Source organism: Ascaphus truei (genome assembly GCF_040206685.1).
Source record: "Ascaphus truei isolate aAscTru1 chromosome 2 unlocalized genomic scaffold, aAscTru1.hap1 SUPER_2_unloc_5, whole genome shotgun sequence".
Taxonomy (NCBI): domain Eukaryota; kingdom Metazoa; phylum Chordata; class Amphibia; order Anura; family Ascaphidae; genus Ascaphus; species Ascaphus truei.
Genome location: NW_027453819.1, coordinates 226,098 through 297,455, shown reverse-complemented (window position 1 = coordinate 297,455; position 71,358 = coordinate 226,098). Strand labels below are relative to the sequence as shown.

General features: G+C 49.9%; 1 protein-coding gene across 1 annotated transcript; it reads right to left on the bottom strand.

Annotated features, from left to right (window-relative positions):
- Positions 1-25,954: 25,954 nt before the first annotated feature.
- Positions 25,955-45,008, bottom strand: LOC142473288 (tyrosinase-like). The gene is made up of 5 exons (XM_075580491.1): positions 44,874-45,008; positions 37,424-38,242; positions 28,276-28,489; positions 27,776-27,917; positions 25,955-26,671 (listed from the first exon to the last, which is right to left on the bottom strand). The coding sequence occupies exons 2-5, from the start codon at positions 38,216-38,218 to the stop codon at positions 26,491-26,493; spliced, it is 1,332 nt and encodes a 443-aa protein (XP_075436606.1). The 5' UTR covers positions 38,219-38,242; positions 44,874-45,008; the 3' UTR covers positions 25,955-26,490.
- Between the last annotated feature and the right edge of the window lie 26,350 nt (positions 45,009-71,358).

The window sequence follows — 71,358 nt, the reverse complement described above, 5'->3', positions numbered from 1 at the left end:
ACCAGCAACAAAGGAAAGGGTTCTTTACAATAAGGGCAGTTAAAATGTGGAATTCATTACCCATGGAGACAGTGATGGCAGATACAATAGATTTGTTCAAAAAAAGGTTGGACATCATTTTAGATGGGAAAGGTATACAGGGATATACCAAATAAGTATCCTGTGGGCAGAATCAGCGGGTGTCCTGTGGGCGGAACCGTCCCTGGCATCTGCCCTTTTCTCCTGGCAAATGGGGGCCTATGTGCCCCTTCCTTAGTGCCCCCTCCCAGCCCAGGGAAATCATTGCCAAGCAGGGGGAAGTGTTCTCTGACCTTACCCCGTATGTCCAGCAGGGGGACATGTTCTCTGACCTTACCCCGTATGTCCAGCAGGGGGAAGTGTTCTCTGACCTTACCCCGTATGTCCAGCAGGGGGGAAGTGTTCTCTGACCTTAGCCTGTATGTCCAGAAGGGGGACGTGTTCTCTGACCTTACCCCGTATGTCCAGCAGGGGGACGTGTTCCCTGACCTTACCCCGTATGTCCAGCAGGGGGAAGTGTTCTCTGACCTTACCCCGTATGTCCAGCAGGGGGAAGTGTTCTCTGACCTTACCCCGTATGTCCAGCAGGGGGGATGTGTTCTCTGACCTTACCCCGTATGTCCAGCAGGGGGAAGTGTTCTCTGACCTTGCCCCGTATGTCCAGCAGGGGGAAGTGTTCTCTGACCTTACCCCGTATGTCCAGCAGGGGGAAGTGTTCTCTGACCTTACCCCGTATGTCCAGCAGGGGGACGTGTTCTCTGACCTTACCCCGTATGTCCAGCAGGGGGAAGTGTTCTCTGACCTTACCCCGTATGTCCAGCAGGGGGAAGTGTTCTCTGACCTTACCCCGTATGTCCAGCAGGGGGGAAGTGTTCTCTGACCTTACCCCGTATGTCCAGCAGGGGGACGTGTTCTCTGACCTTACCCCGTATGTCCAGCAGGGTGACGTGTTCTCTGACCTTACCCCGTATGTCCAGCAGGGGGACGTGTTCTCTGACCTTACCCCGTATGTCCAGCAGGGGGAAGTGTTCTCTGACCTTACCCCGTATGTCCAGCAGGGGGAAGTGTTCTCTGACCTTACCCCGTATGTCCAGCAGGGGGACGTGTTCTCTGACCTTGCCCCGTATGTCCAGCAGGGGGAAGTGTTCTCTGACCTTACCCCGTATGTCCAGCAGGGGGGATGTGTTCTCTGACCTTACCCCGTATGTCCAGCAGGGGGGATGTGTTCTCTGACCTTGCCCCGTATGTCCAGCAGGGGGGACGTGTTCTCTGACCTTGCCCCGTATGTCCAGCAGGGGGACGTGTTCTCTGACCTTACCCCGTATGTCCAGCAGGGGGAAGTGTTCTCTGACCTTACCCCGTATGTCCAGCAGGGGGAAGTGTTCTCTGACCTTACCCCGTATGTCCAGCAGGGGGAAGTGTTCTCTGACCTTGCCCCGTATGTCCAGCAGGGGGAAGTGTTCTCTGACCTTACCCCGTAAGTCCAGCAGGGGGACGTGTTCTCTGACCTTACCCCGTATGTCCAGCAGGGGGAAGTGTTCTCTGACCTTACCCCGTATGTCCAGCAGGGGGAAGTGTTCTCTGACCTTACCCCGTATGTCTAGCAGGGGGACGTGTTCTCTGACCTTACCCCGTATGTCCAGCAGGGGGACGTGTTCTCTGACCTTACCCCGTATGTCCAGCAGGGGGACGTGTTCTCTGACCTTACCCCGTATGTCCAGCAGGGGGACGTGTTCTCTGACCTTACCCCGTATGTCCAGCAGGGGGAAGTGTTCTCTGACCTTGCCCCGTATGTCCAGCAGGGGGAAGTGTTCTCTGACCTTGCCCCGTATGTCCATCAGGGGGAAGTGTTCTCTGACCTTGCCCCGTATGTCCAGCAGGGGGAAGTGTTCTCTGACCTTGCCCTGTATGTCCAGCAGAGGGAAGTGTTCTCTGACCTTACCCCGTATGTCCAGCAGGGGGGACGTGTTCTCTGACCTTGCCCCGTATGTCCAGCAGGGGGAAGTGTTCTCTGACCTTAACCCGTATGTCCAGCAGGGGGAAGTGTTCTCTGACCTTACCCCGTATGTCCAGCAGGGGGAAGTGTTCTCTGACCTTACCCCGTATGTCCAGCAGGGGGAAGTGTTCTCTGACCTTACCCTGTATGTCCAGCAGGGGGACGTGTTCTCTGACCTTACCCCGTATGTCCAGCAGGGGGAAGTGTTCTCTGACCTTACCCCGTATGTCCAGCAGGGGGAAGTGTTCTCAGACCTTGCCCTGTATGTCCAGCAGGGGGAAGTGTTCTCTGACCTTGCCCTGTATGTCCAGCAGGGGGAAGTGTTCTCTGACCTTGCCCTGTATGTCCAGCAGGGGGAAGTGTTCTCTGACCTTGCCCTGTATGTCCAGCAGGGGGAAGTGTTCTCTGACCTTACCCCGTATGTCCAGCAGGGGGAAGTGTTCTCTGACCTTCTCTGTATGTCCAGCAGGGGGAAGTGTTCTCTGACCTTGCCCCGTATGTCCAGCAGTGGTAAGTGTTCTCTGACCTTACCCTGTATGTCCAGCAGGGGGACGTGTTCTCTGACCTTACCCCGTATGTCCAGCAGGGGGAAGTGTTCACTGACCTTGCCCTGTATGTCCAGCAGGGGGAAGTGTTCTCTGACCTTACCCCGTATGTCCAGCAGGGGGAAGTGTTCCCTGACCTTACCCCGTATGTCCAGCAGGGGGAAGTGTTCTCTGACCTTACCCTGTATGTCCAGCAGGGGGACGTGTTCTCTGACCTTACCCCGTATGTCCAGCAGGGGGAAGTGTTCTCTGACCTTACCCCGTATGTCCAGCAGGGGGAAGTGTTCTCTGACCTTACCCCGTATGTCCAGCAGGGGGAAGTGTTCTCTGACCTTACCCCGTATGTCCAGCAGGGGGGAAGTGTTCCCTGACCTTAACCCGTATGTCCAGCAGGGGGAAGTGTTCTCTGACCTTACCCCGTATGTCCAGCAGGGGGACGTGTTCTCTGACCTTACCCCGTATGTCCAGCAGGGGGAAGTGTTCTCTGACCTTACCCCGTATGTCCAGCAGGGGGAAGTGTTCTCTGACCTTACCCCGTATGTCCAGCAGGGGGAAGTGTTCTCTGACCTTACCCCGTATGTCCAGCAGGGGGAAGTGTTCTCTGACCTTACCCCGTATGACCAGCAGGGGGAAGTGTTCTCTGACCTTACCCCGTATGTCCAGCAGGGGGAAGTGTTCTCTGACCTTGCCCCGTATGTCCAGCAGGGGGAAGTGTTCTCTGACCTTGCCCCGTATGTCCAGCAGGGGGAAGTGTTCTCTGACCTTACCCCGTATGTCCAGCAGGGGGAAGTATTCTCTGACCATACCCCGTATTTCCAGCAGGGGGAAGTGTTCTCTGACCATACCCCGTATGTCCAGCAGGGGGAAGTGTTCTCTGACCTTACCCCGTATGTCCAACAGGGGGAAGTGTTCTCTGACCTTACCCCGTATGTCCAGCAGGGAGACGTGTTCTCTGACCTTACCCTGTATGTCCAGCAGGGGGAAGTGTTCTCTGACCTTACCCCGTATGTCTAGCAGGGGGACGTGTTCTCTGACCTTACCCCGTATGTCCAGCAGGGGGACGTGTTCTCTGACCTTACCCCGTATGTCCAGCAGGGGGACGTGTTCTCTGACCTTACCCCGTATGTCCACCAGGGGGATGTGTTCTCTGACCTTACCCCGTATGTCCAGCAGGGGGAAGTGTTCTCTGACCTTACCCCGTATGTCCAGCAGGGGGAAGTGTTCTCTGACCTTACCCCGTATGTCCAGCAGGGGGACGTGTTCTCTGACCTTACCCCGTATGTCCAGCAGGGGGAAGTGTTCTCTGACCTTACCCCGTATGTCCAGCAGGGGGAAGTGTTCTCTGACCTTGCCCTGTATGTCCTGCAGGGGGAAGTGTTCTCTGACCTTGCCCCGTATGTCCAGCAGGGGGAAGTGTTCTCTGACCTTACCCCGTATGTCCAGCAGGGGGGACGTGTTCTCTGACCTTACCCCGTATGTCCAGCAGGGGGACGTGTTCTCTGACCTTGCCCCGTATGTCCAGCAGGGGGAAGTGTTCTCTGACCTTACCCCGTATGTCCAGCAGGGGGAAGTGTTCTCTGACCTTACCCTGTATGTCCAGCAGGGGGACGTGTTCTCTGACCATACCCCGTATGTCCAGCAGGGGGAAGTGTTCTCTGACCTTACCCCGTATGTCCAGCAGGGGGAAGTGTTCTCTGACCTTGCCCTGTATGTCCAGCAGGGGGAAGTGTTCTCTGACCTTGCCCTGTATGTCCAGCAGGGGGAAGTGTTCTCTGACCTTACCCCGTATGTCCAGCAGGGGGGACGTGTTCTCTGACCTTACCCCGTATGTCCAGCAGGGGGACGTGTTCTCTGACCTTACCCCGTATGTCCAGCAGGGGGACGTGTTCTCTGACCTTACCCCGTATGTCCAGCAGGGGGACGTGTTCTCTGACCTTACCCTGTATGTCCAGCTGGGCAAGTGTTCTCTGACCTTACCCCGTATGTCCAGCAGGGGGGACCTGTTCTCTGACCTTACCCTGTATGTCCAGCAGGGGGGAAGTGTTCTCTGACCTTACCCCGTATGTCCAGCAGGGGGACGTGTTCTCTGACCTTACCCCGTATGTCCAGCAGGGGGAAGTGTTCTCTGACCTTACCCTGTATGTCCAGCTGGGCAAGTGTTCTCTGACCTTACCCCGTATGTCCAGCAGGGGGGACCTGTTCTCTGACCTTACCCCGTATGTCCAGCAGGGGGGAAGTGTTCTCTGACCTTACCCCGTATGTCCAGCAGGGGGACGTGTTCTCTGACCTTACCCTGTATGTCCAGCAGGGGGAAGTGTTCTCTGACCTTACCCCGTATGTCCAGCAGGGGGAAGTGTTCTCTGACCTTACCCCGTATGTCCAGCAGGGGGAAGTGTTCTCTGACCTTATCCTGTATGTCCAGCTGGGCAAGTGTTCTCTGACCTTACCCCGTATGTCCAGCAGGGGGAAGTGTTCTCTGACCTTACCCCGTATGTCCAGCAGGGGGAAGTGTTCTCTGACCTTACCCCGTATGTCAAGCAGGGGGAAGTGTTCTCTGACCTTACCCCGTGTGTCCAGCAGGGGGAAGTGTTCTCTGACCTTACCCCGTATGTCCAGCAGGGGGAAGTGTTCTCTGACCTTACCCCGTATGTCCAGCAGGGGGAAGTGTTCTCTGACCTTACCCCGTATGTCCAGCAGGGGGAAGTGTTCTCTGACCTTACCCCGTATGTCCAGCAGGGGGAAGTGTTCTCTGACCTTACCCTGTATGTCCAGCAGGGGGAAGTGTTCTCTGACCTTGCCCCATATGTCCAGCAGGGGGAAGTGTTCTCTGACCTTGCCCCGTATATCCAGCAGGGGGAAGTGTTCTCTGACCTTGCCCCGTATATCTAGCAGGGGAAAGTGTTCTCTGCCTTACCCCGTATATCTAGCAGGCGGAAGTGTTCTCTGACCTTGCCCCGTATGTCAAGCATGGTGGTGTAGCGAAAATGGGGGTTATCAGAGCATTAATAAAGGCAGTGTGCTCAGCTGGTTAGCCCTATTTCGTATTGGGGATGAAGGGGTTAATTGTATATGCTGTTCCCATGTACCATTCTCCCCTCTATGCATTGTTGTCCCCTTTTTGCAGGCTTGTCCTACCTGCAGTGCTGAATAACAGGGGCCGTTCCATTAAGACTGCTAATTTAGGAACGGAGTGAGCCAGCACCATGATTTTTGGTGTGCAGCCTCAGTGTAAACCCCCAAGCACACACAAATTAAAAATATAACTTTGTCATAAGGGAAACATATATTTTTGATGAAGTGCCTTTCTGTTGCAGTTTTAAAATGTACAGGCAGGATGCTATTGTTTCTGCCTGCCTTTGTAATGCATTAAGGAACAAATGTTATGCATACAAGAACCAAATGTTTTGACACCTATGAGCTGGGTCACTTGCCTATGCAAGCTTCAAAGCTAGCCTGCTGGGCCCACGCCTGTAAGTCTCTCTGGAAGTTGCATATCAAAAGACCCGGACTAAGGGGGATGGGAATTGGCCAGATGGATGCTAAATAGGAAGTCCTGGTGACTATCTGTGTTAACTCACACCCTGAGTTTCCCCCTTCCAGCCTGAGAGGGGAGTGCACATATGCTAAATAGCAAGATGGCGTTGTCGCACATGCTCTGTGTGAACAGGAAATCCCTACTGCCCACTCTCCAAACTGTGGGCAAGTAGGTGTTTGGGGAATGATTACTTTCCCACGAGAGGGATTGGGTGGGTATGTTGGCGATAGGCTTCCAAATCATATAAACATCCCACCCAGGATTTTCCCCATTGTCTTTCGTTTTTCATTCTACCACGTGAGCGGAGAAGAGCAGTAGCACATTCCTGGAACGCAAAGAGTCTTATTACATCGGAACCAAGGACAAAACTCTGCGTTAGGACACTGTGATTGCTGGGGGTTATTTGATTAACCCCAACGGACCAGAAAAGACTTTGCACCTTCACAGAAGGATTGGGGCTGGCAATTTGTGCCCTTGCAAAAGGACTACATTTTAAAAGACAAACTTCTGGTGCTTTGCACCTTTATGGACATTATGCCCTGTTCCTATACCCATAAGTGTAATTATTAAGTGTATTCTGCAGTTGTCGTGTGTTTGCATATCAAGGGAATAAATCTCAGTTTATTTTGCTCAACTTGTTCTGCTCAATCGGGATCCACAAAATATAAATGTGTTATTAAGTGCGTCTCCCGTGACAAGCGTTTAAAACTGGTGGCAGCTGGTGAGATACTTATTGAGCCTATATTGCAGTTTCCTGCTGGGCTCTGTAATATAGTGAGGACCTTGTAGATTGCAAGCTCCTCAGACAAGTGGCAACATACAAACACTTCCAAAGAAGCACGAGATAATTCACTGGTCTCTGGACCCATACCCCAGTGGCACCATGAGTCCACGCTCAGGAAGGTTTTGTACCTGGAACCGGGCGCAGATAGTGGAGAGATGTGTGGGGTACGGCTTCACGACAGACGGTCGTTCCAAGAGTCTGCTGGAGGAGGATTTAGAAGAAAATGAGGGCAGGATTGCCCCACCAGCTGCTGTGGCAGCAGACAGTACTCAGCCCGGAATGCAGGAGGTCCCTCCAGCTCCAGGGCTGCAAGGACAGGGGAAGGATGTCAGTGACCACCTGGATAAGGGTGGCGTGGTGCCAGGGGGTGCAGATAGATCAGTCGCTGTGGCGACCAGACTTGCTACCTCTGAACTCATTGCACTCCTCACCGCCTGGGGAGAAGGGGTTAGCTATGAACAGCGGGTATAGCTCCTGTCGACAGCGCTTGGAAGGTCCCCTCACTCCCACCTTGTCAGCGGGGAACAGGATGTTCCCAGAGTAACTGCTGTGGAAGCAGCAGAGCCAGCAAATGAATATATAACCAGCATAGCCTTGGTGAGCAACGCAGCAGTCCCCAGAGAGGCAGCCATTCCGGCTACAGGGGACCTGTCTGCACCTCAGTGGACTCCCAAACATACAGTGGGCAGCAACACGCCCTATACTGGGTGTGACGGTAGCTTTGAAACAGGCTATTAATAATACACACCAAAATATAACTGGGTTGAACTGAACGAGGCTTAGATATGATAAAATATAATTTATTCCTTGAAAAAGGTGAACACAACAAGATATACAAATAACAGACAAAATATGACACTTACTTAAAGGTTTGGACAAGAAAAGCCACCAGGATACAGGGTGGGCCATTTCTTCCATAATTCAGGTTCAGATGAAGACATCATAGCAATACATGAAGATCATGAAGACCATACATGAAGACAATTGAGTAAGGGGTCACTCTGACTTATATACCATTTCAGCCCTGTACTCTTAACCCTAGGCGCCAAGTTGGCTGGGAAAATCTCTTTGAAGTAGATTTTGGCTTCCTTTGGAAGTGTGAAGTACAACACTTAAAAACACTCAGCTCCTTTGTTCCTGCCCCTAATGTAAACAATTAGGGCAGTTAACTTTTTGATCACAGGACTATGCTAATTCTTCAGGATGCCCTTCCTGCCCTATTTAGCATAGCAGATGGAGTCTGCATTGTCAGAGCAGATCCAAAATCCCATATACACTTTAATATCTACACATATTAATAAGTTCCGTTCTGGGGGGTCCAGTGGGTTGAAATCTTCCAGTTTTTAAAGCTTACAGTGACCCTACATATTGGCCAAATTTCAACTCTCTGAGACCTCCCGAACCGGAGTTACAGAAATGCACTTTAACACATTTTTAAAATACAGGATTCGTCCCTTTAAAAATGAATCTCTGCTTTTCACTCTTTCCCCATTAACCCCTTCCCTCCCGCATCAACCCTAGTGTATGTGTGAGTGCAAACACCAGGCTGAGACATTACATTTACACAGGGGAATAAACATTTGGATACTGAAGCAAGGTAAAAACCCATTACTGGACCTCAGTCCAGTTAACCCCTTGCTTCCCAAGGGAGATTAGGGGGTGGCCAAATGTGGTGTAACCCCTTTAATCCCGGGCCAAACCCCCTCTATCATAACACTGGGGAGTTCCAGCTTGAGAGACAGTGCTATCATTGCCACAAAGTGGTCCACATCCGGCCACATTGCCCGGACCGTGAGCGGTCTGGGGGACCCCATCAGGGGCAACGTTCAAAAGCTGCAGGGCCAGTAACCCAGATTGGGCTGGCCCACACAGAGGAACAGAGCACAGCCATGGAGCCACAACCAAGAGGGATGACCCAGGCAGATGCTGCTTTTGTCACCTCAGAGCCAGCAGCAGTGAGCAGAGGATGTCCAAGTGCATCAGTCGAGATGCAGCTTCCTGATGTCCTGAACAGGCACCCACGGAGGGTTACCTTTGGTGACCGGCAAGCAGGGAGCTTGCCAGATTTGGGTGCTGCTGTTATTCTGGTGCAGCCAGAAGATTTGCTCCCGGGCACTGGGGTGCAAAGAACCATGCCTGATGGAGGGCTGCAGTCATTCCAGGGTGCCCAGATCATTTTGGATGGGGGTGCCAATCATGGCATGAGGGAGGTGGGGGTTTTGTCCAGGGTAACTGCTGAGGTGCGCCTTAGCAAGAACCTGGAGCCTGTGATCTGTGTGGTTGCTGCGGAATTGCCTGCTGTTGCGGTGATTCCTAAGAGCCTGTCATCAGGGATCACAGAAGAAGCAGCCCTTGTCCCCCTGCATTTGGGACCAACGGTTCCAGTGGCCTCTGCGGAGACCAGACAGGTAAGCCAGACTACTGAGTCGTGACCAGTGACTGACTTACTGTTCCCTTTACCTGTTCCTGTTACCCCTGATTTAGAGACTAAGGGTGGATGGTTAGAATTAGGGACAGCAGGACAGCAGTATGGATGCGGTGAAAGCTGACCCCAGCTTAGAAGGTATGGGACTGCGGGCGTCCGAGTCCTGGGAAAGCGGGGGGTCAGACCACTGGCTGTGGCACCGCGGGCTCTGGGGTAGGGAGCCAGGTTGTACCGGGTTAGCCAGGGGCTGGACAGGTAGAAGACGGTTAGTGGGACCCGGGGAGGGTAGACAGCACGTGTTGCAGGTAGCCTTCCCCTGTCCGCTAGTGGGGCATCAGGGGGTCACTCACATGAGAACCCAGCTGTTGCAGCCTTACTTCTGGCCGGAGGCAGCAGGGGCAGTGGCAGACTTTGGCCACCCCTGGGACGCCTGCCAGCCAGATTGTAAAGTGGGTGATTATGTGCAGATGCTCCTGAACCTGTTACCAGGAATGGGGACCATGTTTCAGGAAGTAGCTCAGGCAATGCCAGGCCTCTTAGGTAGGATAGGGTTTCCTAGGGGGGTCCTAGTTGAGCTAGGGGCCTGGGGAGGTAGGCAGGCAGGGGAAGAAGCCAGGGCTAGGGTAGAGCAGCCTAGGGTTCTGTTCCCAGACAAGCTGGGCAGGGCACATAGTATGGATCAGCCTGTGCTTCCAGGTCATCTGCATCCTCTGCATAAGAATACCTATGGAGTATCAGCAGAGGTGGAAGACAGTGTAGAGAGGAAGGCAAAGGGGAGGTCAGTCTTCAGTCTTCAGCCTTCAGAATGGCCTCTGTGAGTGTTTCAGGATGAGGAATGCTCTGGCTACCTCCCACCGCCTGGTCAGGAGGGCACTAGAGAGAGTGCAGAGGTATGTAGGGACATACTGGGAGAAGATAGTTGGCTTCAGGCAGATCTGGGGTTTGTATGCAGGACAGGTAGCAGCAGTGCTAGCCAGGGTTAGGGAGACGGGGCTTGCTATTATACCCACTCAGTGTTCAGTAGAGAGGGCAGAGGTATTGCCTCTAGGGCACAGGGTGCGTGGCAGACGTCTGATTTCTCTAGGGCCCCCTAGTTACTGTAGGCAGGTTACCTCACAGCCCATTAGTGGGACTGACCCTCTCACTGATTTGACCCAGAAGCGACTGTCTGTACTGGTAGTCTGGTCTCCAGCCTGTGAAAGAGCATTTCAGGCTTTGAAGACTGCAGTGGCCAGTGCACCCATTCTGGCTGCTCCAGATTATTCCAAGACGTTTTTGGTGCAGACTGATGCCTCAGACTTTGGCATTGGGCCTGTGCTCAGCCAGGTGGGGGAGAAAGGCAGTGAGAATGGGAATGCTGATGGCCACTCCCGGCAGGACAATCCCCAATTCCTAATGACTTCAAAAACCCTCCGGTCAGCCCAACCACCAGAGGAGGTGGCCAGGGCAAACCTTGGGCTTTGAGTTGGGGAGATGTGGCAAAAATGGGGGTAATCAGTGCATTAATAAAGGCAGTGTGCTCAGCTGGTTAGCACTATTTCGTATTGGGGATGAAGGGGTTCATTTTATATGCTGTTCCCATGTACCATTCTCCCCTCTATGCATTGTTGTCCCCTTTTTGCAGGCTTGTCCCTACCTGCAGTGCTGAATAACAGGGGCTGTTCCATTAAGACTGCTAATTTAGGAACGGAGTGAGCCAGCACCCTGATTTTTGGTGTGCAGCCTCAGTGTAACCCCCCAAGCACACATATATTAAAAATATAACTTTGTCATAAGGGAAACATATATTTTTGATGAAGTGCCTTTCGTTTGCAGTTTTAAAATGTACAGGCAGGATGCTATTGTTTCTGCCTGCCTTTGTAATGCATTAAGGAACAAATGTTATGCATACAAGAACCAAATGTTTTGACACCTATGAGCTGGGTCACTTGCCTATGCAAGCTTCAAAGCTAGCCTGCTGGGCCCATGCCTGTAAGTCTCTCTGGAAGTTGCATATCAAAAGACCCGGAGTAAGGGAGATGTGAATTGGCCAGATGGATGCTAAATAGGAAATCCTGGTGACCATGTGTGCTAACTCACACCCTGAGTTTCCCCCGTCCAGCCTGAGAGGGGCCAGGTAGAGAGGGGAGTGCACATATGCTAAGTAGCAAGATGATGTTGTCGCACATGCTCTGTGTGAACAGGAAATCCCTAGTGCCCACTCTCCAAACTGTGGGCAAGTAGGTGATTGGGGAATGATTACTTTCCCACAAGGGGGATTGGGTGGGTATGTTGGCGATAGGCTTCCAAATCCCATTGTCTTTCGTTTTTCATTCTATCATGTGAGCGGAGAAGAGCAGTAGCACATTCCTGGAACGCAAAGAGTCTTATTACATCGGAACCAAGGACAAAACTCTGCGTTAGGACACTGTGATTGCTGGCGGTTATTTGATTAACCGCAACGGACCAGAAAAGACTTTGCACATTCACAGAAGGATTGGGGCTGGCAATTTGTGCCCTTGCAAAAGGACTACATTTTAAAAGACCATCTTCTGGTGCTTTGCACCTTTCTGGACATTATCCCCTTTTCCTATACCCGTAAGTGTAATTATTAAGTGTATTCTGCAGTTGTCGTGTGTTTGCCTATCAAGGGAATAAATCTCAGTTTATTTTGCTCAACTTGTTCTGCTCAATCGGGATCCACAAAATATAAATGTGTTATTAAGTGCGTCTCCCGTGACAGGTGGTACTGCAGCCCATATGTGTGTTACAGCATAAGACACAGTACCAGTACTTTCACAATACAATAAAGAGATACAATGTCACAAGGTTTCGGGAAGTACATTTACAGGCATGCCCAGTTCCTTTCTATAACCCTGGGGTCACGGGCAGTGACCCTGATGAAAGGGACTTCAGGGCCGGGCTTGACCTTTATTTTAACCGTCCGGCTCCCCTTTTTGTCGCACACATATTCACAGACCCCAAGAACAATGTTAGGGAAAATCCATAATAATATAATACATACAAATAGGAACTGGGTGCTAAGTGTCCAAGTGGAAAAAAATCATATACCACTAAATACATGTAACCCCTCGTTATTTCCCATACACTGACTTCTATATCCTACGGCGGGGGCCCCAAGTTCTGCTCCCCATTATACGCGTGCGTTCTCACTATCTGAGATCGTAGCCATAGGTCCGACAATAGGACACGACACCAGGCTATAAGTAACCAAGATGTATTTCTATACCCCCAGCTATATATACACACTGTGCCCCTCCGTGCGAGGCCCATATATATACAGTCACAATACTGGTAATAACCCCTATACCCCCAGCTATATATACACCCTGTGCCCCTCTGTGCGAGGCCATATACATACAGTCACAATACTGGTAATGCGCTGCACAGCTGTGTGCCAATGTGTCTCATAGTCCCCACACCCCCCGTGTTATAAGGGGCCCGTGTGTACAGGAGGGGACAGCACACACGCTGCAGCTCTTATAATCAGTATTATACTGTAACAGGCCTGTCTACTGTATATGAGAAGAAAAAGGGTGCGCGCTGATCCCAGGAGCTCCCAGTAATATCCCGATTGCTGTCAATCCTCCTGCTCGAATTTCCCCCGGGGCCAACTGGCGTACAACAAACACAGAAAAGCGCACGGAGAGACAAAATCAATAGAAAGTAAATAAATACACTTTATATAAGATATGGGCAAGTTAAAAACGTACATAAGTTAGTACAAAATTACACAACGTTGTGTGAAAGTTCCTTCCCACACCTCAGACTCAATGGTAAGGCTGAAAACCCCAAATCTCTGGATGCAGGTTAGAAATCACCCAAACTTGAGGTCCAGGTAACTGGAGGAGCTGTGGAACAGCTGCAGAACCGGTCGCAGCATCCTCACGGGGACAGCGTCTGGCGTCACAGCGTCTGGCGAAAGCAATGTGGTGACCTCAATACCTCTGCGTTTTGCATCATAGATGCTTCATTGGGATGGATCTAGGGGCTGTCTTATATTTATACCCAATTGAAACAATAGGAGGGGCTCTAATTCCTTCCAAGTGACTTTTGGGTGATACAATATTGGGAGAACAACATGCTATGTCTATCCCTCCAGAAAGTATTAATGATTTGGAACTAGAAGCAAAGACCCTTAAAGATGTGATAAGGTTAGTCGATGAGAGGACGGGAGTCCCTGTTAGAAGAGAAGGGGGAACTTTACAGGACTTAATGAGTCTATTTGGGGACAGTGATAGTTAAATGTATTTCACATAATGAATTAAGACCCAAGTCTATTTTCTGAAAGAACTTAATGATGATGGGAATTCGATAATCCGCCGAGCTGGCAAAGGAGGTGGTTCATAGTGGCAAAATCAAACCGACTATCTAGAAGAAGCAACACTGTCACTAGGGGATACTATTTCCTGTCAACGTTTACATAGAGATCCAACGTTAAGATATTTATTCTTACGGATCATCTTCTTGAAGCTAAATCAACAGGCATTCTGTCGTTAAGAGTTCCAATACACTTACAGTACATCTCCACATATTCCAATACTATACCTCATCCCCAAAATCCACAAGTCCTTGCAGGACCCCCCAGGCCGCCCCATTGTGTCTGGCATTTGTTCCACCCCCTCAAATTTCCGTGGACACTTTTCTTTCTCCCCTCACTTCAGCACTGCCCCCTTATTTGCGAGATCGCATGGATGTGCTTAATGCATTACAGCATATCATTTGGAAGATCATTTTATTTGGGTCCCTTTAGATGTTGGGTTTCCATCCAGGTATTAGGATGTGCGCTGGTCTTGTCCTCGGATTAACTCGATGATTGAATTGCCTGCTCTAGAATATAATTAATGTACAGAATGTAATAAAACAAGTTTATTTGCGGACATGTGAAACCTCTTTGTTGGTATAATGGAACCTCTTCAGTGCCCTTACAATGTACGCGCTACGTCATCGCCTTTTGCTGGTTTTCTAGGCGGTGTTCGCGATCTACTCCCAAGAAGCGCCGACTGCGACCGTAACCAATGGGGAGGTCCCCATTAAAATGTCATGAGAAAACAGTCCTGTTGAGCGCGTGTTCATAAGAAGGGGAAGTGCATCGGGCCGCTTCATATTAGTCTGAACAAAATGTGGCAAGTTTCTTTTTGAGAATACCATTCTGTCTTTCCCCTGTGCCTGCGCTCTGCGGCTGATATACACAGTGACATTTTTGCTGTATTTTTAATACTTCACAAAGTTGTGTCATAATAATTCCGGTGAAAATAGTTCCCCTGTCACTATTTATGGTCAAGGGAATTCCGAACCTTTGGATTCAATCTCTTAAAAGTGTTTTGCGCACTGTCATTGTGTCTGCATGTATGCATGGCTAGTCTTCAGTCCAGCCAGAGAAAATGTCCAGGACAACAAGAACATATTCATATTTACAACATATAGGCATTTGCATAAAATCAATGTGCAAGTTTACAAAGGATCCCCACAGTGGGGGGTGTGCAGCCTGTCTGGGTTTGACTGCTTTACCCACATTGTGTACCTGACAAATTGGGCGTGTCTTACAATATTATTGTGCTAGAGCAGTAAACCTTGGGGCATACCAACATTTTCTAATCTCTGCAACCATTGCTCCTTTGCCAGAGTGAGACATACCATGGCTAGCTCTAGCAAGGTGCGGTAAAAGGATCTCTGGCGCCACCAGGCAGCCGCCCGGAGAGCGCCAGAGTCCATCACGGTGTAGCAGACACCCTGCCAGTCTCCATGACTCCAATTCACAATATGGGGCAGAATTTAGAATTTGAGCTAGATCACTAAAATCGGTGATCAGAGACTGGGCGGTGGGTATAAACATCGCAGTGGCCCAAGGGGCATAAATTGACGCAGCTTTGGCAGTGAACCGTGGAGCCGTTAATAGTACAGGAGACATAAGGACAGTCTTGCTCAACGGGAAGCCACGGGCGATCGATCAAGTCACATTCCTAGTACTGCTGGTTTTGAAACTGCTGCTGGGGAAGTGGGAATGGAGAAATAATTGCAGACTCTGGTAGGAGACCTGCTGTGCTTGCCCCGTCCTCATTCCCGTCCGTTACCCCCTCTCCCATACCCTCCCTCATACTGGTCTGAGTTTTGATTTTGCCCAGGAGGACCTTGGTTCGTTTGATCCCGCAAGTTACGGACCTGCAGAGCCATTAACTGTTGTTTTTAGGGATTTAGATTTTTCTGCCTGTTAGAAACAGTTTTGCATAATGTCGTGCAGCGACACCAATATCGTTCAGTGGTTTGGATTCCCACCCAACAGTATTGTTACGGATGGAATCTCCTATTTGAGATTGTAACTGTAAGAGATGTGTGCAGAGGTATGCAATGGGGACCGTTTTTAAGGTGAAATTAAAATAAGGCTTTATTGCGCCTGTCCCTTTTAACACAGCAAAACATATGAAAACAACAAATGCCTATCCCTGTTTAAGGGCTAACGTACTTCCCCAGTCCCATTCTCCGGGCCTGGAGGGATAATCCCATTACTACCCTATTCCCCAAAGTCTCAAGAGATACCTTAAAGCAGGTGTCCTTTCATGTCAGTTTCTGGTAGGTTCCTGGGTCCCTTGTGTCCAGGAATATAGGTCTTTGGGTGTCTTGATCTCAGCAGAGTCTTTCTGCTCAAGACCTCTTTCCTCTTGTCAGCACCCTTGTGTACTGAGGAATATCTCACTGTCACAGAGGCAGGCTTTTTCTGACACCTCTAATCAGCCAGGTAGTGTTGGTTAATTATATACCAGCAGTTAACCACCACACTGCTGGATTAGAGGCACATTTTTGAACAGGGAAAATTCCCCTGTTACATACCTCCCCTGTTTGTGGGAAGCTCGGGCTTGCCACGGCCAAAGCCCATCCTTCCACTCTCATTCGAGATCTTTCTGTGACTTAAATGAGTGAATGGAGGAAGAGAACCCTCAGTCCCGCTGAGATTGGAGACCTTTCTCCAGTTTATTTGTGTCTCCTCCTGAAGGAGCTCAGCACTCCTCAGTCACTCGAGGAGGACTTTTCCCAAGTATCGTCTTCTTTCTGAGTGCGTGGTCATGAGATTTCCCATGCATCGGGCGCTCTTCTTTTTGTAGATCAACTGTATGACAACAGTTGTAGAGGAGTTAGGACTAGCCATTTGAGTTTTCTGCCCTTGAAGCTATCTTTCTGCATTTCCTCCACTCAACAGAGTCGCCAGTTCAGCTTCTTTGGGATTGAGTTGCACTTCCACCTCCCTTTCCAGAGAACGTCCTATCTTCTCAGCTTTACCAGCTAAGGATTTTTCTGGTTTTGATTCGGCACGTATACCTTTTTGTGTTGCCTGTTGGGCCACTGAAAGTTTAGCTAGTGCTTGCTTAGGTGGTTTAGACTTTGCAACCTTGTTTTTTAGGTGAGCGGTGTTCCCAGCTCTCACTGTACTCTTTTTTTCTTTGGGTTTTCATGGCTGTGGGACACTGACGCTTGGTCAGGGTCAATACTTTTCCTTGTAGTACTGTAATCTCATCCGTGAGAGATTCCTGTTTTTTGAGTGCATCTTGCAAGTCTCTTCTCAGGGAATTTATCTGCGCACTTTGCTTTCTCTGAGTTTGTATCAGTGTCTCCTTCATATTCTGGAGCTCTGTAATTTTTGTCATCAAGGTTGCCACTGCGTCTCTTTTCTCCTTGATATCTATATTTATATATTTAGGCACTCTACCGTGTATAGGTGTCATTGGATGTGAACTGAGCTCTGTCTGTTTCATGTTCTGTCTCTGGTTTTAAATATATATTGCCATGCTCAGTAGCACTCCTCTGTGACACTTATACGCTTATATATATGTTGTGGTTATTTTGGGGGTTCAATATGAGCTTGTAGGTGTTCTGAATGTTTTGCATTTCTCCTTGGTGTACTGACTCAAGGGGATGGAACAGACTCTTTGTCTCCAGCTCTTGCTCCAGTTTCTGGGCCTTCTCCTGCTCCCGCTCATACAGAGTCACCTGATCTCTAAGCTCCACCTTCAGCGAGGCTCTGGTGACATGCAGCGTGGCCTTTAGCTCCTCATACTGCTCTGTGGGGGCGCACTGGGTTTTCAGACGTTCCTGCAGCGCTTGTACCTCTTTAGCAGCCTGCAGATTTTCTTCCTGCAGAGTTCGCTGCTTCTCCTCGGCATTCTGGAGGTGCGTATGCAGACCTTGTAGTTGGTTCTTCAGTCGGTGCTCTGCTTCATCCTTTTCACCTTCCAGAAATGTCTTTATTTTTTCCAACTCGTGGAGCTTTTCATTCTTTCCATTGACGTGGTCAGTCGACTCAGAATTTTCTTTTTTTAGTCTTAAATGTTCTCTTTTTCCAGTCTCTGTAATATTCTGGGCCTCCTTGTAGTCTGCCTTCCATTTTTGCACCTCTGCTTGGAGACTGACTGTCTCCTGGCGTGAGACTTCCTCACTTCCTTTCTCTAGGTTGAGGGTCTGAAGCTCCTTCTGAGAGACTTTGAGATCTGTATTAAGATTGACAATAGTTTTTTTAGAATTGTCCAGCTCCTCAGCGAGACTGTGATGTTCCTTTTTGGAGACTTCCAGTTTTGTGTGGCAGCTGCCGATCTCGTGGTGGGAGGCATCCAGTGCTGTATGGAGTGTATGAACCTCCTTCTGTGATACGTCCACCTCTGTCCGGACACTGTTGACCTCTTGTTGTGAGGCATTCAGTTCTAGGCAAAGACTTTGAACCTCTTGCTGAAAGACTGTAATCTCCTTCAGTGCCTCTTCATACTTCCGCTTCAGCTTAGCCATCATTTTATCGGATTGGCTCTGCTTTTCCACCATGGTGGCATTAGTAATGTTTGCAGCATCTAGCTCAGACTTGAGATCGTCCAATTCTGTTCCAGATTCAGAGTACATTGCGAGAACAGTCTTCTGTAGCTCAGCATTATCTTCCCTCTCAAGTTTCAATTGTTCCCGGAGCCGATCACAGTCATGCCTGGCAATTTTCAGGGCATTTTCAGGGCTGGTCAAGGGATCGACACTCATTGGTTCCGGCTCCGCTTCCCTGGTATGGTTGATTGAGGGTTTCTCACTATTAGCACCGGACAGACACTTATTTGTGGTACACGACTTCTGCCTTGGGCCCTCTGGATATTCGGTCATCCGCGGGACGAATTCTCCATTTTCTCTAGGCTGCAGGGCATCTCGGACCCCCTTTTTCTCCGCGGGATCAGCGGATGTGTGTTCCTTCCACGGTAAGTGAAGAACCGCTTTTCTTTTTACGCCTTTTTGTTTTGGATGACTCCGTCCCATCAGGAATACTGGGGTCTCCATCTTCATTTGAAACTTCAGCAGCATCATTATATATGCCAGGCTTTTCTTGCAGTTGCGTTAGCTGACAGAAATATTTGGTGATCTGCTGCTCCCGCTCTGTCTCCTGCTGATCATATTCGTCATCATAGAGAGTGGTCTTTTTGGTTCGTACCGAGTTCAGGCACCCCCACCATTCTTGGGGTGTTTTGTGGGTGTGACTCGGTTTGGGTTCCCCATAAGAGATGTCTTCCTCCTCATCAGACTGGAAGGGCCACTCTTCTGTGGGGTAGGGTTCATTACAGGAACGCTGTATTTTGTCCTCCATTTTGGGGCTATCGGGTGTATTTTTCTTCCTGACCTCAGGAGGCGCTATTGCAGCTGTTGCCACTGTTTTTGCTAGAACCCAACATTTTGGTAGTCCTACAGGTGGGCATATTTTGCTTGTAGAGGTTGTAGCTCTCACAGGCATCTCTGTAGACTTTTTATTTTTCTTTCCTTTGGTAAGTTTTAAAACATTAGCAATCATGTGCATGCATTCACTCTCATCGTCTGAATAAGGCCTGAAGGGACACTGCTTCGTGTGGTGGGGTTCTTTACACCAGGAACACATTTTCTTCCCTAGTTTTGCAGAGTCTGTAATTGACTTCAGCTGGGTGGCCATTTTAAATTCCCATAATCAGTACCTTGTGTCGGTCACCGTCTGTAAAAGTTTCCCTGCTTCAGCACAGTCTTGCATGAATATTCACACTTTTCTGCATATACTCCATTCACAGCTGGTAGTCCTATGCGGTGTGGCAGCCTTTACTTCCAGAATCAGTACCGCTCGTGGGTCACTGTCTGTATTCACTGCTTCAGCGCAATTTAAAAAAAAAGAAAACAATAAACAAAGCCTAGCTCCTCTGGAGCGCTAACTCACTACTTGAACCCTGACTACGGCTGCAAGGCAAAGCCCCTTTTTCAACAACCATATTACACATTATTGTGAAAGGCAAGTAAGGTTTACCTGCTTCAGCAGTCTCTCTCTCCTCTTGGGATTGGGGAAAAGAGTCCATCTGTGGTTTTGTGGCTTTCTTCAGTGCAGTTTAGATTTCATGCCTGGATGTGTATCCCTTTAATTCTGGTCTCTGTTTGGAGGTGTGGGTTCGAATCCCACTTCTGGCACCATATGTAAGAGATGTGTACAGAGGTATGCAATGGAGACCGTTTTTAAGGTGAAATTAAAATAAGGCTTTATTGCGCTTGTCCCTTTTAACACAGCAAAACATATGAAAACAACAAACGCCTATCCCTGTTTAAGGACTAACTTACTTCCCCAGTCCCTTTCTCCGGGCCTGGAGGGATAATCCCATTACTACCCTATTCCCCAAAGTCTCAAGAGATACCTTAAAGCAGGTGGCCCTTCATGTCAGTCTCTGGTAGGTTCATGGGTCCCTTGTGTCCAGCAATATAGGTCTTTGGGTGTCTTGATCTCACAGAGCCTTTCTGCTCAAGACCTCTTTCCTCTTGTCAGCAGCCTTGTGTACTGAGGAATATCTCCCTGTCGCAGAGGCAGGCTTTTTCTGACACCTCTAATCAGCCACGTGGTGTTGGTTAATTAACCACCACACTGCTGAATTAGAGGCACATTTTTGAATAGGGATAAGTCCCCTGTTACAGTAACCCATTAACATGTGCAGCCACTACTGCCACAGGGGCGGTCTCGGGTGCATTTGTGATCAAATATTATTTTTAGGCGATCAGCATAATGGGTAACATCTTCACCTTTTTCCCGTTTACACTGATTTATCTTAGTCCAGTCAGTGCATCTTGGACAAACCGCGGTTTTAAGAAGATGTAGAGGGTGGGTCACCCTGGCCTGGGTCTTCTGCAAGCTACCCAGACTCGGCATGGAGTCGTTGTAGGGTTTATTTGGGCACAGTAACACTGTCTTAGACCAGGTGGGGTTATATGAGTTTATAATACCCTCCAATCCCTCCTTGAACCTCGGAGATGCCTCCCGGAGGATGTGTGAGCGATTTACGGATCTTTGGGAGATGGTGAAAGATGGGGACAATGGGATGTGGGTAGTACAGAAAGTCAAATTCTTTGGCATTTAGAACATACAAAATTTTACCCATGTCAAGAAGTTCTCTCAGGTCCTGTAGAAAGATGTCAGTTGGATCTCTATTAAGCTTACGATAAGTGCATGGATCACTTGGTTGTCCAAGTGCCTCCTCTTTGTATTGCGGACTGTACCACAATTGCACCGCCCTTGTCAGGGGTTTTTATGACTTGTCTTTTTTCAAGGCTTGTAGTTCTTTACGTTCTGAGACAGTTAAATCCATCTCCCCCACTATGTACCTCTGCTCCGGTTTAATTATTGGGTCATGTGTAGGATGATTAGCCCAGATAGGTTCAACTCGTTCCTTTTACAAACACAACAAGTTCTTTGTCTTTCTTCACTTTATTGAGAAAAAGCATGGATATACAAAGGCACTTGTGGATGATGGTGTTGGGAGAGAATGTCTCTATGGTGAATGCGCTTGATAGTGGGGAAAGGTGAAAAAGGATAAGTCCTGCCAGTAGAGCAAATTACAGGAGGGTACTCACTCAGCCAGTGTTGAAAGTGGAAAAGGAAGTGCCAGTGTATGCTGGGTAGCAAGATAGCCTGGGAACAGATCATCTGTAAGCAAGGCAGAGGGGGAGAAGGCAGACTAACCCATTCTGACAGAAAAGCTGAGGTTGCTGTAGCAACTCGCTGGCATAATGCAGAGACAGGGATCGCAACACTGTGTTTATCACACAGGCACTGTGTGTGTGTACAGAGCAAAACACATGCAGCTGGAATGGGAACGTGACAAGCAGAAACTGCAAAGGAAAGGGGGGGGGGTGAAACAGAAATGTGGTTCTTGTTCCATGACAGGTCTGGTGAGTGTGGCGGGAGCTGTTTCTTCATGGAGAGGCTGCTATTTAAGACATCTTGTTCAGAGCACTTGTCACTCTTTGATGAAGCTCCTTCATGGAGAGAAACGCGTCGGAGGACCCCTGTTTTTTGTGTGTCGATGCCAATTAAATAGTTTTATTTTTTAAACTTGCCTCCAGCCCTCCATTTTTTTTCTTTTGCTGTTCTCTATGTTTGTTCCACATTACATTGATTTTATTCTACCGCAGGCACATGGGGATTACTTAAACTCCGAAGGTTGCACCATACACCCTTGCTTTCGCCTTCTTATAAATAAGAAAAGCTGTGCAGCTAAATATGTCTGTACGCTTCCTCCCATAGTCATTTACTGGAAACAAACGTTTTAGCATATGTGACTGACAGCTAACAAAACGTTTTGGGGTAACTGTTTTCCCTACCTTGGACCGTACCCTAGGGTGTGTTCCCCTCTGAGATTCGCAATACTTGAGACTCTCAACCTGAGATTCTTAATCCGCAGGGGGGAGGTGCCGGCACCAGGGCACTTTCCTTTGAAACCCCCACTTTTGACTGTCCCGAAAACAGAGGTCCTAACCTCTCAGGAGACACAGAACCAGGGCACTTTCCCTTTGAAAACCCCACTTTGGACTGTCCCGAAAACAGAGGTCCTAACCTCTCAGGAGACACAGAACCAGGGCACTTTCCCTTTGAAAAACCCCAAAATCGGATAATCCCACCTGCAGAATTTTAACCGGTTTTACCAAAACAAAAACAAAAAAGTTGTGTAGCAGATTGTTTAAATAGTTAAAAAAAAAATTGATGGCATTGACAAGCATATGTACACACTCCTTTACCTTGAACCCACCCAAAAAAAGGAGATGTTTTATTAAAAAAACATGCTCTATATTACCTTATTAAGGCGCCTGGGTTCTGTCAAAAAGGCATGCTGATACTGCTGGGATCCCCACAAAGCTTTAGTTAAATTGTTGAGGAAAAACTGAGTTCCACACTTATTCTTTAGGTAAAGCAATCTTGTCTAGAGACTTTTTATTGCGGCAGCTATAGCAAGAGTGCGTTTAACATGTAGTCAAGCATTGCTGTCTGATTTAACACAAAGTCACTGAAGTGTGGCATGCATAATTTCACAATATCAGTCTGTAGTACTTCATTGGGCACCCCACTTCTTATCTTGTCTCTACATAGCTACTGGTTATACATTTTAGAACATATTTTAGCAAACTAAGAAGAAAAAGCCAAGATATGATGCATAGCACCCTCATCTCCCACCCATCTTCCCATGGCCCACTGCTGCATCTCTCTCTCCTGAGTCCCCAGTGGGAGCTTAGTAGATAAGGAAAAGCGAGACGCCCGAAAAAAGGAAACATTACCGAGGACAAAGAAAAGCAGGTTAAGCAATTTGTACATGCGGGCTCCCCGCTTACCTCCCCACTTACCTCCTCTATGGACGGGGCAGCTGCCAGCTTGTCTGGGGGCCACTGGAGCTACGGGAGGACCTGGCTAGGTGTAGGGAGCTGCTACAGAGCGCCGGAGCTCCGCGATGGACCGGCGGCGCAGGCGGTGGCCCTTTTGATCCTTGCGCATATGCAATAGAGTTCTTGCGCATGCGCAGGACAGTCAGAGTTGCAACGGCCAGTAGACAGACTCCACATGGGACTACAAATCCCAGCAGCCTCAGGGGCTGCTTACCAGATGGGCTGCAGGAACCACGGCAGTCAGAAGGTTGTTTTTGGCGTGAACAGGGGACAACGCCAGTTGGGAGCAGGACGAAGAGGAGTGAGGTAGTGTGTAGAGGGAGAGGGGGATTGTCCCGGTATTAAAGGGGTTACACCGCATATGGCCACCCCCTGCCCTCATCTGGGAGGCAAGGGATTAAGGGGACTGCGTTCCAGTATTGTGTTTTGCCCCTGCTTCAGCACCCAAATGTGTATTCCCCTGTAAGCATGTATTTTCCCCATTCCAGTGTCTGCACCAAACACTCACACTGGGATCCGGTCGGGAGGAGAAGGGTTAATGTTAATGTTGTGATTAGAGCCCTTTGTTCCATTTTCCCACCTTTGCTGGCACCATTTTGCAGCTCTCCATAGGTCGCCGTTGCAGCTCCATGCAATCCAATGGGGATTCCGGTGATTTGGGCCCGTTATCATAGAGGACCTGCAGGTGGCACCCGAGAGGAGGAGCGGCGGTTCCCCATTGTAAGTCAATGGAGCCATTAATTTCAATGGGGATTCCTCGAAGCTGACCTCCAGGAACGGGTTGGCAGCCATCCAAACCGCAGGCCACAATAGCGGATACATTATCTGAAAGAGAGCTTTGGTCACTCCCTGGTCAAGTTCAGGGTCAATTGGCGTGGGAAACTTAGGTTCTAGGGCACCCTGGACTAAAGTTCTTTTTTCCCGTAGACCCTAGGAACCCCCTCACTCAACCCCAACCGGGTCCGAGAGTTAATGACCCCGGTAAAGGGTCGCGCTCGTTATAAGGGTTGCACCATAGACTCTAATGGCGGAGATAAAAGCCACGAGTAAAAATGGCTAAGTCAGAATGAGCAGAAACCTCGAACCCATAACTCCGGTTCTGTTCAACCCAGAGGGCTGAGATTCGGCCACCATGTAGACCTAGTATGGAGAGGTGACAGGAGCCTGTGTGAGAGCCCTGTATGGAGAGGTGACAGGGACCTGTGTGAGAGACCTGTATGGAGAGGTGACAGGGACCTGTGTGAGAGCCCTGTATGGAGAGGTGACAGGGACCTGTGTGAGAGCCCTGTATGGAGAGGTGACAGGGACCTGTGTGAGAGCCCTGTATGGAGAGGTGACAGGGACCTGTGTGAGAGCCCTGTATGGAGAGGTGACAGGGACCTGTGTGAGAGCCCTGTATGGAGAGGTGACAGGGACCTGTGTGAGAGCCCTGTATGGAGAGGTGATGGGGGCCTTTGTGAGAGGCCTGTATGGAGAGGTGACAGGGACCTGTGTGAGAGGCCTGTATGGGGAGGTGACAGGAACCTGTGTGAGAGCCCCTTTATGGAGAGGTGACAGGGGCCTATGTGAGAGCTCTGTATGGAGAGGTGACAGGGACCTGTGTGAGAGCCCCTGTATGGAGAGGTGACAGGGGCCTATGTGAGAGCTCTGTATGGAGATCCAAGACACATCTCTTGATTGAGTTCCTTGGAGAGATCGGTGGATAGAGGCCCCTTTCCCACAGGCAAGTAGTTAGTGGGCTTTTATCGACCTTGGGCTGAGTGGACAGGAGGCTGCCAGCCCTGTGCGAGTACTTTGTCCCATGGAACTGCTGGGAAGTTATCCAAGTTACTCTCAAGGGCTCTGGTGGCAGCGGATACCTTAGGGATGTGGCCACAGATCGGGGACCTCTTTGGGTGAGGCAAACCCTGTTCCATGAGAAGCACCTTACTGCATATTGACTGGAATGAGATCTGCCTTATATCAGAAGGCTGCTTAGTAAATAAGGCCCAGTACTTTTTACTGAAAACACATTGTGTATCTCATGTCCTTGTATGTGCACCATTAAATATTGTATTGTATATCTTTATTTATATAGCTCCATTAATGTACATAGCTCATCACAGTAGTAATACATGTGGTAATCAAATAAATAACAGATAATATAAATAACAGATCATGGGAATAAGTGCTTTAGACATAAAAGTAACATTAAGGAAGAGGAGTCCCTGCTCCGGGGAGCTTACAATCTAATTGGTAGGTAGGGAGAACATACCGAGACAGTAGGAGGGAGTTCTGGTAAGTGCGTCTGCAGGGGGCCAAGCTTTATGTATCATGTGTTCAGAATATCCACAGTGCTATTCATATGCTTCTTTAAGCAAGTGTGTCTTAAGGTGGGACTTAAATGTGGATAGAGAGGGTGCTAGTCGGGTACTGAGGGGAAGGGCATTCCAGAGGTGTGGGGCAGTGAGTGAGAAAGATTTAAGGCGGGAGAGGGCTTTAGATACAAAGGGGGTAGAAAGAAGACATCCTTGAGAAGAACGCAAGAGTCTGGATGGTGCATAACGAGAAATTAGGGCTGAGATGTAAGGAGAGGCAGAAGAGTGTAAAGCTTTAAAAGTGAGGAGAAGAATGGAGTGTGAGATTTGATCGGAAGCCAGGAGAGGGATTTCATGAGGGGAGATGCTGAGACAGATCTAGGAAAGAGTAGAGTGATAGTGGCAGCAGCGTTTAGGACAGATTGTAGGGGAGACAGGTGAGAGGCAGGAAGGCCGGACAGCAGGAGGTTACAGTAATCAAGACGGGAAAGAATGAGGGCCTGAGTCAGAGTTTTAGCAGTCGAGTAACAGAGGAAAGGGCGTATCTTTGTTTTATTGCGGAGGAAAAAGTGACAAGTTTTAGAAATGTTTTGAATGTGAGGGGCGAATGTGAGAGAGGAGTCGAGTGTGACCCATAGGCAGCATTCAGGAGATATATATATCTAGTCACAAATGCAGACATAGTATAAGGCAGAGTGAAATATTTTATTATTCTGAGCGTCCAGAAAGACAATTCTATAGGAAACCGATAGGAAAAGGAATATTAGCAGCTTTATTAAATGCAGAGCGGGATCAAAGCTTTTTGTACGGTAAATGTCGTGCTAACGCCTCCCCTCTTTAGGACATTGCATGATTAGCAGGACTATCAGTCACCGCTGAGAAGAGCAAAGTCGCACCCAGAATGCATAGCCTGCCGAGACCGGAGACTGCGTGTCGCTGCTATCTTCCCAGCACAGGATTAAGTGGGAACAGGAGGCAGGTGAGCACCAAAAGTTAAAGGAGATAGAAGAAAATGAGACGTCGCTACAGTGTGGTGCAATGGCAGACACATTTATTAGCTTTAAACTCTAGTATCCCTGCTGTACTTCCTCTGGCTGCTGTACTTCCTCTGGCTGCTGTACTTCCCCTGGCTGCTGTACTTCCTCTGGCTGCTGTACTTCCTCTGGCTGCTGTACTTCCTCTGGCTGCTGTACTTCCTCTACGTGCTGTACTTGTCGCTCTTTTAACTTTTCTGATATTCTGAATATTTGTATCCAAAATCTGTTGACTTCCGGAGGAGATCTTTGTTCCTATAACATGGGAAGTACGGGGTGCAGCACTCGCCTGGGCCTTGTCCTGGCTGATCGTTTTCAGGATATGTACTAGGAGTTCCATTATGTTTGGTTATCCATAACTCAAAGATCCTGCAACAGAAAGGCAAAGATAACTGATACTGTATGTCTTTCTATATGTGCCAAATAAAGTCAATGTTCTCTGCTAACCAACTCTCCATTAACCTACTGACCTCCATTAACCTATCCACAACTATTGACAAATTTCCCTACAATGCCCAACTCTCCACCAGCCTGTTCTCCACTAACCTATACTTCGCTATTCCTCTCTCCATCTCCCTACTCTCGACAAACTCACCCTCCAATGACCCACTCTCCACCAGCCTGTTCTCCACTAACCTATACTTCGCTATTCCTCTCTCCATCTCCCTACTCTCGACAAACTCACCCTCCAATGACCCACTCTCTACCCGTCTGTTTCTACCAACTCGCTTTACACTTCCCGTCTCTACCAACCTGCTCTCTAACCAACACTCTATACTGTACAGAAAAAAATGGTGTAACTGGGCGCTTCTATGCCGAATGGGTTAATAAAATGCAAATGCAACCAATACAAAGTGACTATGGAAAAAACCCATATATGTGTCCGTGTGAATTATTAATATAAGTGCCTCAAAATCAATAAAGTGTATAACCTACACCAGTAATGTGTATAATATGTGAGGGAAAGAAAAATAAAGCAGCTCTGCACCCTTGTATAGGACTGTTCTCTGGTCCCCAAAATGCAGCAGTCTTCCAACTAAGGGAGCGCTCGTAGTTCACATGAAGAATATGAAACTAAGAAATTACAATAAGGGTGTAGCTTAAGGGGTCAGTGAATTTAAACTAAAAACGATGTTGGTCCCACTCACAGATTTGTATAATAAAGACAGCGTATCAGAGATCCACATCTCTCTGATGGGAGCACTACAATGGTCCCTCTTCTTAAATCAGGGCTTTGTATCTAGTTCTGGCTGTTCTCTTTGTGAAACATACTTTCCTCCTATACTTTGATAATACCCTTTTTTTTTCTCCCCGTCTCTAATATTTACCCCCTTCCTCTTCCTGCCCTCATGGCAGCAATTGTACCTCCCACAGGCAAATCTGGCTGAGGAACATTTCTACACGTCCAGCTACAGCCGGGGAAAGTATCTACAAAGGGGTTATACAGCAGAGTTGATTTGTGCTGAAACTTACTTGTCAATGTAACAATGGTGCAGGACAAACATTGGGTCATTGGCAGATATTGGGACTTGGCTCATGGTCCCTCCCAGGTATAAATGGACTAGATTATGCATGTTTCTTTCTAGGGTCGTCCCATCTGATCCCCGCAGGTAACCTGAGCAAAGAGAGAACACAGACACATCAAGAGCCAGTTTTTATCATGTCCCTCTCTTTCTGATCCCATCCCGTCACTGGATCCCAGCTCTCCCTATTTCTGTCAGTAGGTTTATAAAGGAAGTAATATAGGGACAGGAATACAACGGATAAGCAGATGGACCAATGTACAGTACGAGCTGGTAGAAAAGTATCCATGAAGTAAGAATCCGTGACACATTCAGACATTTCTAGTGTTGATTGAAAGTGGTGAGTTTCCACATATCCCAAAATGTTCAAGGAAAATACCTGCATAATTTTATATAAAACAATTTCAGTCCTAACACGTGAACTCAACAAATTCAAAATGAGTATTTCACCTTCCAGGGCATTACGGAAGCTTTGTCTTGCTCCGCTGTCATATGGGGGTCTGTCAAAGACGCTCCACTTGAGTGTGTCTTCCACTTCTTGGAATGAGGGCAGTCTTTTATACAGAGGGTTGGTACCAGGTTTCCTGCGCAGCATTTCCATCTGAGGGTCATTATCAGCCACTGGACAGTAGGCATCCGCGTAGTTATACCCGCTGCAGATGGACTGAAGAACAGGAGAAGAAACAGAGATGGTAATTCTCCCATTGCCTATTTGCTATAACCCTGAACACTGCAGACTATGGCCCTTCCATGTTAATGCCCTCACATAGCCAGCATAGGAAGTAGTCACAGGAACATGCCAGGCATTGATTTGCAGAAAATCTAATAACATCTTGTGATATAATCATTGCGTCTGGATGCTACATAGCTGACAGTGCATAGATTCCAGCGTGCAGGAGGTTAAACTGCTCTGTAGGAGCTTACTGAAGCTGGAGCCAATTAGCAGAACTTCTGAAGGAACAAGAGTTTTAAAAGTCAGGAAGTGGCCTGCACACAGAGACTCTTTCTCCCCAGAGTGGGAGAGAGAGAAAGTTCTCTCCAGTTAGGTGAAGCTGGCTAGCCCAGTCCCCTAGACTCGCTGGACGGTGGTCGCGCAGCCTGTTGGGACTGCCTTGGTTGTAAATCCCAGAAAGAAGGAAGGACACGAGACTGTGCGGAAGTAGGGATGTCCTGCCCAGGATATTGGAACTACAGAGGGATTCTCTGAACTCTCGCAGGGTTCAGAGGGAATTACCTGGAGCCCAAACAGAAACAGATTAGAGCTAAACATTATATTGCTGTGTCTAAAGACTGTATATGTTGCTTACCTATACTAGTATATGTTTTGTGCTGATAACCAGCTTAGCTGGCGGTCCCATTAGAAAGGGCTGGAGCTGTATGTTTAGTCAGTGTCCTATGAAAGAGTAGACGTTTATTTTATGATTTGTTTTGCATTAAAGGGACAGTGAGCCTATTATTGTGTTATTTAACCCCTGTAAATAAACCCAGTGTAAAGAAGTACAAGTTTCCTGCCTTAATCTGGGACTCGAGGTCTTGCAACTTGATGCAGACATCACAATCTTTATTGAGAAAGAACCAACACTTCTGTCTGACTGTAATCTCAGTTTTCTTTTAATAAAGATTTAATTTTGCTGCGAATCTGTATGCTTCATTCAGTAAGTCCCTGACATTGAACCCTGCTGTTAATGCGCTATTGTGTCTGACAATCTCAATCTTGTCTCAGTGAAGCAGTTTCACACAAGAACTTTCCCGCTCTGTTTCCTCCTCGCTGCGTATGTAATCTTACAAGTCCCTCTTTGTACAACTCCCTATATTTATTAAGGGAAAAGAGAGATAAGGGTACAGGATCCATCTGGTACCTGTCCTATGAGGTTGAAGGTGATGTAACTGGCTGAGTGCACCTCAGCAGCAGAGAACAAATTAGGTAGTTTGTCAAAATGAGACGGTAAGGTTAAAAATTGTATCTGTCAGCTATGTTCTTTTCGGTGACTGAATGGGTTAAAACAGTCAAGCTTTATTTTCTCAGAAGACTAGATGGTAAAAGTATTTTATCTGTGGACCAGCTGCCCAGGATATCTATTACATAAGAAATAAGATTATAAGAAACAAGACCACTATTCTTGTTTCTGACCCCATTAGTAGTTATTGACCTTTTATCCTTGTTCTCTACAATTTAGGCCAGATGGTATATGTAATTTTAGATGTATGATCTATACATGGGAACTCAATTTGTAACAGATGTATGAAATTGACACACGATGCATTGTCCTTGCCTTTGGTATAAAAGTTTCCTCTGTGAACATATTAAACAGAAGTAAGAACTCAACCACCTTGTGTGCATTGAATCTTTGCTTCTCTGGGCTCGTAACTATCATATCTGAGACCAGAAGCATATAGCAGCTGCGTGATGAATCTCCCCGGGTCGAGTAAAAGAAGTTACCTGCTCTAAGCTCTGGTCAGGTAGATGGTAACAAATGGTGTCAGAAAAAAGTGGGATTTGCACAGAAAAAAGGTGAGGAAAACGTATTTTATTGTTTCTCACCGTTTCTCTGCGAATCTAAAGAACCTAAATTTTATAGGGCAGAAGAATCGAGGGTTTAAGTCCCTGATTTATATAACAAAGGGTTGGAGTCCCTATTGTTTAATTGAGAATCGAGGGTTTGAATCCCTGATTTATATAACAAAGGGTTGGAGTCCCTATTGTTTAATTGAGAATCGAGGGTTTGAGTCCCTGATTTATATAACAAAGGGTTGGTGTAACTGTTCTTTAATTGAAACGGGCTGTATATGGTGTCTCAGATATGATGGTAATTTAGGATAAGCTAATAATTGTTTAGGTTAAGATGATATTAAGAATGATAAGACTAACCTTATTGTATGTTGTTAAGATAAAATTCCTTTATAAGTTGTTTATGGGATTATAAGTATATGAAGAAATGTACTGTAGTATGAGTTAAAATTACCCTTATGGATGGAAAATGTTGCTAACTGAATTTTTTTACCATTTAAAAAAAATGTATTTCTATCTCCTGCCCATATGATATCGGGACAATTACCTCCATATGCTGCCCTCATTTACCCCAGTGTCTCCATTCCCAAACCCCCTGAGCCCCTTAACCCTTTCTGGGTGACAGGCACTGAAGCAATCTTCAACTAAGAAGTTTTTACGACTTCACTAAGAACCTGACTGAACTGCATCTAGACCTCTGTCAGGGACTGTTCATGGGATGAATGCAGTGTGGCACGGGGATGAACAAGTCCCTCAATTAACACCCAGGCACAGCAACAAAACTGGGATTTTTCTTTTGACAATCTGTCCCCTTCAAGTTAGGTAAGAAGTTGTGTTGAACAAACGGAGAATGTTGGGGAAATAAGATAACTCCAAATTATATTAATAAGGAAAATAAAGGGTTTGTATCCAAATATGTCAAAATCAGCTGTCTTTCTCTCTCAGTTGTCTGCATGAAGCAGCTGCAAGTAGCCCCCACCTTTTTTTCCCTCCAGCTATTTTTTACACAAGGCATAGGAATGTTGTACAAAATCATACTTAGGGCTCTTAGGAGAAACGCAAGACATGCAAACCCAAATTATTTGTGCAACATTAACCGAGCATGAGTGTATATTAAGTTGAAATTAATAATATTTTCCCGTCTGAATTGAAAAGTGGAAAACAAGATTATAGCAGGTATAGGTATCTTTTTCCCTCAGCATGTTTTATTAGATTTTAAGTATAGATATGGTAAAAAGGTTGATTGATTGAGTAATCCCTGTGTGTGCTTGTAAGAATCTGAGTGAATTCTATGTAAAAGTTTTATGCGCATTGAATAATAAGAATACCGGTTTATTGTATGTATACAAAATTACTATTCAGGGACTTGCAAATGCTTCTAAATTAAGAATATAATTAATTGCTCATGTTGAAATTTAATTTTTTAAAGGTGCACACCCCCAATATAATATAAACTAATTAACACTGGGCAGAGGTGAATTTGGGTATCTGTGAAAAAAAAACGATAAAGAAAGGACAAAATTCGGAAAAGTCATTTGACTTTTACCATCTTTTTGTAAACAGTCCAATCACTGGAATAATAAGGATGTTTATCGTACTGGCCAGGCGATTTATTTCCTTAACCAGAATTACAATTCTTTTCCTCTAAATTTCTACAGATAAAATCAGGCAGATTATATTCAAGACACAAAGCTAACTAGAAGCTCAGTATTTTTAAATTAGTTTAAAATAAATAAAAATAAAAAGTTAATTATGATATGGGGAAAAAAAGGATATCTTTATTAATTTAGTCTGCAGTATCAAACTGTTTTGTTTTTCTATTTATTGTAATAGATGAGAAAATATGTGTCTGTTATTTCTGTAAAAGCTGGTTTAATGTATGAGGAGCTGCATATTTCAAGCTGTCACAAATTGTATTGCAGTAACCAGTAATTAACTGTTTTTTTCTGTTACAAGGTTTTGGCAGGAAGCCCAGAGAGTTATTTGAGCTTGGTATATGGCTTGAAATGGAAAAAGGTGTAAATTGACTAATGTAGAGTTCAAATGAACAGAGGACATTAACCTAGAATGAGCAAACTAGTGTCTTGCAGTGGGAACAGGTGGATAAAGTAACCACTAGTCCAATGTAATCAGCACAAAAACCCTAGTGCTGAGGTACGTATAAGTGTGCAGACCCTGAAATAGCAGTAAAGCAACGGACAAGGAAAACGGACCCTAGCCAGGTCTGCCAGTATACTAGAGGGTTCTATGTGGAATTATTTTTCTGCAAAGTTGATCAAATATTTAATATTTTATCATTTTTAGCCATCTTTTTCTCAACTGTGTCCCACCTTTAAATCTGTGTCTATAAGTTTTTATGCTACAGGTTGTTCTTTCAGCAAACCAGATGTTATTTGGTGTTCTAAAAGTTTCTGTCAGAAGACTATAGCAGATTATATTTATATTCAGTAGGGTTCTTTTTGTTGAGATTTTTAATGTAAATTTTATACCCAAAGGTTTCAGGTTAGTTTTGCTATACATCAAGCAATTCCATTAAGGTTATGCTTTAAATGCTGTTATCCTTTATGTGATATTGTTCACATGTAATAAAAGTGAACAAAAGGAGGGTGTTATTGCTGTTATTATTGCTGGCTGCCCCTGAAACCGTATGGCAAGGGCTGAGAGTGTCAGCTCTTGGGTCTAATATTGTACCTAACTGTGTTGCCTATAATTTTTCCCTTTTATACTGTCCCCCATATGGGTATAAAATAGGAATTGTGTATGTAGGGTTAACTGTGTAAGCCCAGTGGGCTAGTTAATGCATTCTCTGTGTATTCCCTTTACCTCATGGGCCTGCAGCTGTCTGTGCAGCCTTATAAGTGGATTGCCTTGTATGGGTGGCCTCTTATGAGAAATAGCTGCAGGGCAGAGATTTAGGCCTTGCCCCCGCTGCCTACTACAGCGTCCGCTGTGGCGGACGCTGCGCTCACGAGAGCCCTCCCCGCAATGGCGCCGGGCCCGCTGCGAGGGGGGGCGCAGCGCTCGCGCGAGAGCTTCTCCTGCTCTCAACAGAATTGATAGCAGGACTCGCGTCGAGCGATTAGGCACGCCCCCCAGCGGTTCAGCCAATGAGGGCGAACCTGCCGGGTGATGTCATGGCCGCGCCCCGTCACTCCTCTGCCACGCCCCCCCCCGGTCTCTTCTCCTGCAGTGAGCTGCAGACCGGGGAATCGGCTGAACGCGCCGCCAAAAGCGCGGGCGCGCGTTACAGCGGAGAGACCGGGGCCTTAGCCTAAGGTATTCTTAGCTGGGTCTTAGAGAATGTTTCAGAACCCCACATGATAGGTGCAAATGGTGGAGTGCAAGCTCTTGTGTCTACATGTTGGTTTTATGTGTTTTAAACCTACAATGCATTGTGTTTGTCCTGTGATTTAAACCCAGGTTAGGTGACAAAAGGCAGTGTGAATTAGCATGTGAATTACATGTGAATAAGCATTCCAATGCCCCAGCTCAGATATGGATGGCCTGAAAGTGAACTGACCCTGTTATTCCCTATGTCATATTCCCTTAGCAGAACTGTGAAATTTCTTGTGTGTCAGTTTTAGGGGGATATTTGGGTGGAAATATAATTATTTTGGTTGCAGGAGTTGTGGGGCCAAAGTGCTGGTGGTCATTTAATTTTCCCCAGCAAGCAGGCATGAGCTGACGGTACGCAGGGTGAATTACACCAGGGCTTCCCTGTGTCCCCCTGACTTCTGGATTTTGAGCCCAAATCCCCCCAAGTTATTTCCCTAATAAGTATAAGGTTCCCCAAAGTATATTATCTGTTTCTTGTGTTTGTGTTTTCGAGGTCTTATCCGAATAAACCGCAGTTTGTTTTTCTGCCTGTTTTGCTTTGTGACCGATCCCTTAAATATAAAGGTGTATTTGGCCTGGCCTAATGTGACAATCAGAAATAATTTTTTTCTCATGGGAAGACCAATGGTCACCCCAGGTACCTTTTAGATTTAATGTTGTATGATTATGCTCTAAACAGACGATTTTAATCAGCGTCTATTGTGTGAAACTAATGCAATTGTCTGAGTGTCTCATGTCTAAGTGCAGTCCTTCCAATTAGATGAAGATAAAGCGCTTTTGTGTCACCTTTTCATCTGAAGTGGAGAGGCCCATTCCAGATTCTATGCCGTCAGATTATTTTTCCTGGATCCATGTTACACAAGTGCACCCACAGTCGCTTCAAAATTAAACCTCAATACAGAAGGGAAGGCCTAAAGACACAGTTATTTTCAGTTGGTGTTTTGGGTCACAATAAAACCCGGCACTAACCAAAGAAGGAGAGAGGTTCATAGGCAGAAAATCCTGACCTCAACATTTGAACTTTGAACTTTGAACTTTCTAATAACCCTTTTTTACAGGTTTTATTATTTTAATTACAATGTTTATTCTATTAGGTTTATATAAGTAGTGTCCACATGAAGATGATAAGGAAGGAACATCTATAGCTTGTTTAGCCATAATTTTTCTGTATGGGTTTTTATTATTCTGTGTACAGTATAGAATATATGTACACCTTCTTGTTATATAATGGAATCCAGGTAAACAAAGCCCACATCTTATGTGCAATGTAACCTAATGTACTATCCATACCCAATAGGTTGCACCCCAGGAACACGAGAGTTATATTTAACCCCTTGGAAAAAGACAAGATGCTATAAAATATTTGTAGAACTATATATATATATATAAGAAATTGGTTACGGAGGGAGTAGAAATACGACTTTGCCCTAGGGAAGTTATTGACTCTGTGATAGAAGGATAGATAAAGTATTATCCTGCAACTAGACCAGGTTATGTTATTTGGGAAAAGTGATTCCAGTGTTTGAAGGTAGAGATGAGGGTTGGATTTGTTGGGGCTTGGTAGTTGGATTATTTTGCTGGGAGCGAAGCTAGTGGATGTTTTTGTACGTGTGTCTGTCCTACTCATTACTCTCTATATATGTGTTATGAACAGCAAAACTTTGGACATGAAGTGCATTGCAACCCCCCCACCGATGCTATGTCTCTTTTTGGTGATGAAAATGTCAGCAGTCCCCCAGAAGAAGAAACCAAAAAAGAAATCACCTGGGCCAATACAATGGCCAGAAAGGAATCAAGTTATGCACTATGGGACTATTTTTTGGTCCGGCAGGACTATGATATGGTTAACCGTTCTTTAAAAAGACTGTCTCTAAAGGATAAGAGGAGGCTGAGAAAATTGGATATGAGGAAGGTGGGAAGGTCACCCAAGGGCGTGTGTCAACCACAAGGAAAGGATCACAAGTCAGCCATTTTGTCCATGGTAGCCATTTTGTCTGTTCCGATATTCTGAGTAAATGTAGTATGTAAGATGTATGTGTTGTGCAGTCGCTCCTAGGAAATCTTCATCCCCACCAATCCCCACTTATTCTCAGAAATAGAATTTGCCCGCTTTTCAAATAATGTCCACCCTACCTAAGCAAAGAATACGAAATTGAATGGCATTAATTATTAAAAGTAGCTCAGTTAAGAGAGTTACGGGAGGTCTAATACCTTTTCATGAATGCAAAAGGGGATTTCTTAGTAGTCAAAATAGATGCCATTTTTACCGATACTAAAGACACTATTTTAAGGCTCAGTATAAATAGCAACAAATTAGAGCAACAGTATTGCAAAATTGTATGACACTAGATTATCTGTTGGTAGCACAAGGAGGGGTTTGTAAGTTAGTGGGTAAAGAATGTTGTGCTTATATTAACACCAAATCAAAAAGCATACACCGTGATATAGACACTCTAGCAGAAATTCAATCTAGAATGCGAGAGGAACCAAAAGGGTTCGATTGGACCTTTTGCCTTGGAAATTGGCTAGGTGTATTGGGAATTAAATTCTTTACGGAATTGGGATAATTGCATGTTTATTACTTTGTGTGTATATGTTAATCCAAATGACTAGATGTATAATCAGCTCTATTTTTGCCAAAGAAAGCTGCTTCTGCTTCTACTGTAGATCTATGTATATGTCTCCCACAATGAGAGTGAGAAATACCAATAGTCTTGGTACTCGTCAACCACCCATATGTTCATCCCTGATTATCAAACGAGATACCTAAAAGAGATCGGTTTATGCATTCCCATGGTCTCTTGGAGGTTTCTCTCTTGGAGTTTTTCCTCTCCTGAGTGGTGTGTAGAAGAATAAATGGGCCTGGTCGATTGGATTGTTCTTCCAGAACAAAAGGAAGGCATGTAAGGTTAAAAATTGTATCTGTCAGCTATGTTCTTTTCAGGGACTGAATGGGTTAAAACAGTAAAGCTTTATTTTCTCAGAAGATTAGATGGTAAAAGTATTTCAGCTTTGGACCAGCTGTCCCAGAATATCTATTACATAAGAAATAAGATTATAAGAAACAAGACCACTAGTCTTGTTTCTGACCCCATTAGTAGTTATTGACCTTTTATCCTTGTTCTCTACAATTTAGGCCAGATGGTATATGTAATTTTAGATGTATGATCTATACATGGGAACTCAATTTGTAACAGATGTATGAAATTGACACACGATGCATTGTCCTTGCCTTTGGTATAAAAGTTTCCTCTGTGAACATATTAAACAGAAGTAAGAACTCAACCACCTTGTGTGCATTGAATCTTTGCTTCTCTGGGCTTGTAACTATCATATCTGAGACCAGAAGCATATAGCAGCTGCGTGATGAATCTCCCCGAGTCGAGTAAAAGAAGTTGCCTACTCTAAGGTCTGGTCAGGTAGATGGACCTAACAGAGCAAAACTAAGATGTTCCTGGACTCTCCATCCATACAATATAATTATAGAATTACATAGGTACATGACTCATGTTTGGTGTTCATGGACACATAGGTAAAACATTGGTTTAATATCTCTGCTTTCACCTTATCAATAATAATCGTTTTACCCATTGAACCCTGAAAGGGGCCTCTGTTCTAATCCTTTCAGTATTCATGTACTTGGGATTGATTTCACTTTAAATTGCAATCTCTTTATTTCTAATGTTTGCCGTTCTGATGGCCCTTTTGCCATTTCTGTTTGAAGTTGGGAATTAGAAATAAAACATCACTCACCCTCCAGGAACCAAAGTAGGAATATGGGTTAAGGATCCCCTGCACATCGTTATCTCCTAGGAAGTCGTTAGTACACATTGAGCAGTTGTTCTCTCCGCGCCAATCATAATATGGAAGAGCAAAGTATTCATTACTGGTCAAAAGCTGGATTTGTCTCTCTAAAAAGAGGAGACCCAGGCGATGCCAGCCAGGAAAAGCAGGGCCTTGATGGGCATAGTTATGTGAGCCATCAAAGGAGCTATTTGTCATGATTGGCTTCATAGAGTAGTAATGAATCCAGGCGAAGATATTATAGATGGTAGCATCCACAAAGCGATACGTGTCTCGGTGATGTCTGTCTCCAGTGGTCAGGACAACAAAGTCTTTGCTCTTTGTGGTCTTTGCTAGTGCCAAATAACTAAAGAATCTTTTCCTCTCCAGTAACGACAGCTCACGGATCTCTCTCCGAACCACAGTCTTTTTCAGATCACATTCCTCTCCATGGAAGCCGTTTCTGCAGTCACCGCAGTTGAAACCGCTGTAGTTTCCGAAGCATTCACATGTTTTGTCATAATAGTGTAAGGGCCAGCCCAGGCGGTCATCATCATACTGGGGAACTTTACCAGCTGCAAATGGGACAAAAACCACCCAATTCCGACATTTACCCCTCCCTGAGCGGGAACCACAGGGACTTCCATCCTCCCAGGCCGGGCAGCAGCTCTTGCTCCTTATTGCTTCATCTGTGGTGCAGACTCTGGGGAACTGGCTGTGCACTGCGCTGAGGCAGAGGGTGAGGAAGGTACAGAGGAGAATCATGGCTTCCTACAGCTACCAGCAAACCTGTGTATGGAGAGAGAGAGTGTGTTATATAGAGGCCTCCCTGAGACCTCTGCTTCCCCAGGAGCCGAGGACATGTCTGAAGCCAGTGGCATAATGTTTTTTGGTAGGAGCACTCATGGTGCCATGGTCTATGTGCCTGTGATGGTGAGGGGGTACCCAGGCATAAATAAAGGTATTATGCCTGGTTGGGTGCCCCTGAGCAATATTGGGGAATTGTGAGTACCAATTGTGGTATATAACTGATTGTATAATAAAGGTGTATGTGCATTTTTACTGTTCCAGGAGTGATAACCAGCGGAGATGTGCAGGGCGTGAGTCTCAGGGGTGATTTTACGGTAAAATGTTGTCGGGTGTGCTTGGGTAGAAGGGGGCCAGTGTTACGGGTTACCTGAAACATGCACTCAGGAATCCCCCTAGATTCCTGAGGACATGAGTGTCATGGGAGAGGGTGTTTGGCCTGGTATTAAAGGGGTTACACCCCATTTGGCCACCCCCTGCTCTCACTTTGGAAGCAAGGGGTTAACTGGACTGCGGTCCAGTATAGTGTTTTTACCCTACTTCAGCACCCAAATGTGTATTCCCCTGTAAATGTGTATATTTCCCATTCCAGTGTCTGCACCAACACATACACTGGGATTGATGCGGGAGGGAAAGGGTTAATAGTTAAGGAGTGATTATAGCCCTTTGTTCCACTTTCCCGCATTTGCAGGCTCCATTTTGCAGCTCACCATAGGTCGCCGTTGCAGCTCCATACGATCTTTTGGGGAAACTGGCGATTTGGGCCCATTTTCATTAGAAGACCTGCAGGTGGCGCCCGAGAGGAGGAGCGGCGGTTCCCCATTGTAAGTCAATGAAGCCATTCATTTCAATTGGGATTCCTCAACACCGACCTCCAGGAACGGGTTGGCAGCCATCCAAACCGCAGACCGCAGAAGCGGATACAATATATAAAAAAGAGCTTTGATCACACTAGATCAAGTTCAATCACAATTGAAATGTGGGAAACTTGGGTTCTAGGGCATCCAGAAATAAAGTTCTTCTTGCCCCTAGACCCTAGGAACCCCCTCACTCGACCCCAACCGGGTCCGAGAATCAAGGACCCCCGTAAAGGGTTGCGCTCGCCACGAGGGTCGCGCCATTGACTCTAATGGGAGCGGAGGTCCCATTGAATCCTATGGCGGCGCCGGCCCATGCATTTCCTATGGCGGCACCGGCCATAGTGATTCTAATGGAGGAAAGTCCGAAAGTGTGAAAAGTGTAAGCCTATATCTCCGGTTCTGTGAGTACCAGAGGGCTGGGATTCTTGTTCTGTATTCAGTTAATACTAATAACAAATACATAAAAAATGCCAATAGGGGACAATGAACCTTGGGCAGTTTCTGCCACTATTTGTGTTCTTGCCTATATAATATGGTGTTTGGCAACCTAATGTAATGTGTGGCTGTTCAATACATATGTCACTTTACTGTGCCAGGACATGACGATATAAAACCCGTCACACGCAGTGTTACACTCCATGCGGGCAATTGCCTGAATAAGTGATAGCAAAGAGGAGATAACCAAGACCTGTACATACAGATAAATGCTGCTGTATGCGCTGGGATTCATCTCTCATCACACCAGGTTATTATTTCTGTGACTTCATATTATTTCCCACTCGTACATCTCCCATTGTGATGACACTGCCCTTGTTTTTCTCAGTTTACGGTTACCCCGACGTGTCCTCTGATTTCCCCCAATACAACCCCCACACGAGAGGCTCCCACCTCCTCCAAACTTAGACTGTCCGTTCCATAGAGCAGGGACCTGAGTTTGCTTTTCCATGCACATCAATGTTTGTATTATTGGAACTGATGCAGACAGTTGCAGATTATCACTGCCCCTGTCACTAGCCTTTCTGGTATTCTGTTTCACCACTTGCTGCGCTAACGTTACCAGTAAATCCCATGGAGTTTGCTAATATGCAGGGACGTGTTGGGGTTCGTACACCCAGAGAGATCTCAAACGGCCAGATTCACTTTGAATTCCTAAACCATCACTATTAACCATCCCCTGCATCCTATTTACCTCCAATCCCACACATAATGTAGCACAAATACATTGGGAAATGTTGTATTACACGCTGCTGCCTGGTAATAAAGTATTTAACCGGGGGTCAGTATTTATAGCACGTGGGTCCCTGAATAACCCTGTTATGTGGTTACATTTTGTAGGGAAATGTGGGGTTTTTGCTTTGTCTGGGGGTTCCTGAACCTCCTATTTCCCTTTCCTGCACTTATTTGTTGTTATGAGAGGGACTGGCGACTCTTCCTTTGCCTTCTCCATAGATCCCTATGATATGTTTGACCCCTCCCTCTCACCTGGTCATTTGGGAGAATATTGACCCAGGGGGGTTTTTGGAATAGAAATTCTGATCCCAACTAGCTGTAAAAGTGCAAAAGGGGCATCGGGTTTTAAGTGATTTATTTGTAAGGTTCAGCAAATGTGTTCGATAACAATGTGTTCAATAACAATGTGTTCAATAACAATGTGTTCAATAACAATGTGTTCAATAACAATGTGTTCAATAACAATGTGTTCAATAACAATGTGTTCAATAACAATGTGTTCAATAACAATGTGTTCCCCTGTAGCTGCAGTAGTCCTTTTTTGATCACCAGAGACCTGTAACTATGGCAATGCCTTTCTTGTAGGTCTTGTTCCATCTCACGGTATCTCGTTCATGTCTTGTATTTTTAAGTTAATGGTCATGGGGAACTCAACATAATACCCTATTTCCTCAATTCTAAGACGCACCTTTTTTCGATTTTCACATGTCTGAAATCGGGGTGCGTCTTAGAATCGATGTACTGCAGATGGTTGAAGATGGACAGCGGGCGGGAGTGCGGTGGTGGCAGCAGGACAGGTCCCAAGTCTGCAGGTGAATGAAGATAAGAAGACAGCGGGCGTGCGGTGGCGGCGGCGGCAGGAGATCATAATAGCAGGAGAGCTGAGCAGGAGCAGAGCGGCATAGGGGAACGGCTTGGGAGGTGCACACTGTAACCGGAAGTCAGACACAGGTCAACTTCCGGTGTTACATAGTGCACCTCCCAAGCCGTTCCCCTATGCCGCTCTGCTCCTGCTCAGCTCTCCTGCTATTATGATCTCCTGCCGCTGCACTCCACTGCACGCCCGCTGTCTTCTTATCTTCATTCACCTGCAGACTTTGGACCTGTCCTGCACACCCACCCGCTGTCCATCTTCAACCATCTGCAGTCGTGGGACCTCTCCTGCCACCACCGCCCGCTTCATCCTCCGCTGACATGGGACCTCTCCTGAAACATGGTAAGTGAAAAAGTAATTTTCCTCGATTATAAGTGCCAAATCGATGATGCATCTTACAATCGAAGGCGTCTTACAATCGAGGAAATACGGTAATAATAATAATAATAATAATCACAGAAGCCTTATGGATTTACTGTGTGGGAGATATATATATATATATATATAGCTGTGTGTTATTCCAGTTATTGCCATCAGAGGGCAGCACTGACAGCCTCACCTACCACTGACAGCTGTGTGTTAATCCAGTTATTGCCATCAGAGGGCAGCACTGACAGCCTCACCTACCACTGACAGCTGTGTGTTATTCCAGTTATTGCCATCAGAGGGCAGCACTGACACTATCACCTACCACTGACAGCTGTGTGTTATTCCTCGATTGTAAGTGCCAAATCGATGATGCATCTTACAATCGAAGGCGTCTTACAATCGAGGAAATACAGTAATAATAATAATAATAATAATCACAGAAGCCTTATGGATTTACTGTGTGGGAGATATATATATATATATATATATATATATATATATATATATATATATATATATATAGCTGTGTGTTATTCCAGTTATTGCCATCAGAGGGCAGCACTGACAGCCTCACCTACCACTGACAGCTGTGTGTTATTCCAGTTATTGCCATCAGAGGGCAGCACTGACAGCCTCACCTAGCACCTCAGTGACAGCGGTGTGTTATTCCAGTTATTGCCATCAGAGGGCAGCACTGACACCACCACCTAGCACCTCACTGACAGCTGTGTGTTATTCCAGTTATTGCCATCAGAGGGCAGCACTGACACCATCACCTAGCACCTCACTGACAGCTGTGTGTTATTCCAGTTAAGGCCATCAGAGGGCAGCACTGACACCATCACCTAGCACCTCACTGACAGCTGTGTGTTATTCCAGTTATTGCCATCAGAGGGCAGCAGTGACAGCCTCACCTAGCACCTCACTGACAGCTGTGTGTTATTCCAGTTATTGCCATCGGAGGGCAGCACTGACACCATCACCTAGCACCTCACTGACAGCTGTGTGTTATTCCAGTTATTGCCATCAGAGGGCAGCACTGACAGCATCACCTAGCACCTCACTGACAGCTGTGTGTTATTCCAGTTATTGCCATCGGAGGGCAGCAGTGACAGCCTCACCTAGCACCTCACTGACAGCTGTGTGTTATTCCAGTTATTGCCATCAGAGGGCAGCAGTGACAGCCTCACCTAGCACCTCACTGACAGCTGTGTGTTTTTCCAGTTATTGCCATCAGAGGGCAGCAGTGACAGCCTCACCTAGCACCTCACTGACAGCTGTGTGTTATTCCAGTTATTGCCATCAGAGGGCAGCACTGACACCATCACCTAGCACCTCACTGACAGCTGTGTGTTATTCCAGTTATTGCCATCGGAGGGCAGCACTGACACCATCACCTAGCACCTCACTGACAGCTGTGTTATTCCAGTTATTGCCATCAGAGGGCAGCACTGACAGCCTCACCTAGCACCTCACTGACAGCTGTGTGTTATTCCAGTTATTGCCATCAGAGGGCAGCACTGACACCATCACCTAGCACCTCACTGACAGCTGTGTTATTCCAGTTATTGCCATCAGAGGGCAGCACTGACAGCATCACCTAGCACCTCACTGACAGCTGTGTGTTATTCCAGTTATTGCCATCGGAGGGCAGCAGTGACAGCCTCACCTAGCACCTCACTGACAGCTGTGTGTTATTCCAGTTATTGCCATCAGAGGGCAGCAGTGACAGCCTCACCTAGCACCTCACTGACAGCTGTGTGTTTTTCCAGTTATTGCCATCAGAGGGCAGCACTGACACCATCACCTAGCACCTCACTGACAGCTGTGTTATTCCAGTTATTGCCATCAGAGGGCAGCACTGACAGCCTCACCTAGCACCTCACTGACAGCTGTGTGTTATTCCAGTTATTGCCATCAGAGGGCAGCACTGACACCATCACCTAGCACCTCACTGACAGCTGTGTTATTCCAGTTATTGCCATCAGAGGGCAGCACTGACAGCCTCACCTAGCACCTCACAGACGTGTGATTATTAGAGAGAATTTATACTGCAGACTGTGTTATCATTATCTCTCCGCACCCTGCGTCTCTCCCAGGGAGAGGGAGGAGAAATAAATGCATTAAGTGCAGCACGAGAGTCATATACAAGGAATGCATAGGAAGCAGACAAAGCCTTGGAAACCGGCACAATGAAAGGTGCATGGGGGTTATGCACGAATGTGTGATAGTGCCGATCAGGCAGTACCGCACATAGGGGCTCATTAACTAAACTTCCATATAGAGCAATAATGCAGTTATGTGCCCTTTTAGAGCGATATTGCATGGGTAGCTATTCACAAAGCTTCGATAACAGGACAACATTGCAAAAAAACTGCTATAACAAGCCGTGCGGTAGCAAAATATCTGCCCAAACGCACATTTTCTGCCAGTAACTGCTATTCACTAAACTCCGATATGCAAATTGTGCTGTAAAAAATGCATTCTTTCCTCGCATCCCAAAGGAGGATGAGATCAGATTTGCGATGTGCATATCAGGGAGTTTATGTTTACTGCATAGGGTTGAATCCGGGGGTCTCCGGAGCTGACCCGCATTCATTTTCGCTCCGGATACCCCCGGATTTAATCGTATGTAATAAAATTTAAATTGTAGCCAGTTTCATTACCTTAGCGGCTAACCGCAAAGGTAGTGAAGGGGTTAAATAGCAGGCACTGCTTTGTTGTTGGTACAGGCAGTGAGGGAAGATTGTAGTTGCCCCAGGGTGGGTGTTTAGGCCTTGTGGGAGGGTTGCAGTAGAAGTTAACCCCTTCATTAGCTCAGCGGTCAAAATCACTAAGGTAATGAAGGGGCTAACCCATTGCACTACCCTCTCGCACGGCCTAAACACCCACCCTGGGGAACTACCACATGCTGTGTGTGTGTACGCAGAGGCGCGCTGTGTGCGTAGAGGCACGCTGTGTGTACGTAGAGGCGCGCAGTGTGTACATAGAGGCGCGCTGTGTGTGTGTAGAGGCGCGCTGTGTACATAGAGGCGCGCTGTGTACCTAAAGGCGCGCTGTGTACATAGAGGCGCGCTGTGTGTGTGTAGAGGCGCGCTGTGTGTGTAGAGGCGCGCTGTGTACATAGAGGCGCGCTGTGTGTGTGTATAGGCGGTGGGTGATGTATGTAGAGGCGCTGTGTGTGAGTGTATAGGCGGTGGGCGATGTATGTAGAGGTGCTGTGTGTATGTAGAGGCGCTGTGTGTATAGGTGCTATGTATATGTACAGGTGCAATGTTACCTGTAAGCTTTGGGTGCCTGTCTCCTCTCTGCCGCTGTCTCAGGACTGGCTGATCTTGGCACTGTGGTCCCCATGTTTATAAACTCTCCGGGGAGCGGTGCCAGGCGTGAATCTCTCCGGGGAGCGGTGCCAGGCGTGTATCGCCCTCAGGACCACGGAAGTCTGGACATATTTAGATAAATGCTAATTCCTCCCAAACAGCCCAGAGGCTTCAGGAGAGATTGACGTTTCTTAATTGCAGGTTTTGCAAATAGCAATAATACTGTAATTATTTACTACAAGATGAGGTAATAATGCAGAATTAATTATTATGCAAGGCATCAATCCCGATAAAATAAAAATAAACCTTCCCAGTGTTTTCACAAACTGGTCCTACTGTTCGCGCTCGCTGTGGATATGAAGGTAAGTGACTATATGAGTCCACAGGTCACAATGCATCTCTACCACTCTCAGGTGGATTCATCCTGGATTATCCCCAACTCTATAACAACCTCCTTTAGAGATAAACAGGGGACCAACAATAAGAAAAATAATACAATTTTATTAACTACAAAATGTGTGATATATATATATATATATACAGTGATTGTGTTTAAAAATCCTCCTTGGGTAGCAGTATATGCAATATTGTGTAGGTAGTTACAGATAGTATAGTTACAGATGCAGCCACCAGTATCCGATCACTTGCCTGGGTACAAACGAAGGCATCTCACCGTATATGCCTCAACATATCTGTGAGATTCCTAGTGGCCCCTGGGATTAACACAGCGGGGGTCCCTGCAGTCCCATTCAGTTTGATTCAGTTTGAATGGGACTGCAGGGACCCCCGCTGTGTTAATCCGATGGGCCATTAGGAATCTCACAGAAACGTTGAGGCATTTACAGTGAGATTGCCCCAGATTTTCCAAGGCAAGTGATCTAGGGGGGAAGTCTCTAACCTCAACTAGGTGCGGGGAGCCTGCTTCAGAAGACTTATCCTATCCGCTTCACGTTCCCGTGCTTCTCCGCTGAGATCAGTGTTTGTCTGTGCTCTTTTACACAAAGCACTTTTGAATGTCCCACCAGCCGTGTCGCTGATCAGCTCCAAAGATGTCCTTTGCTTGTCTCCGCTCGACGGGCTTCTCCGGCGCTTCTCCGTCAAGCGCTGTGCTGTTCCACACAGAGCACTTTTGAAATGCCCGCCAGCCGAGTCTCCGATCGACTCCAGAGATTGTCTGGTTCTCTGCCCCGGCCGCGCTCCTTACATAGACCCCACTGGCTATCCTTTACATGGAGCAGGAGGCGAAGACCAATCACAGCTTGAGTCATGAGGCAGCCAATCACAGGACGAGGGCTCGCCTGGATGCACCAATGGGGAAAAAGGGTCTGGCTTACGTGCTCAGGACCGCCCCAGGATGACCGAGCGGCTGGAAAGCTGCAAATTTGAAACTGCCTATAGGGATCGCGCTACGGGAGTCAGACCCGGCAACTGCTCCCTTCAGCCAGACCCAAATCTCCCGTTGGGAAGGCACCTCCAGGTCTGCGGGGAACAAAGGCTCTACCCCGCTGAGAGCCCGTCCCCGGACCTGCTACTCAGCCCTTTCCCGCTCACCATTTGTCCCAGCACTCAGCCTCCCCCCAACCCTTTGTCACGATCCGACATTTCTATGCAGGCAGCTCAGTTAAGTGAATTACTGTGTCTGCCTGCAGAGAAATGATTACACATAATTTACAGTACTGGCTTGCTAAACTGGGGGGGAATGCATTTTACAGGGAATAAAGTGCTTTTACAGATATATACATTTACTACATTCCCTGTTCCCAATTTATACAGTTTTCCCCCTTCCAGACATCAGACAGGGATTAGCTCTTTTCTTGAATGGGTTACACGAAACATTACATATATTGGCAAAAATGAGCCTCACACAGGCGGCCATTGCACACGGTGTTGGGGCAGCCAGCCAGGCTTCACCTTTATTATAGGAGGCTGGCTACCCCAATACCGTCACACACACACACACACACACACTTACATCTCTCTGGGCTCTCTTTGCTGTATACTGTGGATCGCAAGATTTTTCCGCCACACGCCCGGACGTCACCGAGTCCCCTCAGGGGGCTTACCAGTTAATATGTGTTTTTCCTACTTGCACCCTGAATCAAGTATCTTAAAATTATTCTATATACTTTATATTGTGTGTAGCCCCGGTAAGAAATGGGGGCTATATATCTTTCTCCTACTGGTGTAAGTCCTGTTAAGGGCAGGCCGCCAGTAGTTATCATGGGTTTTTCCCCGCTTCAAGCCCTGCCTTGAGTGATAGAGGCAGGCCCCTGACTCTGTCTGCAGGCCTGAGACAGAGGGGAGGTCCTGGTGACATCACGAGGGGTGGGGCTGTCTAAAGTTAGTTCTACCTGTTCCTGTAAGTGACAAGTAGTTCTGTCCTGGGAGCAGAGAGTGCTGGTGTGTCTGATCGGAGAGGCCATGGTTAGAGTGACACCTGTGATTGGAGAGGAGGCAGCAGACCAGCCTGTTTAGAGCTGATAAAACTAGGTGGACCAATGCCCCTCACCCTACTCAAGGGGTGAGGGGGGAATCTTGCCTCACCCAGAGGGTATACCCTAGGGGTGAGTGTCTGGGGGAGATTGGAACCCCATACAGCCCATCCTGCAGGGATACAGCTTGGAGGAAAAGGAGAGGAGGTCAACATTCTGTACACTGCATATGGACTGCTGCTGTGCATGAACTGCTGCTGTGTGCTGTTGTAAGGACAATAAAGAGACATTGCTGTTTTATACAAAAGAGACTGTGTGTGAGATTGGAATCTCTCGCCCTGGGACCAGGGCTTCTCTGGGAGGATTCCAGCCTATTCCTTAGGTTGTCGCCAGAGATGGAGGCGCTGCACCACCACCACTAAAGATGAAGGCATATATCCCAGAAGCCTGTCCCTGTTATCCCCAATACCAACGCGGGAGACTCAGGCCCTCCTGTTCCTCACAGGTATGCACCACCCACATACATGTAACCAGCCCTCACTACACCCTAGAGGTCCAATCTGCGACCGGGGGGGGGGGGACATGGGTTACATTTGGAGGCGAGCTGCTGAGATCCAGAACAGAACAGGCTTTCAGCAAGGCAGAGTGGGAAGAGTGAAGTGCACCTTCCGTGCAAGTACTGGAGAGAGTAGGGCATGTAATACCAGGGGTAGTCAGGGGAGCGTGGATTCCCACACAGTACGCCCTGGGTGCCCTAAGAGGGTGATGTATGATGGGTGTGAGGCTATTGCTGTCCTAGTCCCTTGAGGCAGATAGTGTGAGGCAACTGGGGGGGATAGCCCGTTAACTTGTCCAGGGACCATGGCCCAGGGCCCGCACTATGAGTGGCCAAAAGTAGGAGACGCCCGTACCTTAGGGAGATGCTCGGGTACACTAAACAGCACCCACATAAAACACACCACAGAGTACTTGTAGGAACCGTCAGCGAGTGCGGTGTACAGAGAAAGAGTTCTGCCTAGCCTGGGGTATGCCACATCATATCAGTGGGCAAACAGTCAGAAAGCATCAGAGAGAGCATGCAGAGAGAGTTTAGTGAGCAGTGTGAGAGCAGTGAGTGTCTAGGAACGAGCGATGCACTAGACACTGAGAATGTAGTAATTATACATTTGGAGGGCTCATCAAAGATGGCGGCCGTCCCTACATGTGCTCCGCGGAGCACGAAAGAGTTAAAAATGGCGACCGCAGAGACTTCCGGTGACGTCACAGCCGATGGTCTTCTAGTGAAGGAGCTCCCGCCGCCCTCGCTACTAAAAACATTAGAATAAGCTTTTCCCCCACCCCAAACTCCCCGAATTTTGGCCCCACCTCAAGATCAAACTCCGAAGAGATGGCAGGGAAGGCGCAAAAGAAGAACCAGTACCCCGTCACCAAGTTCTTCCCTCCGGCACAGCGCCCGGCAGAAATCAACCCAGATGGGCAAGATGGCGCCGACGAAGAACCGGAGCACGAGGCGCGCAGCGGCCGGCAGAGCCCGATTGACACGGATCCCCCAGTCCTAAATACAGAGTTTTTTGACTCCCTTATAATTAAAATGAGGAGGGGGGTCCAGGAGGACACGGAAAAAGCCCTCCAAACCATACGCGCCGAAGTGGGAGAGCTGACGGAGCGAACAGAAGACCTAGAGGTGAAAATGGAGGGAATCACAAACGAACAAGCAGAGACCCACGAAGAAGTATTAAGATGCGGGGAGGTGATCCACGACATGCAAAACAAGCTCGAGGACCTGGAAAATAGGGAACGGAGGCAGAACATCCGCCTCAAAAATATCCCTGAAGACATCACACACGAGGAACTACAACCCTACCTCCGCAGACTCTTTCTGCAGCTTGTCCCTGATCTATCGGACCATGATCTGCACACCGACCGTGCCCATAGAGCCTTGGGCCCAAAGTCATCAGACCCCAACCGTCACAGAGATGTGGTGCTAAGAATGCACGCTTACTCCGCAAAGGAACCCATCATGATGGCTGCCAGGGATCTACGCTCCGTGTCAATGGACGGTGTGCCAATCCAACTTTTCAACGATCTCTCCCAGCTAACAATAAATAAAACAAATGCAATGCGTCCACTAACCTCCCACCTCAGAGACCAAGGGGTTAAATACCGCTGGGGGTTCCCCTTTAAGCTAGTCGTGCTCCGCAATGGCCGCCACCACACAGTGTCTGCCCCAGAGGATGCAAAGGACTTTCTTAAAGCATTGGGGATCCCCCTCCCTCCACAAAAGAACAACCGTCCCCGCACTGATGCGACGTCGGAGATGGCCCCCCAGGAAACCCCCCGAGCATCGGAGCGACTGGCTAGTCAACGACTCCGGTGAACCCTGAAGTCCCCGCTAAAGGAACTACAGGACGCCCTCACAGACATCCCACGCAGATCCAGATGCTGCAAAGATTGAAGCAGACAACTTCCACCTAAACCTGCAAAGAACAAGAGTCCCCATGGGCCCTGCAGCCCCCAACACACCGGCCCACGAACCTCCTCCTCCCCCCCCCATACCCATCCCCCCCCCCTCTCCAATACCCTGCCCCCCCCTCCCCTCCCTTCCCTCCTCGCCCCCCTATCCCCCTCCCCCCGCTATCCCTCCCCTACCCCGTCCACCCCCCCTCGTCCCCCTCCCCCCCCTCCTAACAATAGGATACTGTCTACTTACCTCCCCCCCCCCCCCCCCCCCGATGCCACGGGAACCGAAGCTGCACCCGCGGAGATCCAGAGTCCAACGGAGAGGAACAGCTGCTTCCTAAGCTCTCTAGAAGATGTCCTCTCGCGATCCTCACGAGCGAGACTTCCACCCGTCCCCAAACTCGAAGAGGCCCGACTCCAAGACTGGAGAGCCAGGGTCTCACCTACCAGACACTCCTTCCCAGGGACAGCTACTGGAGTCCCCCCCCCCCTTCTTCGCCCCCCCCCTGTCCACAACGGTCCTTTTCCCCCCCTCCCCCCGTCATACCTCCTTACCCCCCCCACCCCCATCCCCCCCCTCGCCCCCCACCCCCCCCCAAAAAACAAAGAAACAAAACAACAGTAACCGGCTTACTTACCCCCCTCGCTTCCCCCCGACGCTAAAGGAACCAAAGCTGCACCCGCGGAGATCCAGGCACCAGTGAAAAAGAACAGCAACCGCGCTGCCTCACAAGTCCTCTCTTCACGCTCCCGATGGACAAGACCTACGCCCGGCCCCCAATCCGGGGAGGCCCAACTCTAGGACTGGAGAACCAGAGACTCTCCCCATAGACACTACGTAACAAGGACTGCAGATGGAGGTTCCCTCCCCCCCTCCCCCTTGACCCACATCAGTCAGGTCGTATGATCAAAGTATAATCACCCCCCCCTCCCTACTCCCCTAATAACAAATGTGATGTACCCCATTATTTCTCCCGCGACCCTCGTGCAACCCCCCCCTCCCACAATGCTAAGACTAATGTATGTGTCCACAATGTTTAGGTTTAAACAGGGCCCCTACTCAAGGGCGCCCCACCAGAAAAATACCGTTTCCAATTTAACATACAAATGTATTGTGCCCCCTTTAGCTCCTCCATTCCCCTTTACCCTCCACACCCCCCCACCCTACCCCTATCCCCCCAGCCCCTACATCCCACCCCCACCCCCCTCCCCACCCTATCTCCCACCCCCCCCCTTCATCCCCTCCCCTCCCAACCCCCCCCCCCCAGAACTGGACAACACTGGGAATAATCACTCTATTTCGCCCCATAGCAACAAATAAACCAAATACATCTGAATAAAGTATAAATATAAAGTTTAAGTACGGCCCAGGTTTAAGAATGAGCCCCACTCAGGAGTAACCCCCAAACACTAAGGAATGCTATAAATAAGATGTCCCCCTCCCTCCCCTCCCCCTCCCCCCACACCCCTCCATCTCACCCCACCCCAACCAGACCTAAGACCATGTCTAAGAACCCGCCCCCTCCCCCCATCCAGCCCCAAGGTGCCCCCCCCTCCCCTCCCCCAGGGCTGATCTGTTCTATGCATAACCAACCTATTTAGCTCTATGTCAATGTGTGAACCAAAATTGATTCAATAGAAGGCAACCGCAATGTTTAGGCGAGATGTCGACCTATGAAAAGAACTCCTCCCGAGAGCAATGTTTAAACCACCAACCGATGAAGTAAATACTATGTGCCCCCCCCTTCCACCCCCTCCCCCCCCCTCTTCCCCCCCATCCCCTCCTTCCCTTCCCATCACCCCCCCCGTTCCCCCCCTCCCCCCCCTACCCCTTCCCTCCCAACCCCCCTACCCCCTCCCTCCCACCCCCCCCTACCCCCTACCCCCTCCCTCCCACCCCCCCCCTACCCCCTCCCCCCTCTTCCCCCCCAACCCCATCCCCCCCCCTCCTGCACCCTTCCGCCCCATCCTCCCCCCCTTTCCCCCCCCCCTCCCCTCCCCGCCCCACCCCACTACCTCCTCCCACCCCACCCCCCCTCCCACCCCCATGCCACCCCCCCCCACCCTCCCCTCCCCCCCTACCCCCTCCTCCCCTCCCCCCCCACCCCCTCCTCCCCTCCCCCCAACTAACCCAAAATCTACGGTAGTTGACTACTCCTAAGAACCCGCCCTCCCCCACCCTGCCCTAGGGCGTCCCCCTCTCCCCCCCCCCAGGTCTGAATTTTTCTATGCACACCCACCCTAGTTCACTCTATATCAATGTACGATCTATTATTTAATAGAAAACAATTACAATGTTTAAGTGATTCTCAGGCTATGGAAAAGGGCTCCTCCCGAGAGTAACGCCTCCTCCCCTCCGCCCCCCCTCCCCCCTCCCGCCCCCCCCTCCCCCTTTCCCCCCCCTCTTCCTCCCCCCCCCCGTAATCCACAAAGAGTGTACAAAGAAAAATCTATGGTAAAGGGAGGAAAAAGATTGTCTATATGGGATGTATAGATAAAACATGGTCTAGGCCCAAGAAGAGCAAGCCCTCCTCAAGCTCTAAACGAACCCTCGCACTTAGGCTCCCCCCCCCCCCTCTGCCCGCTACTTAGTGAGGGCGACGGACCTCGCTTGCTGGCTGCGATCTGTGAGTGACGCCCCGAAAGGTCTCCCAGGGGTCTTTTTGTGCCCCAACCCCTTGACACCAGAATGTCTAGAGGAATCTTTTTTGGGCTCCAGGACAGCCCACCTTCTTTCTTCCCCTTTTGTGTCCTCCCCCCCTTCCCTCCCTCCTGTCCCCCCACCCTACCCCCCCCCCTACGACTCTCCCCCAGGGCCTCCCTCTGGGACAATAGAAACTCCCCCCCGCACACGCACACCAAGGCTCAAGCCAACCCTGACGTGGGAATAACTCAGGGACAGGGACTCACCCCTGAGACCACCCCCCCCCCCCCACTAATGGCATCAATTAAAATTATTTCCCTGAATGTTAAGGGCCTCAATTCGACCCGCAAGCGCAAATTAGCCCTCCAAGAACTTAAAAAACTAAAGGAGACATAATTTGTATCCAAGAAACCCACTTTAATACCACAGACCCCCCCAACACATTTAAGCATACATACCCCCAAGCCTTTTTTGCATCCTCCCCCAACAAAAAAAGAGGGGTGGCTATACTGATTAAGAACAACACCCCATTTGCCCCAACACAAGTAACGAAAGATCCGGAGGGACAATATATACTCCTCAAAGGTACGCTATCAGGCTCCCCCATAGCCATCCTTAACATCTACGCCCCAAATGCAAACCAAACCCAATTCCTCCAGAATCTCCTTAGTACCCTTGACCAACCGACGCTCTCCTCCCTTCTCCTCGTCGGAGACGCAAACATGGTTCTAAACCCAGACCAAGATAGATCGGGCCAAACTGCGGCCCCATACTCTACCCAGCTACAGAAAAAAGCCCAAAAATTCCAGGATATTCTTAGAGAGTATTCGCTGACAGATATCTGGCGGACCCAGCACGTGGGCCAGAGAGACTACTCCTTTTATTCAGCCCCCCATCAGTCTTACTCGCGGATCGATTATTTTCTAGGCACCAACAATGTACTCCAGGCATCCTCCCACTCCGACATAGGCCCAATAACCTGGTCCGACCATGCCCCTATCATACTCACCCTCTCTCTGCCTTTCGTCAAAACATCAGTATATAACTGGAAACTCAGCGACTCGCTTCTCAACGACCCACAAGTGATCAAGACGATTAAGCAAAAACTACACACCTTTTTCCAACTAAACAAAGGCTCAGTCCCTGCAGCAGCAATGCTCTGGGAAGCGCACAAGTCCACCATTAGAGGGGAACTTATATCACTAGCCTCCTATAAGAAAAAAATAAATTAAAAAGCCCAGAAAAACTTACCGAAAAAATCTTAACGCTAGAGCAATTACATAAACAATCCCTATCGAAAAAGGTGTTTAGAACCCTTGAGAAAACGAGATCCGATCTAAAAATACTCCAACTTGACGAGGTAGAGAGAGCCCTGAAATGGACCAAACAGCGGTTCTATGATAGGGGTAACAAGGCGGACAAACTTCTGGCCTCAAAACTAAGAGGCATTAAGACAAAGGCCCAGATTACAAAGATTAGAACCAAAAACGGTCAAATCTCATATAACGAGAGAGACATCGCGCGCGAGTTTGCAGAGTTCTACATGGACCTCTACAACCTCCACCCCACCAGCCAATCAAACGATAATGATAAGAGCACCTCCGACTATTTAACCCAATGCAACCTCCCGTCCCTCTCACAAGAAGAACTCGAGTTCTTAAACCAGAGAATAACCCAAGAAGAGCTAGATAACGCAATATCCTCACTCAAAATAGCCAAGACACCCGGACCGGATGGATTCTCCAACGGTTACTATAAAAAAAACTAGCAGAATCCCTGTCCCCCTACCTCCTAGAAATGTTTAACTCCTTTCTACAGGGAGAACAGATCCCAGGCACTATGTCAGCAGCCAATTTGGCCATCATACATAAAGAGGGCAGAGACCCTCTTCAATGCGGCAGCTACCGCCCAATATCCCTGCTAAACACTGACCTCAAGCTCTTCAGTAAAATTCTAGCAAACAGACTGAACCCTATTCTCCCAAGGCTAATTCATATAGACCAGGTGGGATTTGTGTCAGGAAGACAGGCCTCTGACAACACCCGCAAAATTATTGATATTATAGACCATGTGCACCTCAAACAGTCCTAGGCCTTGATACTCAGCCTCGACGCGGAGAAGGCCTTTGACCGGATCAAATGGTCCTTCCTTGACCAGACGATGCGCCAATTCGGCTTCTCTGGCCCATTCCTTGATGGAGTCCGAGCCCTCTACACTAACCCCACGGCCTTATTAAAACTCCCGGGTGGCCGATCCAACCCAATAAAAATCCAAAACGGTACCAGACAAGGCTGCCCCCTTTCCCCTTTACTCTTCGCCCTGTCCATAGAGCCCCTAGCTGCCAGAATCAGAACTGAGCCAACCGTAAAAGGAATCTTAGTCGGAGACAGGGAGTATAAAATCTCCCTGTTTGCCGATGATATTATCCTTACCCTATCAGATCCCCTCACTTCCCTCCCCAACCTAGAAAAACTATTAGACCAATTTGGCCGCCTCTCAGACTATAAAGTCAACACAGACAAGTCAGAGGCCCTCAATATCTCTCTACCGAACCCCATATGGACAACCCTACAAAAGAAATTTAAATATAAATGGAATAGCTCTCATATCAAGTACTTAGGGATTAAAATAGCGAGCTCATATGGCTCGTTATACCAAACCAACTACCCTCCCCTTTTCCGTCAGATCATAAGAGATCTCGAGACCTGGCAGACCCACCAAATATCCTGGTTCGGCAGAATAGTATCCACCAAAATGAATATCCTTCCCCGTCTGCTCTACTATTTTCAGACCCTCCCTGTCCCCGTTCCACTAGCAGAACTGAGAAATATCCAGACCCACATTCTGCGTTTCATCTGGCAACAACGAAGAGCCAGGGTCCCACGGTCAGTACTTTTAGCGTCGAGGACGAGAGGGGGCCTGGGGGCGCCGGATGTAGTCCGATACTACCAGTCAGCCCAGCTGAGACAGGCGGTGGTTTGGAATAACCCCCCAACCTCTAATTGCTGGTTAGAGATAGAGACGCACCACGCGTCCCCAACCCCCCTCTCAGCCCTACTATGGACCCACGTCCACAGAGGTAAGAAGCCCATGAGACTCAGCCTTGGAGCAATGAGATGCACGTGGTCGACATGGTTGAAAACCAAAGGGAAATATGGCCTAGCTTCAACCCCCTCTCAATTGACCCCCTTATTCGGGAACCCGGATTTCCCGCCCGGCTGTTCCCGACCCCAATTCAGCCAATTTCAAGGCCTAAACATCAGAGTGGTTGCGGACTTACTGGAAAACAACGAGGTCATACCCCTCCGGGAATTACGAATCAAACTAACGTCCCCTGATCTCCCTATATTCCAATATTTACAGATTAGGCATTTCCTGAGAACCCAATCCCCTAGCCTAAAATTCCCGCCGCGCTCCAGATTTGAGACCCTCTGCCTCAGAGGCGAGTACCAAAGGGGCCTCATCTCCGAGATATACAAAACACTAGAGGCGGCCCAGCCCTCCCCTAGTCATTCATATATGCAAAGGTGGAGCGAGGACCTGAACACCAATATAGACCTTGAGGACTGGGAGGATATCTGGGAGGCAGCTACCAAAACTTCAATTTGTTCCGTCACAAAAGAAAATATCTACAAAATATTATTTCACTGGTACCTGACCCCAAGTAGACTGAGCCAAATCTACCCAGGCACCCCCGACGAATGCTGGAGGGGATGTGGTCAAAGGGGGGACATGTCCCACATTTGGTAGACATGCCCGGAGATCCAAAAATTCTGGACCCGGATCCAGGGCCTTCTGACCGAGACCCTGGATGTAGAGATACCCCTGGACCCCCTGACCTACGTGCTGGGAAAACCAATCGACGACCTTCCCACCCCTATAACTAGACTCACAGCAGCGATTCTAACGGCTGCCAGATGCTGCGTAGCAGCGGCTTGGAAAAAAATCAAAGCCCCTTCTAGAAGAACGGTAATCACTAGGATAGATGGAATTATGGGTATGGAAAGACTAACGGCAATGCTGAGACAAAAAATGCCGCAATTTTACTCAACCTGGGAACCCTGGCCAGGATCAGGCGCTATGACTATCACATAAACCTTACCGCAGGACTAGCCCCCCGACCTCCGAACCCCAAAGCTCCCCACCCCCGCCCTCCCCCCCTCCTCTCCCCTCTCTTTGTCCAAGTCGTTCCCAACTATCCAACCCCCCTTCATCATCCCCTCTCTTTTTCACCACTGAAAATGGGAAAACGGACTATTGTGTGTCACCAACTCCTCCCATGCTATGTACAGTACCGCGCCGTATTCCTGTGATGGTTCGTCTACCAATATCTGTAACATGTACTGTACCAATACGCTGTTTGACACCAATAAAGGAAAAATATAAAAAAAAAAAAAAAATGGCGACCGCAGCACCATCCACGGCCCAGCAGTTAGCAGCCGAACTAAAATGGTGACTCCCGCCAATCCTGGATCGCGCACGTGAAGCGTGCAAAGAGACTGTCAGAGAAATGTGGAGGGAGATGTGCAGCGGTTTGGCGCGAAACCCAGATCCCCTCAAAAGGAGCGGAGTGGCGCGAAAGCAGAAAGCCCACCCACCTGTGCTGTGACTGGCCGACTGACAAGGCCACGTCACACTGAGAGAAGGAGTGCCCCTCCTCTTGTTTCCACCAGAGGGAGGGCGCACAAGGAGAGCCAATCAGAAGCGTCCTCCCCAGCGAAGGGAGGGACAGGAAGTGAGAGCGAGGAACTTCACTTCTGTCTGACATTCACAGAGAGAGGAGCTGAAACATTGAACTGTTCCACCCCTGAGCAAATAATGTCAGAACTGAGCACAACAATCTTCCAACTTCCAGGAGGCTTCCTGGTGGTGGAGATCGAGGGCTGAGAGTACCTCCGGTGCCTGTGCGTCCACTGCAGGACACCCGGAACGGCCACAAGCACCAAAGCACGATGCCCTCAATGTGGCACGTACTACCTATGGCCTAACGAGCCATGGTCTATGCTAAAGACCCCGGAGGTGGCGGAGACAGCGGACGAGGCTGCCCTAGTTCCCTGCACCACTGCTGAGGTGAGAACCAAGGCCCAGCCAACTACCGAGCTGAGAGAAACTTCGGCGGAGAAGAGCGCAACCGCAGTGGAGGTACCAGAGCGGGCCCGTTTCGTACCTCTAACCACTGGTGGGGCCGCAAAAGACCCAGGTGACTCCCTAGCGGAGGATCCGATCAAGTCGTCTTCGGAGGAAGAAGATGGCGTTTCATCGGTGGCGATGCGCCTACCGGCGAACCACCCCAGCTGTAAGAAAGATGGCGGTCCACTTACCGTAGAGAGAGGGAGCAGACGAGTCCGGACACCCACCGACGGCGAGCGCTGGTGCGGCCTGAGGCCCGTAGAAGTCCCACGGCTGTGGTGACTCCCAGTGCGGCGGAGACGGGATTCGAGACGGCTCCAGAGGAACCAGATGTCATCCGCCGGCAGCGGAGCGGTAAGGAGACTCCACCACCCCCTTATTCCCGCCAGGCAAAGAAGGATCCTGCAGAGGGCGAGAAGGAAAGGCTTGCGGCCTACTTACCCGTCCGCGGACCGGATGATCCACCACCGCCCCTTCCAGTCTTCGATGCACTTCCGGTGCGTGACCATGGAGCGGATGGAGATTCCGCGGGCGGCAATGGTTCTGGCTGGCACGGAGGACCGGCGGCCATCTTTGCACCACCCTTATACATGTAACCAGCCCTCACTACACCCTAGAGGTCCAATCTGCGACTGGGGGGGGGGAAACATGGATTACATGTGTATTAGGTTGAGTGGTGTTGGTCTCTTCTATTGTTTTGTTTATCACAGACTGGCTCAGATCCAAAGAAGGTGCTAAGCTTTAAAATGGTCTAAGATCGTCTATGCGGTCCGCCGCCACTCCAACTCACTGCCGCCACTCCAACTCACCGCCGTCACTCCAACTCACTGCCGCCACTCCAACTCACTGCCGCCACTCCAACTCACTGCCATCACTCCAACTCACCGCCGCCACTCCAACTCACCGCCGCCACTCCAAATCACTGCTGCCACCCCAACTCACCACCACCACTCCAACTCACTGCCACCACTCCAACTCACCGCCACCACTCCAACTTGCCACCGCCACTCAAACTCACCGCTGCCACTCAAACTCACTGCCACCACTCAAACTCACTGCCGACACTCAAACTCACCGCCGCCACTCAAACTCACCACTGCCACTCCAACTCACCACTGCCACTCCAACTCACCACTGCCACTCCAACTCACCATCACCACTCCAACTCACCGCCACCACTCCAACTCACCACCGCCACTCAAACTCACCGCCACACTCCAACTCACCGCCACCACTCAAAGTCACTGCTGCCACTCCAACTCACTGCTGCCACTCCAACTAAACTCACCGCCGCCACTCCAACTCACTGCTGCCATTCAAACTCACCACTGCCACTCCAACTCACCACCACCACTCCAACTCTGCCACCGCCACTCCAACTCACTGCTGCCACTCCAACTCACCACCACCACTCCAACTCTGCCGCCACCACTCCAGCGGCGGGCGTGGGACTCAGAGCGGTAAGCGTGGGACTCAGAGCGGTAGGCGTGGGACTCAGAGCGGTAGGCGTGGGACTCAGAGCAGTAGGCGTGGGACTCAGAGAGGTGTGCGTGGAACTCAGAGCGGTGGGCGTGGGACTCAGAGCGATGTGCGTGGGACTCAGAGCAGTGTGCGTGGGGCTCAGAGCGGTGTGCGTGGTACTCAGAGCGGTGGGTGTGGGGCTCAGAGCGGTGTGCGTGGTACTCAGAGCGGTGGGTGTGGGACTCAGAGTGATTGGTGCACAGGACATTGAGGAGGGCTCGCAGGACTCTTAAAGATGGTGGCCGCGCATGGCATTAGATGGCAGCCGCATGGAGATTTAATGATGACGTCGGGTTCGGAGAGCTTAGAAATGTCAAGCAGCGACCTGCGCGGTGGTGAGTTGTTGGTGCAGCGGAGCGCTAGCGGTTCTTTTGGACCTGCGCGGTGGTGAGTTGTAGGTGCAGCAGAGCGCTAGCGGTTCTTTTGGACCTGCCCGGTGGTGAGTTGTAGGTGCAGCGCAGCACCAGCGGTTCTTTTGGACCTGCCCGGTGGTGAGTTGTAGGTGCAGCGCAGCACCAGCGGTTCTTTTGGACCTGCCCGGTGGTGAGTTGTAGGTGCAGCGCAGCACCAGCGGTTCTTTTGGACCTGCCCGGTGGTGAGTTGTAGGTGCAGCGCAGCACCAGCGGTTCTATTGGACCTGCCCGGTGGTGAGTTGTAGGTGCAGCGCAGAACCAGCGGTTCTTTTGGACCTGCCCGGTGGTGAGTTGGAGAGGCGGCAAAGCGCCAGTGGTTCTTTTAGACCTGCCCGGCAGTGAGTTGTGGTGGTGGCGGCGGATCGCTGACTGCACTTTGATTGCGGCTAAATAGCCACGGCCAAACGTCCCATTCTGTATTTAAAATGACTGGGAGGAAAAGCGTGCCAAAGCTTCACATCATATTGTGGATTTGGGCCACTGTCAGGTATTGTTACACAGTGTGTAAGTGATACTGTATAGTGTTAACATGTAGTGTAGTGTTTCCAACTCTAGTCTTCAGGGAACCCCAACAGGTCAGGTCTTAAGGATAACTGATGGCAGGTGTGGAGGCGTGGGGCTCCTGCTCTCCTCTATCTGCCGCTACCGTACCTTTCCTATTCCTCCCTCTCTTGCTTTTCCCTCCTTTGAGGCTCTCACTGTCCAGATTTTCTCTCCTCTCCCTGTCCATGTGGCGGTCATCTTTCGCCCACCTACCTCTACTCATTCCCCTTCTGCCTTTATCTCTCACTTTGAATCCTGGCTCTCTTTCTTCCTCTCCGAGGGGGAGCCGAGGAGAAACCGTGGTGGAGCCGAGGAGAAGACGAGGAGGAGCCGAGGAGGAGCCGAGGAGAAACCGTGGTGGAGCCGAGGAGGAACGAGGAGAAGCCGAGGAGGAGCCGAGGAGGAGCCGAGGAGGAACTGAGGAGGAGCCGAGGAGGTGCCGAGGAGAAACCGTGGTGGAGCCGAGGAGGAGCCGAGGAGAAGCCGAGGAGGAGCCGAGGAGGAGCCGAGGAAGAGCCGAGGAGGTGCCGAGGAGGAGCCAAGGAGAAGCCGAGGAGGAGCCGAGGAGAAACCGTGGTGGAGCTGAGGAGGAGCCGAGGAGGAGCCGAGGGGGAGCCGAGGGGGAGCCGAGGAGGAGCCGAGGAGAAGCCGAGGAGGAGCCGAGGAGGAGCCGAGGAGGAGCCGAGGAGAAACCGTGGTGGAGCTGAGGAGGAGCCGAGGAGAAGCCGAGGAGGAGCCGAGGAGAAGCCGAGGAAGAGCCGAGGAGGAGCCGAGGAGGTGCCGAGGGGGAGCCGAGGAGGAGCCGAGGAAGAGCCGAGGAGGAGCCGAGGAGAAGCCGAGGAGGAGCCGAGGAAGAGCCGAGGAGGTGCCGAGGAGGAGCCAAGGAGAAGCCGAGGAGGAGCCGAGGAGAAACCGTGGTGGAGCTGAGGAGGAGCCGAGGAGAAGCCGAGGAGCTGCCGAGAAGGTGCTGAGAAGGAGCCAAGCAGAAGCCGAGGAGGAGCCGAGGAAGAGCCGAGGAGAAGCTGAGGAAGAGCCGAGGAGAAGCTGAGGAAGAGCCGAGGAGGAGCCGAGGAAGAGCCGAGGAGGAGCCGAGGAAGAGCCGAGGAGGAGCCGAGGAAGAGCCGAGGAGAAGCCGAGGAAGAGCCGAGGAGGAGCCGAGGAAGAGCCGAGGAGAAGCCGAGGAGAAGCCGAGGAAGAGCCGAGGAGAAGCCGAGGAGCAGCCGAGGAGGTGCCGAGGAGGAGCCGAGGAGGAGCCGAGGAGGAGCCGATAGTCACACTATCACACTATCACACTATCACACTATTACACTATCACACTATCACACTATCACACTATCACACTATTACACTATCACACTATCACACTATCACACTATCACACTATTACACTATCACACTATTACACTATCACACTATGGGGGTTATGCACAAAGCAGTGAGAAGTGTTTTTAAGTGAGATAAATGCCTTTATTTCTCAATATTGCGTGCAGCGCGATTCACAAAGCAGTAATAACACTGCAGTATCGCACTTACAAGGCTTTTCATCATCAAAACACAGTCATTGCTAAAAGATTTGCGCCATAAATTGCACCAAATGCACTTATCTCACTTAAAAACACTTATCACTGCTTTGTGCATAACCCCCAGTGTATGTATGTATCACAGTGTGTGTGTGTGTGTGTGTGTGTGTATAACAGTGTGAGTGTGTATCACATAGTGTGTGTGTGTGTGTATAACAGTGTGTGTGTGTGTATAACAGTGTGTGTGTGTGTGTGTGTGTGTGTGTGTGTGTGTGTGTGTGTGTGTGTGTGTGTGTGTGTGTGTGTGTGTGTGTGTGTGTGTGTGTGTGTGTGTGTGTGTATCACTGCTTTGTGCATAAACCCCTATCACTTTAAAAAAAATGACAATAGTTTTTGCATTATTATAAAGCAGCTCTGATAGGACTTTCTTTCTGTTAAGTGGGGCCAGGGCTCTGGCTGTTCCTGCTTCCACATGTTACAGTGACTGTACTATATTACATTGAATATTTACAGCAGCAGTTATTATAACTCTTGATATTCCAGGGAAAAATAATTCCAAGAACATTATCTTAAGCTTCCAGGACAGTTTAATTGTCACTCCGACAAGTTTTGGCAATGACAGTGAGGGATAATATATCTAATGCTGCACTACAGCGGCAGCAGGACAAAATACAACAGCAGCAGTCACTCAAAGGCTGCCATTGCATAACAATATAGCTCTCTATCTATCACAAAAACGGGTAAAATAATTAGATCAACGTGTCTAATAGGAGAAATTCCTGATATAGGGGCCTATTCTATAAACTTTGATAACTAAGTCGTCGAGCTTTTTGAGCACTTCCCGAATGATTTGGCATAGGTAGCAGTTCAGAAAGCATAATATGCCAAAAATCAGACACACTGCGGGAGCGCAAAACATGCTCAAACTCACATTTTTTGAGAAAATCCGCCTATTCTAGTAGCTCCGATGAGATTATCGCGGCTGCAACTAGCATGAAACTCGCAGATCTCATCTCGCCAGCTCAAGGGTTGCGTAAAAGGGCCTCTATCTCGGGGAGCAGGGGGTCCCCGGACCTGAAATCAGCGCGGTTCTGCTCCGGAGACCCCCTGCTCATGCACGCTAGTTTTAACATTTTAATAAAAACACGGCGATCGCCTGTGAGCTGTGCAGGGAGAGACGGCTCTCTCTGTGCAGGGAGATCTCCTGTGAGAGCTGTGCAGGGAGAGGCGGCTCTCTCTGTGCAGGGAGATCTCCTGTGAGAGCTGTGCAGGGAGAGACGGCTCTCTCTGTGCAGGGAGATCGCCTGTGAGAGCTGTGCAGGGAGAGACGGCTCTCTCTGTGCAGGGAGATGCAGCTCTCTCTGTGCAGGGAGATCTCCTGTGAGAGCTGTGCAGGGAGAGGCGTCTCTATCTGTGCAGGGACATCTCCTGTGAGAGCTGTGCAGGGAGAGACGGCTCTCTCTGTGCAGGGAGATGCAGCTCTCTCTGTGCAGGGAGATCTCCTGTGAGAGCTGTGCAGGGAGAGGCGGCTCCCTCTGTGCAGGGAGAGACGGCTCTCTCTGTGCAGGGAGAACACCTATGAGAGCTGTGCAGGGAGAGGCGGCTCTCTCTGTGCAGGGAGATGCAGCTCTCTCTGTGCAGGGAGATCTCCTGTGAGAGCTGTGCAGGGAGAGGCGGCTCTCTCTGTGCAGGGAGATCACCTGTGAGAGCTGTGCAGGGAGAGGCGGCTCTCTCTGTGCAGGGAGATCGCCTGTGAGATCTGTGCAGGGAGAGACGGCTCTCTCTGTGCAGGGAGAGACGGCTCTCTCTGTGCAGGGAGATCTCCTGTGAGAGCTGTGCAGGGAGAGACGGCTCTCTCTGTGCAGGGAGATCGCCTGTGAGAGCTGTGCAGGGAGAGACGGCTCTCTCTGTGCAGGGAGATGCAGCTCTCTCTGTGCAGGGAGATCTCCTGTGAGAGCTGTGCAGGGAGAGGCGTCTCTATCTGTGCAGGGACATCTCCTGTGAGAGCTGTGCAGGGAGAGACGGCTCTCTCTGTGCAGGGAGATGCAGCTCTCTCTGTGCAGGGAGATCTCCTGTGAGAGCTGTGCAGGGAGAGGCGGCTCCCTCTGTGCAGGGAGAGACGGCTCTCTCTGTGCAGGGAGAACACCTATGAGAGCTGTGCAGGGAGAGGCGGCTCTCTCTGTGCAGGGAGATGCAGCTCTCTCTGTGCAGGGAGATCTCCTGTGAGAGCTGTGCAGGGAGAGGCGGCTCTCTCTGTGCAGGGAGATCACCTGTGAGAGCTGTGCAGGGAGAGGCGGCTCTCTCTGTGCAGGGAGATCGCCTGTGAGATCTGTGCAGGGAGAGACGGCTCTCTCTGTGCAGGGAGAGGCGGCTCTCTCTGTGCAGGGAGATCGCCTGTGAGAGCTGTGCAGGGAGAGACGGCTCTCTCTGTGCAGGGAGATCTCCTGTGAGAGCTGTGCAGGGAGAGACGGCTCTCTCTGTGCATGGAGAGGCGGCTCTCTCTGTGCAGGGAGATCACCTGTGAGAGCTGTGCAGGGAGAGGCGGCTCTCTCTGTGCAGGGAGATCACCTGTGAGAGCTGTGCAGGGAGAGGCGGCTCTCTCTGTGCAGGGAGATCGCCTGTGAGATCTGTGCAGGGAGAGACGGCTCTCTCTGTGCAGGGAGAGGCGGCTCTCTCTGTGCAGGGAGATCGCCTGTGAGAGCTGTGCAGGGAGAGACGGCTCTCTCTGTGCAGGGAGATCTCCTGTGAGAGCTGTGCAGGGAGAGGCGGCTCTCTCTGTGCAGGGAGATCGCCTGTGAGATCTGTGCAGGGAGAGACGGCTCTCTCTGTGCAGGGAGAGGCGGCTCTCTCTGTGCAGGGAGATCGCCTGTGAGAGCTGTGCAGGGAGAGGCGGCTCTCTCTGTGCAGGGAGATCGCCTGTGAGAGCTGTGCAGGGAGAGACGGCTCTCTCTATGCAGGGAGATCTCCTGTGAGAGCTGTGCAGGGAGAGACGGCTCTCTCTGTGCAGGGAGAGGCGGCTCTCTCTGTGCAGGGAGATCACCTGTGAGAGCTGTGCAGGGAGAGGCGGCTCCCTCTGTGCAGGGAGAGACGGCTCTCTCTTTGCAGGGAGAACACCTGTGAGAGCTGTGCAGGGAGAGGCGGCTCTCTCTGTGCAGGGAGATGCAGCTCTCTCTGTGCAGGGAGATCTCCTGTGAGAGCTGTGCAGGGAGAGGCGGCTCTCTCTGTGCAGGGAGATCACCTGTGAGAGCTGTGCAGGGAGAGGCGGCTCTCTCTGTGCAGGGAGATCGCCTGTGAGATCTGTGCAGGGAGAGACGGCTCTCTCTGTGCAGGGAGAGGCGGCTCTCTCTGTGCAGGGAGATCGCCTGTGAGATCTGTGCAGGGAGAGACGGCTCTCTCTGTGCAGGGAGATCTCCTGTGAGAGCTGTGCAGGGAGAGACGGCTCTCTCTGTGCATGGAGAGGCGGCTCTCTCTGTGCAGGGAGATCACCTGTGAGAGCTGTGCAGGGAGAGGCGGCTCTCTCTGTGCAGGGAGATCGCCTGTGAGATCTGTGCAGGGAGAGATGGCTCTCTCTGTGCAGGGAGTTGCGGCTCTCTCTGTGCAGGGAGATCGCCTGTGAAAGCTGTGCAGGGAGATGCAGCTCTCTCTGTGCAGGGAGATCACCTGTGAGATCTGTGCAGGGAGAGACGGCTCTCTCTGTGCAGGGAGAGGCGGCTCTCTCTGAGCAGGGAGATCTCCTGTAAGAGCTGTGCAGGGAGAGACGGCTCTGCAGGGAGATGCAGCATTCTCTCTGTGCAGGGAGATCGCCTGTAAGAGCTGTGCAGGGAGAGACGGCTCTCTCTGTGCAGGGAGATCTCCTGTAAGAGTTGTGCAGGGAAATGCAGCTCTCTCTGTGCAGGGAGACCTCCTGTAAGAGCTGTGCAGGGAGAGCCGGCTCTCTCTGTGCAGGGAGATCTCCTGTAAGTGCTGTGCAGGGAGAGACGGCTCTCTCTGTGCAGGGAGATCACCTGTGAGAGCTGTGCAGGGAGTGGCGGCTCTCTGTGCAGAGAGATGCGGCTCTCTCTGTGCAGGGAGATGCAGCTCTCTCTGTGCAGGGAGATCGCCTGTAAGAGCTGTGCAGGGAGAGACGGCTCTCTTTGTGCAGGGAGATCTCCTGTAAGAGCTGTGCAGGGAGAGGCATCTCTCTCTGTGCAGGGAGATCTCCTGTAAGAGCTGTGCAGGGAGAGGCGGCTCTCTCTGTGCAGGGAGATCTACTGTAAGTGCTGTGCAGGGAGAGACGGCTCTCTCTGAGCAGGGAGATCGCCTGTAAGAGCTGTGCAGGGAGAGACGGCTCTCTCTGAGCAGGGAGATCTCCTGTAATAGGTGTGCAGGGAGAGGCGGCTCTCTCTGTGCAGGGAGATCTCCTGTAAGAGGTGTGCAGGGAGATGCGGCTCTCTCTGTGCAGGGAGATCTCCTGTAAGAGCTGTGCAGGGAGAGACGGCTCTCTCTGTGCAGGGAGATCGCCTGTAAGAGCTGTGCAGGGAGAGGCGGCTCTCTCTGTGCAGGGAGATCTCCTGTAAGAGCTGTGCAGGGAGAGGCGGCTCTCTCTGTGCAGGGAGATCGCCTGTAAGAGCTGTGCAGGGAGAGACGGCTCTCTCTGTGCAGGGAGATCGCCTGTGAGCTGTGCAGGGAGAGGCGGCTCTCTCTGTGCAGGGAGATCGCCTGTAAGAGCTGTGCAGGGAGAGGCGGCTCTCTCTGTGCAGGGAGATGCGGCTCTCTCTGTGCAGGGAGATCTCCTGTAAGAGCTGTGCAGGGAGAGGCGGCGTTCTCTGTGCAGGGAGATCTCCTGTAAGAGCTGTGCAGGGAGAGGCGGCTCTCTCTGTGCAGGGAGATCGCCTGTAAGAGCTGTGCAGGGAGAGACGGCTCTCTCTGTGCAGGGAGATCGCCTGTAAGAGCTGTGCAGGGAGATGCGGCACCCTCTGTGCAGGGAGAGGCGGCTCTCTCTGTGCAGGGAGAGACGGCACCATCTGTGCAGGGAGAGACGGCTCTCTCTGTGCAGGGAGAGACAGCACCCTCTGTGCAGGGAGAGGCGGCTCTCTCTGTGCAGGGAGAGACGGCTCTCTCTGTGCAGGGAGATCGCCTGTAAGAGCTGTGCAGGGAGATGCAGCTCTCTCTGTGCAGGGAGATCTCCTGTAAGAGCTGTGCAGGGAGATGCGGCACCCTCTGTGCAGGGAGAGGCGGCTCTCTCTGTGCAGGGAGAGACGGCACCATCTGTGCAGGGAGAGACGGCTCTCTCTGTGCAGGGAGAGACAGCACCCTCTGTGCAGGGAGAGGCGGCTCTCTCTGTGCAGGGAGAGATGGCTCTCTCTGTGCAGGGAGATGGCCTGTAAGAGCTGTGCAGGGAGATGCAGCTCTCTCTGTGCAGGGAGATCTCCTGTAAGAGCTGTGCAGGGAGATGCGGCACCCTCTGTGCAGGGAGAGGCGGCTCTCTCTGTGCAGGGAGAGACGGCACCATCTGTGCAGGGAGAGACGGCTCTCTCTGTGCAGGGAGAGACAGCACCCTCTGTGCAGGGAGAGGCGGCTCTCTCTGTGCAGGGAGAGACGGCTCTCTCTGTGCAGGGAGATCGCCTGTAAGAGCTGTGCAGGGAGATGCGGCTCTCTCTGTGCAGGGAGATCTCCTGTAAGAGCTGTGCAGGGAGAGGCGGCTCTCTCTGTGCAGGGAGATCTCCTGTAAGAGCTGTGCAGGGAGATGCAGCATTCTCTCTGTGCAGGGAGATCGCCTGTAAGAGCTGTGCAGGGAGAGACGGCTCTCTCTGTGCAGGGAGATCTCCTGTAAGAGTTGTGCAGGGAGATGCAGCTCTCTCTGTGCAGGGAGATCTCCTGTAAGAGCTGTGCAGGGAGAGACGGCTCTCTCTGTGCAGGGAGATCTCCTGTAAGTGCTGTGCAGGGAGAGACGGCTCTCTCTGTGCAGGGAGATCACCTGTGAGAGCTGTGCAGGGAGTGGCGGCTCTCTGTGCAGGGAGATGCGGCTCTCTCTGTGCAGGGAGATGCAGCTCTCTCTGTGCAGAGAGATCACCTGTGAGAGCTGTGCAGGGAGATGCAGATTCTCTCTGTGCAGGGAGATCGCCTGTGAGCTGTGCAGGGAGAGGCGGCTCTCTCTGTGCAGGGAGATCGCCTGTAAGAGCTGTGCAGGGAGAGACGGCTCTCTCTGTGCAGGGAGATCTCCTGTGAGAGCTGTGCAGGGAGAGACGGCTCTCTCTGTGCAGGGAGATCGCCTGTGAGAGCTGTGCATTGAGAGACGGCTCTCTCTGTGCAGGGAGATCGCCTCTGAGAGCTGTGCAGGGAGATGCGGGTCTCTCTGAGCAGAGAGATCTCCTGTAAGAGCTGTGCAGAGAGAGACGACTCTCTCTGTGCAGGGAGATCTCCTGTAAGAGCTGTGCAGGGAGAGACGGCTCTCTTTGTGCAGGGAGATCGCCTGTAAGAGCTGTGCAGGGAGAGACGGCTCTCTGTGCAGGGAGATCTCCTGTGAGAGCTGTGCAGGGAGAGACGGCTCTCTCTGTGCAGAGAGATCTCCTGTGAGCTGTGCAGGGAGAGACGGCTCTCTCTGAGCAGGGAGATCGCCTGTAAGAGCTGTGCAGGGAGAGGCGGCTCTCTCTGTGCAGGGAGATCACCTGTGAGAGCTCTGCAGGGAGAGACGGCTCTCTCAGTGCAGGGAGATCGCCTGTAAGAGCTGTGCAGGGAGAGACGGCTCTCTCTGTGCAGGGAGATCTCCTGTAAGAGCTGTGCAGGGAGAGACGGCTCTCTCTGTGCAGGGAGATCTCCTGTAAGAGCTGTGCAGGGAGATGCGGCTCTCTCTGTGCAGGGAGATCGCCTGTGAGAGCTGTGCAGGGAGAGGCGGCTCTCTCTGTGCAGGGAGATCGCCTGTGAGAGCTGTGCAGGGAGAGACGGCACCCTCTGTGCAGGGAGAGGCGGCTCTCTCTGTGCAGGGAGATCGCCTGTAAGAGCTGTGAAGGGAGAGGCGGCTCTCTCTGTGCAGGGAGATCTCCTGTAAGAGCTGTGCAGGGAGAGACGGCTCTCTCTGTGCAGGGAGATCTCCTGTAAGAGCTGTGCAGGGAGCTGCAGCTCTCTCTGTGCAGGGAGATCGCCTGTAAGAGCTGTGCAGGGAGAGGCGGCTCTCTCTGTGCAGGGAGATCTCCTGTGAGAGCTGTGCAGGGAGAGACGGCACCCTCTGTGCAGGGAGATCGCCTGTGAGAGATGTGCAGGGAGAGGCGGCTCTCTCTGTGCAGGGAGATCGCCTGTAAGAGCTGTGCAGGGAGAGGCGGCTCTCTCTGTGCAGGGAGATCTCCTGTAAGAGCTGTGCAGGGAGAGGCGGCTCTCTCTGTGCAGGGAGATCTCCTGTAAGTGCTGTGCAGGGAGAGACGGCTCTCTCTGAGCAGGGAGATCGCCTGTAAGAGCTGTGCAGGGAGATGCAGGCTCTCTCTGTGCAGGGAGATCTCCTGTAAGAGCTGTGCAGGGAGAGGCATCTCTCTCTGTGCAGGGAGATCTCCTGTAAGAGCTGTGCAGGGAGAGGCATCTCTCTCTGTGCAGGGAGATCTCCTGTAAGAGCTGTGCAGGGAGAGGCGGCTCTCTCTGTGCAGGGAGATCTCCTGTAAGTGCTGTGCAGGGAGAGACGGCTCTCTCTGAGCAGGGAGATCGCCTGTAAGAGCTGTGCAGGGAGATGCAGGCTCTCTCTGTGCAGGGAGATCTCCTGTAAGAGCTGTGCAGGGAGAGGCATCTCTCTCTGTGCAGGGAGATCTCCTGTAAGAGGTGTGCAGGGAGATGCGGCTCTCTCTGTGCAGGGAGATCTCCTGTAAGAGCTGTGCAGGGAGAGACGGCTCTCTCTGTGCAGGGAGATCGCCTGTAAGAGCTGTGCAGGGAGAGGCGGCTCTCTCTGTGCAGGGAGATCGCCTGTAAGCTGTGCAGGGAGAGGCGGCTCTCTCTGTGCAGGGAGATCGCCTGTAAGAGCTGTGCAGGGAGATGCGGCTCTCTCTGTGCAGGGAGATCTCCTGTAAGAGCTGTGCAGGGAGAGGCGGCTCTCTCTGTGCAGGGAGATCGCCCGTAAGAGCTGTGCAGGGAGAGGCGGCTCTCTCTGTGCAGGGAGATCGCCTGTGAGCTGTGCAGGGAGAGGCGGCTCTCTCTGTGCAGGGAGATCGCCTGTAAGAGCTGTGCAGGGAGAGGCGGCTTTCTCTGTGCAGGGAGATGCGGCTCTCTCTGTGCAGGGAGATCTCCTGTAAGAGCTGTGCAGGGAGAGGCGGCTCTCTCTGTTCAGGGAGATCTCCTGTAAGAGCTGTGCAGGGAGAGGCGGCTCTCTCTGTGCAGGGAGATCGCCTGTAAGAGCTGTGCAGGGAGAGACGGCTCTCTCTGTGCAGGGAGATCGCCTGTGAGCTGTGCAGGGAGAGACGGCTCTCTCTGTGCAGGGAGATGGCCTGTAAGAGCTGTGCAGGGAGATGCAGCTCTCTCTGTGCAGGGAGATCTCCTATAAGAGCTGTGCAGGGAGATGCGGCACCCTCTGTGCAGGGAGAGGCGGCTCTCTCTGTGCAGGGAGAGACGGCACCATCTGTGCAGGGAGAGACGGCTCTCTCTGTGCAGGGAGAGACAGCACCCTCTGTGCAGGGAGAGGCGGCTCTCTCTGTGCAGGGAGAGACGGCTCTCTCTGTGCAGGGAGATCGCCTGTAAGAGCTGTGCAGGGAGATGCGGCTCTCTCTGTGCAGGGAGATCTCCTGTAAGAGCTGTGCAGGGAGAGGCGGCTCTCTCTGTGCAGGGAGATCTCCTGTAAGAGCTGTGCAGGGAGAGGCGGCTCTCTCTGTGCAGGGAGATCGCCTGTAAGAGCTGTGCAGGGAGTGACGGCTCTCTCTGTGCAGGGAGATCGCCTGTGAGCTGTGCAGGGATAGACGGCTCTCTCTGTGCAGGGAGATGGCCTGTAAGAGCTGTGCAGGGAGATGCAGCTCTCTCTGTGCAGGGAGATCTCCTGTAAGAGCTGTGCAGGGAGATGCGGCACCCTCTGTGCAGGGAGAGGCGGCTCTCTCTGTGCAGGGAGAGACGGCACCATCTGTGCAGGGAGAGACGGCTCTCTCTGTGCAGGGAGAGACAGCACCCTCTGTGCAGGGAGAGGCGGCTCTCTCTGTGCAGGGAGAGGCGGCTCTCTCTGTGCAGGGAGAGACAGCACCCTCTGTGCAGGAAGATCGCCTGTAAGAGCTGTGCAGGGAGATGTCCTGTAAGAGCTGTGCAGGGAGATGCGGCACCCTCTGTGCAGGGAGAGGCGGCTCTCTCTGTGCAGGGAGATCGCCTGTAAGAGAAGGATCCATATTGGAAGTCACGGTGCACAGCCAGATACTGGTGAAAAATTGTAGTGGGAGCATGACCAAAAATTGAATTAAAAAGTATTTATTGAGTGGTTAACACATGGGTAAGAGAGAAGCAGGTTAGAGACGCCCCTCTTAGAGTGTTAACATGTATTTATTGAGTGGTTAACACATGGGTAAGAGAGAAGCAGGTTAGAGACGCCCCTCTTAGAGTGTTAACATGTATTTATTGAGTGTTTAACACATGGGTAAGAGAGAAGCAGGTTAGAGACGCCCCCCTTAGAGTGTTAACATGTATTTATTGAGTGGTTAACACATGGGTAAGAGAGAAGCAGGTTAGAAACGCCCCCCTTAGAGTGTTAACATGTATTTATTGAGTGGTTAACACATGGGTAAGATAGAAGCAGGTTAGATACGCCCCTCTTAGAGTGTTAACATGTATTTATTGAGTGGTTAACACATGGG

Bases quoted from the DNA above. Each gene is read 5' to 3' on its own strand.
- LOC142473288 (XM_075580491.1), bottom strand. From the start codon at position 38,218: ATGATTCTCCTCTGTACCTTCCTCACCCTCTGCCTCAGCGCAGTGCAC. The intron at 28,490-37,423 runs GTGAGTGATGTT...CCTGTTCTTCAG, and splicing joins CCTACTTTGGTTCCTGGAGG to TCCATCTGCAGCGGGTATAA. The intron at 27,918-28,275 runs GTGAAATACTCA...CTCTTTGCTCAG, and splicing joins CTTCCGTAATGCCCTGGAAG to GTTACCTGCGGGGATCAGAT.